We start from the raw sequence: 68,587 nt of genomic DNA, 5'->3' as shown, positions 1-68,587 counted from the left end.
CAACCGGCCATGGCAAGGTTCCATTGATAAATGAAGGACCCACTGATTGCGACTAAAAAAGCGCAATAATAAACCATGGAAATTCGCATGTAATACTGGACTTCTAATTCTAGATGAGATACTCCGATTTTTTCGGACATCAAATAGAAGAATGAAGTAACTCAGTATTGTAGGAGCTTAGATGCATTTTAATTCTTTTAAATAATTTACAACCTATCAGCATCAGCTTTGGGATGGCAATTGAAAGAAATCGATGTGGATTACGGATTTTACGGTCATCATATGCTTGTAACACACTGGCATCATCGTCACGTACTTCAAAAAACTGCGTTCCATACTTGTGATGGAACGGAAGATACGGCATCTCGCCTAAATAGATGGTTTTGTGCACCAGCACCGCAGACGGGATTACCGTTAACGTGGAACTACAAAAATCGGAGTCAAAATAAGACGTTAAACCATTAAACCTTAAAATAAGTATTAGTTATTACTTATTAGTGATCGAAGCCTCGAATCTGATTTGATGCGCTGCACTCAGTGCACCAAAAGTTTCCTGTACAATTTCGTACGTATTTAATGAACTGCTTACTACGAAAAGGAACCATTAGCTCGCGACGTCATAATCCACGGGTTAGTGGTGCCAAACTGAATATCCAAATCACCGCTATCCGGGCTGCCACAACCTCGCCTGACTGCTTCTTCCGTAGCTATTTCCAGTAATTCCCTGTACATGGGGGCCATGTCGGCTACATGGCTCTGGTCTGCCGGCCTCAGGTAGCCCGTAAACCGGGCGTAGCCGTACACGACTGCACCACTGGCTATCGACACTCCAATTTTTTGAAGGTTCTCCTGGAGATCCTCAACGGATGGAGGATCCTGATCAGCTTGAGACAACTGATTCAGTGCAGTGTCGTCCGAGTAAATCCGTGTGTTCACGTCGCCAATTTTTGAACGAACGGGCAGGACATAAACGACTTGCACAAGAGGTGATCTACAAGAATCTAAGGGTGCATCTTAAAATGACAGAGGCAAATAAATTTTGCCAGTTTTAATACAAACTATGCCGTAAGCGAACTATTCAGTGTGTCTAAAGAATTACAATATAGTAATAACTAGCTCGCGAACATGAGATTTATATTCGTACATCAGAAATTATGACTTTTTGCTGAAGACTGGTTATGAACTGAATTCGGATTGTGAACGTACCCGTCTAAGGTGCTTAGTACTGTGCCGTTGTCAATAAAAATGATCTGCACCGGGTTCCATGTCGAACTAGTGCCATCTGTAAAAGAACTGTCGCTGTATCTTAAAGATTTTGCGCCTCTCGGGTAAACAAAGATGACACCGACTACCGAGATTTTTCGACCATGCCGCCGATAGCGCATCTTCTAGTTGTTTGACGGAAGCGTTGTATGGCTGCAAAGCGACCTGGTGTACGCCGACAAAATCCGGTATTTGTAGGCCCCTTCTAGTCTTCATCAAAGAATTCAAATAGAAATCCGCCTTCTCCGTGATGTTCATGTAAAATCGCACGCCTCCGACGGCTGGATACGAATAGTAACCTAACCACTCTGAATCATCTTCAATCCCCGCATCATTTATAGTATAATTAAGGGTGAGGGAGCTGGAAGTAGAAATGTTGTGGGTTGTTTCTACGTCCCAGTTATCAACGACCACTGGCTTGGTTATCTTTCCAGTGGCATTGCAAAACTTCGTCGTCGTTCCAGGGATTTTATTTACCACTGTAAATTGTACGAAAACGGCCCTATCTTAAAAACGATTTATACATAGCAAAATGTGCAGCAAAACAGCCAGTCTTACCGTTGTTCGTCTCGGGAGGGGGTGTAGTGTGCGGTACATCGACTATTTGACTGAGGGCCCGAATGTTGGCATTTCCAGATCGAATAAACAAGAACGGGCAGACGAAATGTAGTATTATTACTGGAACGTCGAACATTTTTACACTACGTTAGATAAGGCAATTATTACTACTGCACTATTTCTGATTAAATTTGCGGGCACGGTAGAAGAGACTTTGTACGTTCAGATTGCAATCACCGATGCAATATTAAAATCCCATGCATCTTTTTGCCATCATGATTTAATCGGACAAGATACCCGGAGGACAAATCACAGCCGGAACCGGTACAGGTTAAAACTGCATTCACAAAAAGTTACGTAACATATACATGTCCACTGTTCAGTATGCACTGCAGTATTGTATATTGCGGTCTGTACAATAATAATATGCAATATTCGGGCTTTTGTAATTTACATCTGAATAGTCACATTTAAGCCAAGCATACTCGCGCATTTGTGTTCCAGCGAAAGCGATGTTGATGAATAAAAATTAATGTACAATGACTACTGCAACGGGAGCCGGTTTGGGTAGCCTGTACAAGGTTGGGCTAGCCGTTATTACCCGACAGCTCTGGGCAAGAAGAAAATGTGGAAGCACTTTCTGGTGGCTGCTAAGGATACATCGCAGCGCGTGATGCCGTCCGTATTCTGCACACTTGTCCAAAACCTAGCCGCTTCCGGTTAACATCGCTGCCGAACTTGCCAGTAGTTTGCTCGATCGGCTTTCCGACACTAAAAGCCAGTAAATTGTAGTGAAATGAAACAATTAATCAACGCACTAACCATAAGTAGCTACTGCATGCAATAAGTTACATCGCTTCTTGACGTCTCCGAAACGAAACTAGCACTGCCGTTTGATTAGCCAATTGAAAACATGGAAACCACCGGGTGTGTTGAACATTCATATAAGAGCGTCATCCTCTTTTTCTTGTACTAAGAGTAATTACTCAAATTTCTCTATCTGGAATAATTACGTAAATTTCTCTATCTAGCCTTATTTTAAAGCTTTGAAAATATGATAATCAAGAGGTAGCTGCAGCTACCTCATAATAATAACTATTACATTATTACATTTGTTATTACTACATAATAATTAATACATATTCAGTACACTCGTACACTTACAGCAACTTTACAGTGTAAAGTTGCTGTATGTGTACGAGAGTACCGAACAAATGTAATAATTATTATAAAGTTCACCAATCGATAATTATTATCCTCGTAATATTTTTTTTTATTTTAGGATTATTAGTGCTACTGCGTTACCATCCTGAAGATACGCCGTAAGAACATGCACGTATTGTATTTTCGCAAGTTTTAGGGACAGGGTGGGGGCGTGGCCAGCGTGACCGGACCGTCGGTTACTTTGATCTCAAAGGGGCCGACAAACCGTTCGCGCGCCCCGGCCCCTGGAACGTTCTTTGAACTTGTGAAAATACAGTACAAGTAGGCATTAATTTATGAAATCGCGCCCTGAGACAACAACTATATTATAGGACTGTACGCAGGCAGATGGGATTTCGCATCTTTGGAATTTCTAATAACATGCAATTACAGTTGATAGTACGCCCAATTAGTTGACCAGAAGGTCATCTTGAGGGTTGAAAAAGCGTTCCGTGAACTGTTTTTCCGTAAAATAAGGATGCTCCGTATTAGCCGTAAACTCGAATAGGTATTCTCCATGGCTGATTAGTATAATTACAAAGATTAAAATAAGATTGATATCATCAGTGGCGAGACGTGAACTCAAGTCTGCATCGCTTTTGGTTAAATTTTCCGTGGGTTTTATTTACAACGATCGCTTGGACAGTGCTCGCATAATTTCTGACTTCACCGAACAAAACCCACAAAAGCTCGTCATTTTAATTTTCTATTAAAAATGGTCATGAATTCTCCGAATGTTACCAGCAAAATATCCGGAAAAGCCGGTGATCCATATTCATTACTGACCATTTCCAGTACGGTTGCGACTACCATCGCGCTTCTCCTCAACCTTGCGGTTTTACTATACTACATCATTCGCATCCGTATTAAAGCGCCTTTCACTGTATTCATTGCTAATCTTCTGCTTGCCAATACGTTGTTCTGCATTACCCCCTTTTTCGATCATGTTATAACTATTTACTTAAGACAGACTCCGCGAACACCTCAGCAATGACTTTAATGGTAGTTTGGGGGTTAGCAACGTTGTATCGATGACATATGTAACCGACGCAGCGGATCCAATAGGTCATCTCCACAAAAGGTAACCGACACAGCGGATCCATTAATACACACTTCCAAAACAAACCCCCTTTCCATAAGGAAAAGGGAGGGAGGGAGGGAAGAAATTCCCAAACACAATTCGAGCAGCCACATAACTAACTTTCAGACACGGCACTCAGCTACATCAATCGCACAACTTCATACACAAACTTCAAAGATAGTACTATCCATAACATACAATGCTACAACTGACCACTGCCCAAGCGCCCCACCCGCGCCCAACCACATCTCTCCAATCCGCCCTTCATCCTTCTCCGCTGTCTTAACCGGAATTAGCTCCGCTAATTCTATTTAAGACAGACTCCGCGAACACCTCAGCAATGACTTTAATGGTAGTTTGGGGGTTAGCAACGTTGTATCGATGACATATGTAACCGACGCAGCGGATCCAATAGGTCATCTCCACAAAAGGTAACCGACACAGCGGATCCATTAATACACACTTCCAAAACAAACCCCCAAAACCCCCAAATGCGTCAAACATAGGGCCGCAAACCATCAACAGGCTTGGTCGAGCGGATGTAACCTTGATACGCATCGCTCTTCCACCGACCGGAACGCTTTATAGAGATATCCGACTGGTGACAGTTCGCAGCAGTAGTCGCAGCTCCGATACGGAAGCTGTGTGGTGTAATACAGCCAAGTTTAGAAATACCGTGCAACAGCGCTTTCAACATGCCGGCGAAGCGAGAGCGAGAAAGAAAGGTACCATCCGGAAAAGTAAATAAAGGATTGTTATCAGGATAATCCAAATCCTTACGTAATAAGCAAAACTTATAGATAGACCGAAATGGGCAAACAGATCTATTTGTAGCAGACAACGATACAACCGAACCACGAGCATACTGGTCTGTTTTAGACCGCTTAATAGACATTAAAACAACAGATTTCTGAAAGGTTACATCAGACAGCAACAAGGTCGAACAAGCTTGGAAAGAACGTTTGTGCGACGACGTATACTCACACGGACGAAGGAAGCCGAAATATGCAGCATTACAAGCTGCCCAGAATAAAGACTTATCGTATGGTGACCAATGAGAATCATTAAGACTGCGCTTAATTAATCTCATAACATCCAGCGATACCGGAAGTCTCTTATCGCACCGAGGCGGACGGAGCCGCGCATAACCTTTAACCGCGCGAGTAATAACACGTGACTTTGTAAAATCGAATTTTCCATGCTCACATAGCCAATTAGAAATACCAGAAATATATACACGAAGCGTGGCATATGATTTACCAGAATCGAACAAATGTGCAATGAAACGCAACAAAGATGAGCAGCTAAGCTGATAATTGTGTTGCTGGCAAAAGTTGCGATAAGTTGTAAAACCAACGCAGTACACGGACCGAGAAGAGGATGCAATATGACTTTTTAATAACAATTTAATAGTAGAATCCATGCTACTCAACTAGTAACTCATTCAACACATCAGGTACGAACTCAGGGTTAGCATTAGCATTAGGACAAAGCTGACGAAATATAACTAGCTGACCACGAGACAAAGCGTCGGCAACATTGTTCGACAAACCAGATATGTGGACAATTCTTAAATTGAAATTATGTTGAGCCGCAATAAAAAATATTTTCCGCATAACAGAGTTTATTTGTAAATTAGCAGAACAAAACTTAGACCATGCTTGCACAACTGCGAGATTGTCAGAATGCAACTGAACTTTCTTGCCGGCTAGTAACTTTCCCCATAGCAGACATGCAATGTATACTGGAATAATCTCACAAAGTGCGATACTGTGCTCAGCCATAACCGCACCAGCTGGCCACTTCGCAGAAAACCAACGACCGGCAAAATAACCACCAATCCCCACCGATAACGATGCGTCAGTGAATAACTGTAACACATCCGCATCGGACCAATCAATGTCCATAAAGGAATTAGTGCCGTTCCATGTCGGCAAGAAATCGCGCCACCACTGTATATCCGCATGAAAGCCGGCATCCAGTACGACTTCATCCAACTGATTACGCAACAAATTAATCATACGACGTAGAAAAAGCCGACCAACCGGCACGCATTTTGCAGCAAACTGTAATTTACCGATAATACTTTGAAGCTCAGTTTTGGAACAAGTAGTACGATCAGCCCACTGTGCAAGCACTAAAATAATTTCCGCAAGCTTCTTAGAAGGCAAAGAAATGGTGCCGGCCACTGAATCAAGCACAATCCCTAAAAAGGTCAGTGCAGTTGCCGGACCTTCCGTCTTCTCCACTGCCAAAGGAACACCAAGGGCGCCACATAACTCAATAAAACTGTCAAGTATAAGCCGACACTGTGCCGATGCAGCCATGCCAATCAAAAGGAAATCATCCACATAATGCAAAATCCACTCATGATGAGTGATATTCGATAAGATCCAGTGGATTGCATCGGAAAATAAACAGAACAGATAAGGGGAAGAACGCGAGCCGAACGGTAATACAATATCAAAATAGTATCCATTCCCCACACGATAACCGAGGAGATGCCAGTCTTCACGCCGAACTGGCACCAGACTAACGCATGTTTTATATCTAATTTAACCATAATGGCGCCTTTCCCAGCCGCCTTTAGATAGCGGATAGCATCGTCAACCGTGCAATAAGAAACAGTATATGTGTGACGGTCAATGCAGTCATTAACAGATGTGCCAGACGGAGCTGACAGATTATTAATGATTCGATGTCCACCTGACGCTTTGGGAATAACACCCAGAGAATTGCAGACAAAATTAATTAGTGGCGGCTTATCAAACGGGCCAACAGAGTGGCCTAATGACACTTCCTTCTGCACAGACGCTAACAAAATATCATGATGAATAACTGCTGATTTCATATTAGACACTGACCAAGATACGCGGGGGCCGGTATAACCAATATCCGCTCCATTTAATAAGATATCAGATATCTGTACAACAAACAACCGATCTGGGTGGTCTGCCAATAACTGGACAAATTTCTCACGACGAAGCGGGGTTGCCGGTTTTATTGGCATCATTGACTTCATAGCAGGAATAAAAACCGTGTCCTCCACGTCCGCAATGTGAGCAGAAATGACGAAGTTTCTTTCGGCATGGTGTTGAACAGATCCCATCGTTGAACTCCTGACAAATGACTTTTCCCACAGTACCGGCACGGTGATTTCGATCCCCGCCGGCCGCTGCCGGCCGGTCACGAAAAAGCTGTGTGCTGCTGCAGCTGGTACTGGCTACACCTACAGCCGGCCGCATCCAACAATTACGAGCAAAATGACCACTACGGCCGCAGATATTACAAGCACCGCGCTGCGGTTCCGATAGACGTTGCATTTGCAGTTGTTCCGGTAAACGTTGCATCTGGAAAGATTGCCGAAAGATTTCTTGATCAGCTGCCTCCCATATAGCCACGTTGAACGGCTGCGTACGAGCAAACATGCGGAAGCGATGGTCGTAACCCAGCCACTGGTTAACAGAGTAACCACTGGCCGCAAAACTTGCCATTACACTCAAGTACTTAATTAAAGGCAGACGCATGTCTGGATAATAATGCGTTCGATGAGCCATAAACACAGAGTATGCACTAGCCCACTGTGCAAATGATTCAATTGGCGGCGGCTTAAATGACTTTTTATCCCGAACAGAATAATACTGGAAGTCTGTGGCGGCGAGCAGTTCAGCGAAATCAACGTATCTTTCGTTACTGCGAAGATCGGCTTCAATTTCCGTATCCACTGCTGTCAAATTTAAAAATGGACCAAGGCGCGCACTTACTGGCAGTTTCGTTAAAACAACAGGCGTCGAGCAGTCACTGATTAAGATGCTGTCCCGTTGACCAATATCCGGCGACGCACAAGACTGAGACGGACGATGATGCCCGGCAGATGTTAAATTGTCAATTTGAGCTTGCATTTCTTCCTGTCTACGAAGCAGAGACTCCACTGAAGGCGATATACGGGAGCGTGACTTCTTTCTGGGTGGTGACACTGACTTCCGACTGGACCCGGCAACGCGATAGAGCGTTCCTGTGGACTCATCCGAATCATCAGACAGTACTGAAGACTGTTTTGTGGACGCTTCCGATAAAGACGACACGGATGCGATCTGCGATCTCAGACGACGTGACATTGCACTAGCATATACAAAACAAATCACCAGAAATTCATAAATCGTCAATCACACAAAGAAATTCCCAAACACAATTCGAGCAGCCACATAACTAACTTTCAGACACGGCACTCAGCTACATCAATCGCACAACTTCATACACAAACTTCAAAGATAGTACTATCCATAACATACAATGCTACAACTGACCACTGCCCAAGCGCCCCACCCGCGCCCAACCACATCTCTCCAATCCGCCCTTCATCCTTCTCCGCTGTCTTAACCGGAATTAGCTCCGCTAATTCTATGTAAAGGAGTTACCAAACAGTACAGCGCACCATAACCAAGCGGCATCGTCATTATGCGCTATAAAGTTCTACTGGCACTACACGTTTTCGGGTTTGGTGGCTCACGCCCACGCTTTGATCGGCGTCAACCGAGGCTACGCCGTTACGTACCCAATTTCCTATCGGAGTTTCCACACTGTGAAAACAACTGTTCTAATCTGCGGTGGAGTATTTATCTACATGCAAATTATCGTCGTCCCGTACTATGTTAACCGGTTCTTCCATGTCGACAACTTCTGTGACCGCTCTCAGCACTACGAAGCTTTCACAGTGTTTAGTCAAGCTGCTATGGTCCTTGTGCCGACTGTGGTGGCCATTTCAGCGTATCCAGTTGTCTGGATTATGAGACAAAAGCGAAGGGCACAGATTGCAGCAAAGGGTCCATCTGGCAGCCAATATTATTTTACCAAAGGACGAAGCAGTCACCGAGATAGATCCTTCCTAATCTTAACCACCCTGACAGCGAGTTTATTGGTGTTTTGGATGCCAGCGAAAATTTATTTTTCAGCACTTATTTTCGCTGGTGTAAATCTCGGGTCGATGTTTTTAGCGGTTGCTCTGACACTTGCCATGTTTCAAGCTGTGTCAGATCCTCTCTGCTTTGTTTTGACCTTCCATGAACTGAGAAATGCTGTTTGGATAGTATGCTGCAGGAGAAAGACATAGCAACGTGCTTTGTGATCCACTCTGTAAACGCTTTTCCCTACTCCAGTAAATCTAGTCTAATGATGACAACCTTCGATTCAATACCTATTTTTCGTCCAGAAGTTGCCGATGAGTTTTTCCCTTCAGATGTATTATGTGAATGTGAAGTGTAAGGCGGTGTGAAAACCAAACCCATAAAAACCTATCAGCTTTACAAGGGATATTAATATTGCCATTGGCCCTTTTCTGGTCGGCATCGACAGCAGATTGTTTCTCTATGTATAGCTCAATTTTGGTGTACTCGTAACTCTACGGTACACATGTAAATGGGAATACGCACAGGACGGCTGCACGTGAATGTCTACGTAGCCGTGTGGTCATATTCCATTTGGATAAGTGAAGCAGTACCGGAAACGTATGAAAAAAAGTAACAGTTCCACAGCTCTTTCTTAGAGGCTGATTCGCAATAGTTCATTAATAAGCAACGTAACCAGGTCAAAATGTGTACGAGTATTGGATAATCCGCTTGCAAAGCAGCAGCAATGCGTCCGCAGTTCAAGCAGTGAGGTCACAACTCGTGATCGCTTGGTAGTTTTAATCCATGTTGTGTTAAAGCTTTAATCGTTAAAGGGATGAGAAAGCGCTCTTATTCAGCGCTCTTATGTTTCTGGCATCGCTCCCTGACCCCGTTCACCGCATTCACCCCTTTGTCTCTGTTCTGATTTAATTAAAATTCCATGATCGATTAGGCGCCTCATTTCCGCCCTCACATTCCCATCCAAAAATCGGCCCAAAATTTTTTTAATTTCAAGCGATTTGAAAAGGAAGATTTTAGCCATGCACGCAGCCGAAACCTTCCCTCGGCCCCCGTGCACGCAGCATCGACCTAATAATTGTGTAATACTGTAGAAATGATGCACTGAAGAGTCGGCACAGCATTAAATTACGTATTGCATGGCCTATGCACTACTTGACACGATAAATTTACTGTGGCCAAGGTACTGCCGTCCACTGTCCTGCCGAGTGCCGCTTGTGTCGTGCCAGCTGCCTGCCGGTGGCCTGCCGGTTACCTGCCACTTGCCTGCCACTTGCCTGCCTGCCTGCCGTGACCAGGTTTTAGTAATACCCCATCAACAGACAGTAATCGGAGAATTAATCAACACCGCGTGTTCAGAAGTTGTTACTGCCGCTTACGCAAGTTATCTCATTCAGCACGCGCTTCTGCAAGGCTATCGCCGCCGCTAATCCCGCCGCTATCAGCTGAACAACGCGAAAAACTTCCGACTCCGGATGTATCTTCCTAGAAAGCCAGAAACAAGCACTATTTCGTTGTTTTACAAAATATTTTAGAACACTGTTTCCTTATTATTACGGCGCAACCAAAGTTCTTTGTTCATTCACCATTCATAGCGTGTGCATGTGGCGCGAAAGCCGGTTTTCTCAGTGAAGACCGTCATCGCCGTTGAATGCAAACGCAGTTATGGAAGGCTTGATCAAAAGGCGAATATAAGGTCGATACTACATACCCAGAAACTGGGACACATATTTCACTTAACTTAATGGTGTTGGAGCCGGATACTTTCAGGATAAATCCAAGAAACCAGCAGACAAAAATCAACGAGGGGACATGCGTATTATATGAGCATCCAAATAAAATCAGTGTACCAGTAAACCCACTTCTTATACAGAAACAATGGACGACCAGATATCGGATTTAGTTAAATGTTGCAGAAATCCCTTCATGTTTTGTGCATAGGTCCTCTATTTTATGTAATGTAGTAGCATCTTGTACGGTATTAAGTTAATTAGTAGTAGTACTCGTAGGCAGTCGTAGCGGTACTACGCGTATATCGCCAAGCCATTCCAACTACTCAACGGTACCTGGCAGTTAGAATCGCAGTAGCGATGCAGGTGGCATCCCGAACATCGTTGAAGTTCTAGGTTTTCAAGAAACAGTACTGCACAGCGAGATTTATATGCGCTGTTTTCCAGGATCCACACAAACGGGTCACACGTCATCACAACGTTATCTGCCCAGATATAGTGGCTATCAGCGTTCGGCGCAACTGACAGAGACATTAGGTAAATATTAAATAAATACGTATAATTATGACCCAGTAAAATAAAACTGTGGCTCGGTAGTTCAGAAAGTCATAAGCATGCGGCTCCTGCGATGAAAACCGAAACATATAATTATACAGTTTACTACCATGTACTTGAATTAGAGCGAAAGTGGAACTCAGTGAGAAACCGCTTAATCGCTCTCTGACTGAGTCCCTTTAGGCTCCGCCACGAGGGACGCCGGGCGCCCTTTGTAATCTGAATAACCCACCAGCACTTTCCAGGTCAAACTTATTCACTTTTTACGGGTGGTTTACGTAACCGTTTTTACCTTTAAAAGCTTCATCGATAGTTTTCCAAAATTTATCAACAAAATCAATATCATAGAAATACAGCCATGGGCTCGAACGAGCACGAAAAATCAGCCAGCGACCAAACATTCAACGTAATCACCAACACATCAGAAAACAACAAAACATGTCACTCTCCAAACAACGCAAGTCTTTCGGTAGAGAATATTATACACATTTTCGAAGCTATTTACTGTCACAGAAGGCCTTGGCGATTTCATTCATAAGAAAACTGATGCATCCCACGAACTTGTTGCCCCAAGTGACCTCTTTGGAGCGCTCCCCATACAGCAGAGCAAGAATGTCCCCCGCTTCGTCGCAATAATCCAATATAACAGCACACGCTTGGTCCGACATCGTTTTTAGCTCTTTCCGCTCCGTGGCTGATAGCCGACCAATTTGTTCCACCACATTTTTCTTTAGAGCTTCTGCAGAAAATACTCCAGCCAGCGATAGAACAATAGCGCGAAAAACTTCGTATTTGGAATAAATGTTCCTGTAAATACATTATATTAGCAAATTAGTAAGCATAATATCTCGAAATCGTAATTATATTGATGTAAAACTCCATATACACGCCTTCGGATTATACCGTTCTGAAAACTTTGGCTTTAGGTTCTGCAGGTAGAATACAAATACTAGACCTACCGGACACAGATGATGGTTTCCTGCGTCATTTTCCAGCCGTCCTCGAAACGATTCGCATCGTACAGTTGTTGCGGCAATTTCCATCCGCAGACGTAGCGGAAATGCGCATCCGGCTGCAGGATACCGGCAGCGTCCATTTTCTCGCACAAATCGAGAGCCATAGCCGTGTGGAGGAGTTTGGGATACCGTGCTTCAATGGTTTCATGCTGCGCCACAAAACGACGAAATCCCATCAACCGTTCTGTGTTCAAAGCCCCGCATTCGCTACAGGGCTGCAGAGCGCGATCGTCGCTGGGAATGCGATTCGGGCATCCAACGGTCATGCATTTCATTGGGTTTATATCCGCCTCCTAAAGCAGACAAACATAATGCTTCACTAGTTACTCCCATATGTAGTGTACTACGCAGGAGAACCTTTCGTCGCGCTCTGTTAAAGTGATCTTAAGTTACAGTGCGATTTTGGTTTAAAGCAACCAGCCAACAAAGTCGATTTTAAAGTGTTCTATAAACGAAAATGCTCGATTACATATTCTGGTGTGCATTTCCGACATTTGCACGGAAAACCATGCATCGTTTCAAATTCAGCGCGGCGCCCGGCTCGTGTTAGGTAATACGGTTCCTCCATGCCGCTGTGACGCAGCTGCAACAAAGCAGTAAGAATTTATTCTAACTGACTTTCACTATTTATCATTCAGATTTTGGCAGCACTGACATCTTTCAGTCCGGTAAAGTTGGGAATGTCTTCCACAACGTGGATAAACAAACGGCGTCCACGGTAGCTCAGCACCACATTCTTATCCCAGCAGACCGGCGTCATGAAGCGAGGCGATACCATGGGATACACCGCTAACCCAATGGGCGTCCGATCTTTCACCATATCGTACAAGGGCAGAGCATGATAGCAGATATTGGAACAATAGGTCATCATTTCTGCAAGCGAAATGCCCAGCTGCTTGGCTATATCCGCAATACGATCTGATCTGTAAGGGGCGAATCGGTCAACAGCGCCGGAAAAGTTACACCAAAATTGGTTAATACAGAATCAGTACAAAAGTACCTAGTACCAACATTACTAATTCTCTAGATCGGTTACTGTACCTAAATCGGTTAATTAAAGGGTAATCTTACACTTGCTCTGCAAGGTTTTTCGGTAGTTTGGGGCCGTTAGGAAACATAAGCCACAGTTCTCGGGTTGATTTCAGACCCGATCCAGGAACTTCAATCATTGTGCCCAACTACGAATACATAAATGCTGAATCAAAACGTACTCAAGGGGTTGTCACTCCCTTGAGTGTTAACCCCTTGAGCACAGTTTTGGCTGAATGCACCAGGTTTCCGCATAGAGCAAGCAAGCCCTTCTCTGCGCACTGTATTACATTACAACCAAGCACCTATATTTTTATTTATGCACATTATAGTACTGTACGCAGTCACTCGAACACAAACGGTTTGTGTATGAGGTTTGTGACAAACCACAAGAGGATAAATAAAGAAATGCAGACCGAAGAATTCGGTTGGGGAACTACCTTAATTTTGTTGTCTAGCTTGGCGACGAGATCCCTGGGTACCCCCATAACGAACAGCGTACTGTTACCCGACCGTCCGGGTTCCGTGTCCACGAAACTGCGCGGTCCGATTTTGTTCAGCAGGGCGCATTCCACTTTGTGCTCAACTTTCCAGTCAGCAAGCTGAGGCAAGACCGTACCACCGGTTTTGTTTATTAGTCGTTAACATGACAATCATTTTGGTTTGGGATGCAGAGTAAGGCACATGAGGTACACGTACCTGGCATGTTTCGCTACAGTAGCGATGCACCTTGCATCTCGAGCAGATGCTCAGTTCCTTGATCTTCCTTTCTTGAAAACAGTAGGCACAGCGTACTGGATATTCGCTACTATTCATTACCCACACCATGGGATCGCACTGCAGCACAATATCGCCCGCTGCGAACGAACGCCGACCACTGCCAGCACCCTGCACAGTCTCCTTGTTCTGCATTTGAATAGGTCTACGCGTCTCGCTGCTAAGGGAACTAGCGAACAGGGAGATGATCGATTGAAAGCAATGGAAAAAACTTACGAAAAAAGTAATGAAAGTGATGAAAACAGCGCTTTTGGAACGTTGGATGAAATACAAGTCGACAATTATGAATTTGCACAATTCTGTAATCTTTGATGTGCCGTCAACGACGGTTTTTACAAGAGAATATCGGGTAAGTATTCTGTACTCGTATCTGTAATGCTGACAGTGAAGCAACCAACCATGTGTTTTGCTCGCCGTTCTTTCTCCACGCGGCAGGCAGCTGTGAACAATTTTATATTCCGTAGAACCGTTCCGCATAACCTTATCGCCGGCTGCATTTGCCCAATGTACATGAATGTATGCCACCATGTTGCGTCAGTTTTATCCGGGGAAAAAATCTTAGGAAGTATTTTATGTTTTGAAAATCGGAGAACTTGAAATTTTTAATTTTGCATGAGAAGAATACTTCGAGCCGCTGACTCTCTGTGACTACAACCTGTGTGGAAGGCAAAACAAAATTATGTGCAGGCTTGCGTTTCGTGGTATTTTTACTCTTACAGGCACTTCTTTACTAGAACCGTAGAAACTAAATGATTTTATTTGGAACTTGTACAAGCAAATGCCATTTACACTTAAACTCAAGTAACGTATAGCTAGAACAAATAAAACAACTCTTCTAGCTCTTTCGAACAACAAACAGTTCCCAGAACAGAAGCGGCATTTCCGCGCTGAATTTCGACACTGATACGCTGCCACAAAAATTCGGTAGCACGCGCTTCTCCTGTTTGTTCTTTTATGCGTCTACCAACTTCATTTATGAACTGACGGGTACTGGCGCCGCAACTTCCCATAGTTTCCAAAGACACGGGTTGGAAAGAATAACGATCGGTCAGTTCCGCATAATTTCCTCTTTTTCGTTCTTCTGCACCCTCTGCTGCCGATCCCGCAACTTCTGATGAGCCGGCAATGTACGATATAGCGAATGTGTCGCATACTGTCACATCCCAAATCAAAGGAAGGCCATTCTTCCAAGGGAAAAGAGATAAACCGTCCGGCCGCTTCCCATTAGTCATACTTAATCCCGGTGGCTCCAAAATAGTAGGGACTTTTGCTGATCCCAAGCTGCGCTGTATGAGGCAGTTCAGGCTTGCATGACGCCTGAATCTCCCCTGACTTTTCAGACATGACAATCCGTGCAAGCCTTGGACATCAACCATTTCTCCGCATCGACATCTGTGCTGTTTACATACCGGCGCTCCCATTCGTAAAGCAACAGCAACTCGTAGTCCAGCATCGTCCAGAAGTGTGCCAAGGCTAGCAACCGGCAAAGCCAACAACCAGGCACTAGCACCCTTAGTGGAGGTAGCCAACAAGCGAGCAGAGGCGATAACGTCGGCATTCTCCTTTAAGGTTTCCAGCTTCCTGGTAGTCAGCATGTCCGACCACAAGCGTTGATTGCTTCGGTCCTCCGTTGCTGGGGCAGATTTTCCTGTTAACTCTTCCCAGCGTGACTCGACATCCAATCGGTCCTCAGGGCAGTCTTCAGGCACAATATTATCAACCAGCTCATCAGTGCCATAAAGTGAAGAGAGATACGCTGGAACTGCAGTTTCTGCAACCGTAGAAACGTTCGTATGAATAGCACTCTCTGCGTATAGACAAAAGTGAGGTAGTGTTGAGAATAATGTGTGATGTTTTTATTCAACAGACAATTAACGTAAACAACAAGCCAGCGCTGATAGACACTATTGAAAAGACTGAGGTTTATACATTAAAGAAACAACCATGTCGTGTTCTTGAACCGGATCTAGACCGTGATATTATTGTCACGCTTTTCAATTAAAATTTGGTACATCCTGAATCGTCTTTCGTAAAACACTGCTGATGCAACCGGCTGTTGCCACCATTGTTGACTGCAAATTTGATTTCAGTTTAAACTTCGTGAAACTGAACATAGTCGATGCAGTATCAGGTACAAATAGTGTGTGCCATCGTCAAAGCGAATAAGGTACCTGCATGCTGCTTTACAAAATTTCAAATGACAGGCACTGACTGCTTTGGAGGTTTTGATGCAAGCGGCAAACATGCTAACGATTGCTCCTACACGCCACGCGAGAACACCAAAGGTGGGCTCGGAATTTACTTCCTTTGGGCAGTTATGCCGAACATGGCCGGAAACGGCCCCAAGCCATCACAAGACAACAAAAACAAAAAATTTTTTACGCAGCAAGTGACACATGTTAGCGTTTAACTTTTCCCCATTTATACCAATTCGCACACACATACATTACTGTAACAGAGAGACCACTAGAAAGGGGGCGTGTTGTGTGTCGCAATACCCGGATTCCTGCGTCCCTCTGAATCCAATCCATTTCAACGTATTGTGAAGTTGCGGTATTTATGGGTGTTCTCCTCACAACTGCGGTAAGTGCGATCGTTCGGAAACCGTGTTTTTTTAAGGATATCTCTGTAGTCAAGCAAGGATAGCCTTCAAACATCATCCGCTGATCCGCTGCTGGTAAATGAGAATCCCAAAGTGATTTTGAACAAACCCTTTGATTCGTTCAATGCTAACAGAGTTCAAAGATTTTTAAGGATAAAGCGTACCTCCAAGGACTTTCAGAAATTGTAAAAGATAAGATTTAAAAGACAATTTAAGGATATCCCCAGTTCTCTTGATGTATAATTCTTCTATCTATATAAAATAATGAAACAAATAATTACAAAGGTGAGAAAATAATGGAATAAATTAAGTTTCAGTTTGCTAAGTTGTTGTAATACGGAAACGACGGTTTTTAACCCAGTACACGTCTTAATATTAACAACCGTGCTGCAAGTGATTTTATCGAGAGCATTATTTTTTGAGAGCGTACACGGTAATGGCGCTGACCATGAACTGCACAGCGACACTCACGATGAAGCTATCATTCAGCCGGGATTCAGCCTGCCTCGCACTCGCAGCGCCCACAACTATAAACCTGTGCTCAGCTCTACAGTTTTACCACGGAGCATGGATGGCAACAACGGCTCGAAAGGATTAACCGATTTAAATGGAAAAGCCTCGGAGCAACATCACCCGGAGAAAAGGGACATCCAGCCGACTCCAGTAACTGGGTTGGGATGCAGCACGCGCATAATGTGACTTACAACGACTCGCACGATGTGGCTGACCACGACAACAACAAGCACGTCTACAGATACGTCCACTGCAACGGAAACCTCTACCAGTACGTACACCACCACTGACACATCGACGTACGAGTACACGAGCACAGTCACCGTAACCCGCTGATGCAAAAACGTACAAGATTTCGTGGGAAAGGAAAAGGGAATCAATCGGAATAAGGAATCCATATTCCAACACACGACAGACATCTTTTGTAATGGTTATTGCTAGATGCATAGGCGAAGGGGTATAAATTAGAGAATGAGGAGTGTTAACTCGTGTCATATTGACGAATTAATAAAAAGTTTTTTGTTTTCTATTGTAGGGTGGCTTGGGGCCGTTTCCGGCCATGTTCGGCATGCCAGATAAGAATGCGTCTGCGTGATGGGAACAATATCATCTCCGGCTTTTGGTATATTTTCAGTTTCCAGATAAAATTTATGTACGACAGGTTTAGCTTATGGACGTTTGCCATCCTTATGCCCAGATCAGAAGAATCCATCACGAAAAGGAAGCGATGTTTTCTATCACAGTCTATAGGACCTAGAATTTTATAATATGCACCAAAGCACTTCTTCCTCTAATGCTATACCAAACCAGCATGCTTGGCTAAGGAATAAAACACGGAATTGGTATCTTTCAGCATCTCTGCGGGTGGAGCGAATTCCACAATTTTTCCTTGATCCATCACCATAATCCTACAAAATTCACACGGTCTAAAGAAATCCTCGCACACGTCTAAAGAAATCCTCGCACACAAAAATCCTCGCACACGGTCTGAAGAATTCAGTATTTATTGGAGAAATTAAAATATAACCTTGTGCTGTCCATGACGGTATTCAGCCTGTGAGCGATGGTTAGCACTGTGCAGTCAACAAATTTCTCCCGGATAGTTTTCTGAATAAGCTCATCTGGAATAAAGAGTAATTGCATTGGCATCTCACCAGTAGCCGGTTGTCAAAATAGTCCTTCTATCATCTTAATTCGCGTGTACCAGCGCTGGCTTTTTATTCTATGAAGTGGTCATTGCCGAATAAAATATGTAATAAGTCTACAAGCTACAGATACATTGGTCAAGAGTTTAAAAAAATTTTACCGGTTTGCAGATCAATCGCAGCTGTTGCTTCGTCCATAATGAGGATTTTCGTCTTCTTTAAGAGAGCTCGGGCTAAGCAGAGCAGTTGTCGTTGACCAACACTGGAAACATTGTAACATAAATGTAATGTTTGTTGTTCAAATTTGCTCTCGGGGGCACCGAATTACAGTTAACATATAATACATGTAATAAATGATATACGTAATGTCATTCAGTATCAAAAAAAGCATCTCGAAAGTACTTTTAAGTTTGTCATCGTTCTATTGTTTTTCTCGGGATTGCGCTTTTTGATAATGCTTTCGACTAGTGTTTTCTACGGACAACATTCTGGTAGTGACGATTAAGCCTGACGGTGGGCCATGAGCGTACCTTAAATTTTCTCCGCCTTCCGCAACAACGTGCTGCAGACCGTCGGTCAAGGTGGAGACGAATGTTTTCAGATGCGAGTCGTTCAGAGCCTGCCACACAGCTTCGTCCGTGTACTTGTCAAATGGATCCAGATTCATTCGCAATGTTCCACTGAATAAGACCGGCTCCTGCAGAATGTTTTAAGAAAATTGTTTCTCTGATAGGGAAGCTTTTAAACCGTAATCGCAGTGTCCATGAAGCTCAAATTTTTACCTGCGGAATAATTGTAAGATGTGAGCGAACATCATGCAATCCCATGCTGGTTAGGTCGATATTGTCGATAATGATGCTCCCTCCCGCAGGCTCCACAATGCGAAAGAGTGCCAAGGTCAAAGAACTTTTACCGGCGCCGGTTCGTCCAACGATTCCAATCTGCTCAAAGAAGGCACGAATTAAATTAAATTAAGCTAAACCGGACCTATTACTTCAAATTAATTTCATGTCTGTGTAGCACATTCAGAAAATACGGTAATGACCTTTTCGCCGGCACTAATATCGGCATGGACGCCCGTCAGCACCAGGTCCAGTTCCGGTCGATAACGTGCTTGGTAGTTGTCGAACACCACTTTCCCTTCGTGTGGCCAGTTCTTCGGGGGGCGTTTATCAGGGCGCACCCATTCGGCTTCCTGCGCGATCTCCGTATACTCTTGGACACGCTCAATCGAGACGAGATGATTCTCCACTTCACTGGTCATTCGCACCAACCAGTTCAGCAGTGATGTTACCGATAGTGTGTAATTTAAAATCAAACCAGTTTCCTTCGGCTCGACCAAACCGTTGCCGCGACCCACCACGGCGAAAATGGCGGCGAACAAGATTATGAGGTTGCCCATAAATTCCAACATGACCGCCACCCATCTGCAAAGCCCAACGAATTGAAATGAAAATCATTTTTTTCGTTATCGAAGCTTTTTTTAAGAAGAGCTTTAGTGACCTTTGAGAATACAGGTTGGCGTAAGCTGCCTTGTTGTTGTGATCAACACGCTCGTCGTTTTCGTGCATAAAACGTTCGGTTTGTCGGGTGGCGATGATCGTTGTTGTGCCGGTAATGGATTCTTGGAAATGGGAGAAAATTGGTGATCGCGATGCGGAATCCAGCCGTTTCAGTTGACGGCTGGTGGCGATGTAAAACCGTTGGATGAAAAAGTACAAAATAGCCAACGGAACGATAACTGCCGCGAAATATGGAATGATCACACAGATCTGTCAAATACAAAGAGCTCTTTTACTGGACGAGAAATTGTTTATAAGAAAATGTACTTACGAAGATAATCGTAGCTAATACACTGAGCGCAAAACTGAGAAAGATCATCAGTGACATCGGTAACATGAGATCGATGGCTTCGATATCTTTGCTGAAGCGGTTGATGATGCGTCCAAGCGGTGTCGTGTCAAAAAACGCCATCGGCGCATGCAGCACACGCCGCAGCATACCGCGATGGAGGGTGCGCGAGGCGTACACCTGGCCGACGGCGTTCATTAAACACGCGGCCATGTATGTTAATCCTAAAAACCCATCCATAATCATAAAAATTGTTGCAGCTGTTTCATGACTTGCATAAACAAAATCCTTGTTGTCTGTGGTATTTCACGCTACGCTGAGTTACTACATTCTCAGATGGTTACGCATTGACATTGGCGCATGTCGGCTTGCAATTAGAGTGCAAGTTGTAGGGTCGCGCCTGTCTACCTGTCAAACACGCTATTCGGGACACTTCTTACGAAGATTTTATAAATTTTGTCAAAGGTCCTGTAGGTCTTATATTTTTATAAAACTACCGCTAGATAAGTTATGTAAAAAACTGCAACATGAACTCACCGGGCTCTGAATCTTACGTTTTGGGTCAAAATTGTATTTTCGGTGTTTTTTTGGTTAAATGAAATCGTCTGAATGAGGGTGGACAAAATCGAAAACCAATGACAAATGGGAAACAGCAAAATGTTACCTAAAGCGCCACCTATTCCACCGTAGACACCCAGGCGATAATCTCTCCATGAGGGATCGGTACGCCGCTCCTCAAACTGCGCATCCTCCGACCAATCACCCAGCCAGACGTTACTGTAGACATTCAGCGCATTGTACGCGGAGAACCCGGCGATCATGGAGAAGAAGACCGGGTACGTCATGTATCTCATATACGACACGAAAATGTTCCATTTCACATTGCCGACTTCCATCTTCTCTTCCACTAACGCTGCATCCGGCTTCAGGACTTGTTTTTCGGGAACCTTTTCCGGTATCATACTGCTCCGTTTCTGTGATATCTTGGAAAAGGTTCGCCGGACTTTCCGGAGTGTCGCGGTGGAACTGGTCCGTGACCGCGGTTCCACATCTTCGGATACTGACACAACATCCGCTTCGTCGTCCTCCGCCATCTCGGAGAGATACGAGCGCAGTAGCGCGGAGAACGAACCGTTGTTGTTCAGCAGGGTTTTGTAGGTTCCCGTTTCAGCAATCTCACCATCTTCGATAACTAGGATGTTGTCCGCTTGTGGAAGGAAGCTGACGCCGTGTGTTACGAGGATTCGTGTTTTCCCAGCAAGCAGACCTTTTGGTCCGATGACTTGCTCGAATAATTGTTTGCCACTGCAATAAAATTATACATCTGCTAAGTTCAGAAAACCCATAGATTGACTAACGGCTTACACATGGGCATCAACAGCACTGAGTGGATCATCCAGAAAACACACGTCGGCATCGGCATAAACAGCTCGTGCCAGAGAAATGCGCTGTTTCTGCCCGCCGCTCAAATTCAGTCCCTTTTCGCCAATCTGCGTCTGGTCGCCATTTTGCAGTATAAGCAGATCCGGTTCCAGTGCACAGCATTTTATGACGCGATCATATCGTTCCCGATCCATAGGCTTTCCAAACAGAATATTCTGCTGAACCGTCATGTTCTACAATGTAAAAGCAGGCATCTCGAAAATGTTTCGGGAACTGACCATGTTTTGTCCTGATCGGACTTAAGTTTTGGCTCCTTCGTTTTTACTTTAGGGAAACAGAACGTCCAATAAACTAAGCCTGCAGTTTGTTAGATATTTCGCGAGTTTTAGTGATCGCAGTCATAGCTGCACTGGTGACCTTACATCCTTCCCAAACTGCTAACACGAAGCTCTACTAAAAAGCTCTAAAAATAAAAGCACGAAGCTCTAAAAATAAAAGCTCTACTTGCGCTGCGAGCAGCGCTTCGGTATATAGTTGCTGTTTGCTTAAGAACTGCAAGGTTTGCAAATTTACCTGTATCCAAGCTTGTTGGCTGACATACGAAATCGTGCCCTGAAAAATTCGGACTGTAAGCTTCTAGTTTCTTGTCATAAATAACCAGGAGTTGCACATATTTATGTACTTTAACGGTCACTTCGCCTCGCTTCTTCTCCATCATCCCGAGCATCGCCGACACCAGCGAAGACTTGCCGGCACCCACTTTTCCCACTACGGCCACCAATTGGCCGGGCTTGATCTCCACGTTGACATTCTGCAGAGTGCTGGCATCCTTCTGGTCCCACGCGAATTCACCGTTCTTCACCAGCACGGCTTCCGCTACGGCTGGATCGGATTTGGCTAACAAACGCACATTATCCGGATCGAGTTCTTCGTTGGTCAGGAACCTGGCTATGCGGTCAATGGACACCCTGGCCTGAAACGTTTAAACCTGCTCTCTAAGCTGTTCGACGTTTTGTGTTGTTTGGAAATAAGTACAATACCTGGACAAGCGATGTGATAACCAGCGGGAAATTCGTCAGCGGTTGGCGCAAAATATTAAACAAGGATAGACTAACGAAGGCTTTTTGTGTGTCCAAAACGTTGCTTTCGTCCATGAAGATATATGTGGCAAAGGTCACCAACGCTACCAGAAACGGCGATACCGTCCATACGAAAAAGGTCATGGACGTCAAGAAAGCGGCTTTTTGAATGCTTCGCATCTATCGAAACAAATCTCTTGTAAAAGTACGTCACGAATAAAACATCAAATTTGCACTTACTTCGTTTTCTCGGATGTCCGAAATTTGCTTTTCAAAACTGCAACGAGTTAAACTTTGATATTACTCGAATAATGGCTACCTTGATAGCGATAATTTATAATTGCTACGCTTCTGTTTCCGTCAACTGACTGGCGCAACGTTTTTATTTGGTGTGACGCCAAATGTACGCTATAAGACCTTTGCCTACCTTTCTTCCCATGCGTACAGCTTCAGCACTTTAATCCCGTTCAGCACCTCATTCGTAAGCTTGATGCGCTTATCCTTCTCTTTCATTTGCATTACCTGCACAATTCCGTAGTGTTAAACGAGCTCAAAATCGCTTCTTCCTACAAACCGTATGATAGTTTTACCTGAAACTTTCGAGCAGCAATAGCGGTAACGGTATTGATGGGGACCAACAGAATCATAAAACCCAATCCAGCGAATATGGACACACCCAGCTGCTGGTAGAGAAAATACAGGGAGATGCCCACTTGTAGCGGAGACGCCCATAGTGAATGTAACGAATGCGCTAGGTCGAAGAACTTTTGGGTGTCCACCGCCATCAAATTAACGATTTCTCCGACGGTGCTGCTGCGTTTGGCAGCACTAGTAATTCGCAGAGCCTGTAAAACACAGATATTCGCATCAAGTGTCATTGTGCTAATCTACGGTAATACGAAGCAGGTGAAAGCAGCTTTTGACTTAGTTATGCAAATACCTTTCGATAAATGGCTGCTGTAAATCCGGCCTGCAACAAAAACGGGTAAGTTATGAAATGTCCATTCGTTTTGCCGGTTAAATTCTGGTGTTGCGACCTACCTTCGATCTTGAGCCCATCTTGAGCACATACATCATGAAATTGCTAATCAATGTGGATTGCGTAAATGTCGCCGCAAACATAGCCACAGCGTAGATGTACCCTTTCCACTCCGGTTGACTCATATCCGCCGCAAAGGCAATCAGCAACCTAAGCAATGATTGATTTGCAGTTTTCATGCTGCGTAATTTGGAATGGATTTGAAAAGTTTTAAATTTACTGCAGCAGTTGTGGCGGAATAAATCCGATAAGATCGATGGCCAGTTTGAGCAATCCGCTAAGTATCATATCCACCCAAACGGTTTTGAACCACACTTTGGTGAGGGATGGGATGGTCGGCTTTTTCTCGTTAACTGTCATATTTCTGCAAATTACAACTTAATATATTAAATAATTTGAAAAACATTAGTTTCTTCCAACCACTAAATGAGCTCAAACAGTACAGATAATTATGCGACGCCTTACTTCTTTCGATGCTTTTCCAGCTCCTCGCTCCAGTACTTTTCAAGAGTATGTGCCAAGGGCGTAACCTGTTCTTCATACCGCAAATCCCACAGATCTTCAAATTCCAACGGTTTCCGGTAGCCCAGAATAGCCATTCTGAAGGAACGAAACATCGATGTTAAATGTTTTGTTTCCAACGAAATGCATCAACTGCTGCCAACAATTACAGCTGATCGAGCCAGATGCGACTTACGGTGTAAACCAGGCATACATATAGCGGATTGGAAAGGATGCCGAAATTTCTGGCGATGGATTCTACAATAACGCTTAATTCATATAAGCACCAAAACTTATTTTTACGATTAATATGAATTAATGAGCCTTTTTTCTACCGACCTTATCGCCGGCAATGCGCGCATCGAACTTTTGCGCAAGGAAAGTGAGAATCAGTTGGATGCTGATCAGTATTAAGGCCACAATATTTAACGGCATTTCAGCTGCCCGCAGATCCTGGAATGGACGGGTTTTTTTCTAGCTATTTCGATCATTTTTCATTGTGTCATTCTATTATACAGATTTGTATATGAATTTACATGGAAAAAAAGTATATTTTGTATGGCGACATTTTATAACAAGAAACCAGAAATTTATACGCACAAATAAAAAAATAAGAAAGATTAAACTAGCGAAACGGGGATTTATTATAGCATTGTATTTAAAAAAGTGTTTTTTGCATATTATAAATCCTTTCTTCCTAGCAAAATTTCCTTTTTTCTGGTTACATATAGATTAGAAAATAAACTTATGCAAAATCCAAACCATTAGCGTAACTGATTATTGATTACTACGTATCGCAACGGTTATCGTGGTAATTTACTTGTGTATACGATCGTCTGACGATACCGCGTAAACGGATGATGCATCCCAGGAGGGTGAGTAACCAGAAGATGAATAATACTGCCGACGATGAACGAGCACTTCGCCGGTCGGTGTAGACGAAGAATGCCGCTAACAGCTGCAAAATAACAACAAACCGGTTGCAACCATAGCCGGCAAAAGTATGAAGCGTTTTTTATATTCAGATCCGGCTCATAATAAAAACATGGTTTTATTGTGTGAACGTCGCATCCTTTGACTTCGATTTTTAACAGTTTCCTGTGACTCATCGCTGGCCATTGTGTGCCCGCGTTTACCGCATAATAAAAAATAAGCGGCGTTACTAATAAAAGATTAATTACTTGTCATCTAAAATGTCTCAATTATCCAGTTTAATTATCCATCAATTTACACTTCACTTCAAGCCATTTTAGCCAGAACACCTGTTTCAGCAATTTTATTTTTTATTCAAGCCTTTTAGTTTTTACTCTTTATTATTCTTATAGAATTTTATTCATTTGCGTTATGGGAATAATAATTTAGTAATTATGGGAAAATAGTTTTGTTGACTTACGAAAGAGCTTCCCTGGATGAGTGCAGCAAAAAACACTGCATTACCAACGGACGCGTAATCAGCATCCGTTATCCAACTGCTGGCTGTGATCCCCAAATCTGCGGCGCAGACTGCAAACAACGCCAAACAAAGCGCCTAAATATCAAATAAAAGTCACAATTAAACTAACTTGAAATCTCTTTAACACAAATAATTTACTGCAAGTAAAATTATTTGAAGGCTTTATTATTTTGTTTATTTTACGTACCACTTTGCAATGGGCAGCCATGTCCAACGCTGCTCTTTCCACCGACTACGCAGAATACGGAAGGCTTGAAAGGGAAGCGCCGCCCACAGGAAGAACGCCGGCACCCAAACCGCGACGGTCGTCTGAAAGCACTGCGTGAAATCGGGATCCGTGGTGTTCCATGTCAGAGAATAATCCCACAGCGGATCCGCACAGAAACCCCGATAAAACGGACCGTCAGCCATTTTTTTAATGTAAATTAAATAGGTTTATCTAAGAAATAAAGGTTTTACGGTCAAGACGTACAAACTTACGTACTACTGGGTTAATAATTTTAAAATTGCGATATTGTATGTTTCTGCTGAATAATTTACAGCTGCGGTATTTCAAGTGCGTGCCGTGATAATCAGCAAAATTGCTGCATTAGCCACCATCTCACGCCGAGCATGACTTGTCGGTTGCAGACAATTAATATAGAATAATTTGCGCTTCCCGTGGAGTATTTAACAATCTGGAAACATGATAAGTCCTGACACGGCGGAGATAAACTGACACAGTGGCTCATATTGTAAACAGTTGACTGAAGAGAAAATGCCGTATCGGCACTCTCACTGATAGAAGGAAGGCCTGCGTAAAATGAGGACCTGTATTTGCGATGATTTCATCGCATGTACGGGTCAAAAGCCACACGCTGCATCGATCGGATGTCTGCCGGCTGCAACAGCTACAGAAACCGGTTTCCCGCTATTATCAGTACCCTGTTATAGTGCTGTATTAATTTGTATTGTATCGATTGGTTATGGGTGATTGACATTCAAATGTGCCGGTGATGTGAAAATGGTTAGCAGTGCATACTAAACGCGACACCTGACAAGAATCCTGGATTTATTGTGATAATTATCATTTTAATATAATTAACTGCCGCGGGCACAACGCAAAGTGCTTTGGCGCATTGTGCTATTCCGTAAGCGCATTTCCGGCGTAAATTAGAAAGCCAGCGGCGCAAAAGTAGTTCATTAAAATACCAGTAGCTATTGTTTCCCATCTGCGTCATTTCATAATCGCATAGTTATTAAACAATCAAATGATTATACGTATGGGGACCGAACAAACAGAGTCGACAACGCTTTTACTCGTATTTCGTCAAGACGAGTTACCGGCCCTGCCCGTAAATCAAAAGTAACCGGTTTCTGATAGCAGCAGTCCCGTGGTTAAAGGCGTCACGCACACCACAGTAGTGACAATATTTTACTGATAGTCAGCAGGGTTACAACCGGGAACGCGGTGATGCAAAGTGCTGCTGCTGTGTGGTATCTTAGGTTACATACAGCTGTATGCTTTCTTAGGTTATATTCTTAGGTTTTCTTAGATTTTCTCATGGTCCGCTCTTCTACCAGATGGTAGGGGGCGTTAATCGTTGTTTTGCTTATCCCGGATGCACCGATAAGGTTGTTCCCCGCTAGGGGGTTACCGGCATCCAGCTGACCCACGTCCGACAATTCGAGATTGATTTCCCGGGTATGTCTCGCTAGTTTAATCTGCCCGCTTCCTGATAAGTTGTCGCGCACAGATTCTGCTTCCGAACAAAAAACGGGGCGATTTTACAGAGTGGTAACGAAATGGGCCATAGGTGTACGAGACAACTGCCAGATGATGATGGTCCGCACATTTTCCACATTATAAATTAATTATCGTATAAGTAATCAATTCACGAGCGTCTATTTTGAGCCAGTGTACGAGCAATCTTGTTTGGTCGGAAATGATATTCAACGAACCATCCGCATGTGCGTGTTTCTTGCTTATTGAGGCATTACTAAGTGTTTATCGGTAGTGATTAGCGAGACGGATGTGCGGTGATACCAGGCAGAAAGATGCTCGAGAGCTGATGATGTCCGGTCGGGTTGTTTGCGGTTTGACGGGCAGCCAAAAACACCGCTCTGCCCGCGTAGCACGTCGATACATACAAAGGACGCTCCAAAAGTAAGTTTCCCTATTTTGCCTCTCCCGACTTGAACGCTTTTAGTTCTGATGAACCATATTTTTAGAAACGTCCTTCATTAACGAACCAAAATAAAATATAACTCTACTTAACTACAGTATGGGTGGTCAAAATCTTCTGTGTAATCGATGCGTGTAGCGTAAAGGCCAGAACAAGTAAAAACAACCCGATGAATCAGCCAAAAAGCTGTCAACAAATGATAAGACGAGTATGTTTGCGTGCCAGGAAAGAAACTGACCACCAAAGTGAAAACAAAAGTTACTTTTAATGCAAACTACGGCGCCATATGAACTAGTCTGCATCATGTGCCGGCATAACGAAGACATCGCTGCGCCTGTCAGGCTGCAGTATTCTTTATTTGCGAGGGGTTCAAAAATTAATTGCACGAGTATAAATTACAGTAGTGGCAATAACTGTTGTGATTTCTGCAATGGCACCACCATCTAAAAGGCAGAAATTTCTGAAAAGATTATCAGTTTAAAGATCGAAGAGTTAATCAATGATGAAACGGAGCAAGCCTTGTTAGAAAGCGATTCCGAAAGCACCAGCGATAGCGATTTTGATGCGCTTGAATCAGAAGACGACGATGTTGAGTTCATGTTGAAATTTAAAGTGGGTCTCTAGAGCCGTCGTTATTTAAGCCGGCAACAAATTCCTAAAAGCAGGTTTTTTTTGGAACACGTTTTACCGGCTTTAGACGATGACAGTTTGCGCCAGGAATGGCGAATGTCTAGAGACGCTTTTCTGAAAATTGCTGGCGAGTTGCTTTGGCTGCATTGGTTTTGTCTTGGACCACCGAAACGTTGCCGTCAATTACCTTTGGTTGAATTGGCGTTTGTTGTTTCTTCTTCTTGGGGGACTTTTTTTCTTGGGAGCTTTCATGATTGCAGGTATGAACCAGATACAAAAGTGCTCTGATGTGGCAGAATGATTTTCACAGAGCGAAATGCAAAATATACTGGTAATTCCGTAATTAATCAAGACAAGCGACATATCAGTTCATAACATAAGAAATTATACAAATCCATTGTATAAAGTTGTTGGCAAAACGTTTACAACAAAGAACTCTGCTGGCTGACTTATACGTGTGTATGTCTGGGTAAGTAATGGTTGCGCTTCGATATCGAAGCGCAACGCTTACATGGACGAGTAAGCTGATAGCCCATCCCAGAATTCTTGTTTACGAATGAGCACGTTTGCTTGTTTACGCGCCGTTGACTCATGCTTTTTACCCAACTGCCGCGTAAAGAATACACAGAGATTTTGACCACCCACAGTATACAGATACAATCAAGTGGAAAAGAACTGCCGAGAAAGCCGTTCAAGGTTTTCGGCACTTTGCCACGGGTTTTACCCTGACAGTTTTTGTTATTTTTCTCAGTCTTCCTGCTCGATTTTTGGAAACCACCAAATATCATCAGATTAGGAATTCTTTTCTGTCCTAATTCCAAGTACGAAACAAAATAACTTCTTTGCAATGCTGTTCCAGAAAAGTAAAAACTCTCGATGTCTAGGTGAAAAAACCACAGATCTGCTCAAGGTGCCAGACGGTAAAAAATCGAAAATTTCTTGTAAAACATTATAGTTGTCGGTACAATTTGAAGTTATTTGTGTCCAAGGGACCAAAAAGCGCATGACTGCGCATGAAATTTTCTTTTTATTGATGCCAAGAACTTATGGATTCATATCAGCAAGAAGGCTGAAAAGGGGGATTCCGGCGTCGTGGAGAGAAAAAATGTTTGTTCTCCTCCGTAAATTTTTCAAACCATTTTGTTACTGCAGTAGCCAGTAATATTTAGAACAGTATTTTTAGCTGGTACTTTAAATTTGCTGTCGAAATTATAACAGGGACGGAAGTGGTAATAGAAAAAACTCGTGGAAATGAATGTATGAGTAGTATTGCTTCTGTTTTTCGTTGTCCCAGTTCTTCATTGAATCTTTTGATTCTTATTTCTCTAATTAGTTTACATAATTGCTTATACAACAAAAAATATATCTGTTACTTCAAATGGAAGGGAGGCAAAATAGGGAAACTTACTTTTGGAGCGTCCTTCGTACATATACCGTCGAATGTCGATGGAAGTGTACAACAGTAACGGTTTGTCGTTTTTTCATGTATCCACCGACCCAGAGAAAACCGCGATACACTACCGTCTGTCTACACTACGGTGCGTATTGTATGACTGGCATCCACAACCGGGATCACGCAGAACGACCGGCAAACTATTAGTGCACAACCAAAACCGTCCGGCTAGTGGCTGTTTCCCGATTATAAAATGCTAGACAAATCTAGGTAGGCAAACATTTTCCTAGGTGGTTACGGTAAAACATCCCAGAATCAGCAATAATGGGAGTCCCGCAATACGGCAACGAAACCGGGAAGGCATTGTTCTTGATTATATGCAGCTTGCAATGCCGCGAGTAACGAGCAACGTTGACAGCTACCGCACTCGTTTCAACTCGCGCAGTAACTGCAGGCCCGGTCAGTTTCAGCTTTTCTCGTTTAAAAAGCGATTTAGGTATATATTTCTTTAGTAATTCTGTGGTATTCTGGCGAGTATTATTGTGCCTAACTCGCAATGTATTATATCGATACAACGTTGCCGCGCATGGGGGTGGATTTTATTAACAGAATCCCTGGGGGACGAATTTGTCCACCGGAAACGAACAAACAACTGCAATGCACCAAACAATTGCATAGCGTAAACGACAAAATAACGCCTGCACAGGGCAGGTACGCCTCCGCACGAATATACATAGATCCACCACAAAACAACTATATTTTATTTTGTGAACAGCAAATATCTTGGAGAACAAAGCTAAATACATAGATTACAAGAAAAAATATCTTCCACTTGTCCGAAGTCTCCACGGTATCCGCGTTCCTAGGAGTGGGCGGGTGGGAAAATTGCTTGCTGCTGCTGCATGCAACTGGAAGTTGCCGGTATGTCGCGCTTTAATATGCGCCACCGATGACCGGTGGCCGGCCGATAGGAGGAGTGGCTATCCGTGTAGCCAATAATAAACAGATTCTCAACAGACAGAATCTTACTCATTTATCTTATTTTTTGCGATGTTCCGCATTCAGGCTGTTAATGGAACACCATCGACCTTCCCCAAACCGAACTTTAACCATTACATTAATTTCGTTTCACGCGAATTTCATACATTTTTGTTTTTATTTCTCATTTGCACTACCACACTAGTGTTAGAACGGTTAACAATAAGAACGGGCATCGCATTCCGAATGCATGACAGCTGTCCGATCATCAAGCGACCCAATCGATCCGGCATGCACTGGCCGTATACAGGGTCAATCGATTACGTTGCTGGCTCAGTACCGAATGACAGAATGTAGAGACCGGTCAAATACGGTGGTCAGATAGATAGATATTTAGCACAGTGAGATTCGTTTAAAGATTTGGAAAACCAACCTCTGCTTAAAGGAAATTACGAAGTGAGAATCTGTATTCTGCATTGCAGGTAGCGTAACTTGTGGCGCTTGTTACCCGTCTCTAGAATGCTCCATACACGGAGCCGTGCAGTCCTGTTCCTTGCCGTTGGATGTTCATGGTTATCCAGTTCAGTCTACAGGACCCAGAATTTTCTGACATGCACCAAAGCATTCCTTCCGCTTACGCTACACCAAACCAGCCTGCTTGGCTAAGGAATAAAACCCGGAATTGGTATCTCTCAGCATTTCTGCGGGTGGAGCGAATTCCACAATCTTTCCTTGATCCATCACCATAATCCTACAAAATTCGCAAACGGTCAAAAGAATCCCGTATTACTTAAAAAAGCATAATACAACCTCGTGCTGTCCATGACGGTATTCAACCGGTGAGCGATGGTCAGCACCGTACAGTCAACAAATTTCTCCCGGATAGTTTTTTGAATAAGCCCCTCTGCAATAAAGAGTAACTGCATTGGCATCTCACCAGTTCGAAATAATAGGAGCAAAATTTTATCCGGTTGACAAAAAGCCTAAAAGCTACATTGGTAAGAGTTTAAAAATTTTACCTGTTTGCAAATCAATCGCAGCCGTTGCTTCGTCCATAACAAGGATTTTCGTTTTCTTCAAGAGAGCTCGGGCTAAGCAAAGTAGTTGTCGTTGACCAACGCTGAAAACATTATCTATTCATACAATCTTATCGTTCAAAACGTATTTTTCCTGGGTTTTTATGGATAAATCAACGCGTAGTCAGCTTCTTAAGTCAAGCTAAGTCGTAAAAAATTCCTAATTTTCTATAGGTGTGCCTTCTGAATTTAGATTTTTTTTAGAAGGCCTTCGTCAAAAGACATTCCGACAGGTTCTTAAATATAGAAAATGGAGTAATATAATTAGATATTATTCGTATATCATGCTGGTACAGTGATAGTGGGGTACTACAGTACTGTACATTCCTACGAGTAAAACAAAGTGTTACCACGAAGGCAGCAATTATCGCAATAATATAGAGAAAAATCGGAATTGCGCGGGCCATTTAATGAAAAAGTGAGAAAATAGCCTGTGGTCACTGGATCACGAAAAAAACGAGGGGTGGTCAAATATTACTTCCGTCAAAAAGGGTATTCCCGAGCGCGGAGCGCGAGGCATACCTTGTATCAGTTGTATGATATGAATGTGATGTTTACTGTTAAGTTTGTTTACGCTGAAACAAAATTATCTGTACAATATACAATAAATTGTGTAAAAAATGTCGTGCAATATCGCTAGGAAAGGTGTCTATAAAGTATTGTCATCGTGCTACTGTTTTGACCGTGATTGCGCTTTTGGTAATGCTTTTTACGATCTTTTTTGTACAGATTACATTCAGGGGAGGAGATTCAATACTGGTGGTGGGCGCACCTTAGATTTTCCCCGCCTTCCGCAACAACATGCTGCAGATGATCGGTCAAGGATGATACGAATGTTTTCAGTTGCGAATCTTGTAGCGCTTGCCACACAGCTTCGTCGGTGTACTTGTCAAAAGGATCAAGATTCATGCGCAATGTTCCACTGAATAAAACCGGCTCCTGCAGAATGCATTATTGGAAAGTTAGTATTACGAGAACTCATAAGGAAATACAGAGTATGTAAACCATGACCCACAATGTCCATGGGACCATGAAGCTCAGATTTTTACCTGTGGGATAATGGTCAGATGTGAGCGAACATCATGCAGTCCCATGCTAACCAGGTCGATATTGTCGATGATAACGCTCCCGCCCGCGGGCTCCACAATTCGGAAGAGTGCCAAGGTCAAAGAACTTTTACCGGCGCCGGTTCGTCCAACGATTCCAATCTGCTCAAAGAAGCCACGAATTAAATTAAAATCACCTAAAACAAACGCCAACAAGCTTCTATCAGTAGCAGTTTTTAGTCTCTCATTCAGAAAATACGTTAGTGACCTTTTCGCCGGCACTAATGTCGGCGTTGATGTCCGTCAGCACCAGTTCCAATTCCGGTCGATAACGTGCTTGGTAGTTGTCGAACACCACTTTCCCTTCGTGTGGCCAGTTCTTCGGGGGGCGTTTATCATGGCGCACCCAATCAGCTTCCTGCGCGATCTCCGTATACTCTTGGACGCGCTCAACAGATACCAGGTAATTCTCCACTTCGCTGGTCATTCGCACTAACCAGTTCAACAGCGATGTCACCGATAACGTGTAACTTAAAATTATCCCGGTGTTCTTCGGTGCAACCCAATTATTGCCGCGGCCAACTACGACGAAGATGGCGGCGAACAACGTGATCAGGTTGCCCATAAAATCCAACATGACCGCCACCCATCTGCGAAACATACGCAACTGTGAAGCCATTTCCTTTTTTTATGGTCGAAGCTTATGTTTAGAGTGCAAGTGACCTTTGCGAATACAAGTTGGCGTAAGCTGCTTTGTTGTTATTATCCACGTGCTCGTCGTTTTCGTGCATAAAACGTTCCGTTTGACGGGTGGCGATGATCATTGTTGTGCCGGCAAGGGATTCTTCTAAATGCGAGAAAATCGGTGATCGCGACGCGTTATCCAGCCGTTTCAGTTGTCGACTGGTGGCAATATAGAAACGTTGGATGAAAAAGTACACGACAGCGAGCGGAACGATAACTGCCGCGAAGTACGGAATGATCACGCAAAGCTGCCGAACACAAAGAAATGTTTTGCTGAACGAGAAGTTGTTTATAAGAGAAAGTACTTACGAAAATAATCGTCGCCAACACACTTATCGCAAAGCTGAGAAAGATCATCAGCGACGACGGCAGCATCATATCGATGGCTTCGATGTCTTTGCTGAACCGGTTGATGACGCGTCCAAGCGGTGTCGTGTCGAAAAATGCCAACGGCGCATGCAGAACTCGCCGGAGCATTCCGCGATGGAGGGAGCCCGAGGCGTATACCTGCCCGACGGCGTACATTGAACACGCGGCCACGTACGCTAATACTGAGAAAAAACACGCATAAAAAATTGGCGAAACTAGTTTTTGAATGAATTGAGAAACACGCGAGCCTGCGCGGTACCTACGCTATACTTGGCGTATGCGTACGCACGCACACATTCTGCATTCGCCTCTCACTCTCTGTACGTATGTGTGCTGCTGCACTGCACTCTCCGCCCAGCGGATCTACCGCGTGCGCACACATTGAGCTATACTTGATCTCTTGTCCCTCTATCGCAGTATCACGGTGTTCATGCGCTCACGTTGGATACGAGCCCAGGCTGCGTATCACATCACGTATGCCTGGCCAGCACGACGTTCATGCCGCCAGCACTTCTTTCTCTGCTGGATCACTCGCTCTAGAACTACCTGCCAGACAATTGACGTGCTGACATTAGCATTGCCAGACATTGGCTGCTTTGTTCTTTTCCCCTCATATCACGCGGTCTTTCTCCCTTTATTTGTCAATAAAGCCTCACTGTGAGCTCCCTGCGCTTGCCTGATACAATGTCATAAAGATTAACTATTGTTCATTTTGGTTTTACCAGCACCGGTGATTTTTGTCGTTTAGCCACTTTACTACATTCACACATGGCGAAGCATTGCCATTAGCGTTTATCACTGTACTCTGTAGCGACTGGCCTTTTTGTACTTACTTGCCGGATACGTTCTTCGAAACACTTCTTACGGTAATTCGTTCATTTTTTCCAAGTTCTCGTAAGTTTTATTGTGTTATCAAGTACTTACAGCTTAGGTAAAAAAAGACGCATAATCCCACCCACAGCATTCCGAACGCATGCAGCGCAGTGCGCTGTACGGCTCAGCTAAAATATCCGGTTGTCGTACAAATGCACTTGCCACATGCGTACGGATATCTGGGTGTGGGCCTGTGCGTCTTTTTTGTCCTAAGCTGTACTATAGTGGGAGATGGACTGGTAACTAGAGATATCCGACCCAATCCGATCCGATCCAAAATTCGGATCGGATAGTCGGATAAAAATCCGAATAGGTTCGGATTCGGATATGGGTCGGATTTCCCAAACATTGTTCCGGGTCGGATTGATTTTAGTGACCCTTAATTTCGCGTCACTACAGTCATTAAAACCATTATCTGGAATGCGGGCAAAATCGAAATATGAATGACAAAATTAACATGAACAGCAAAAGGTTACCTAAAGCGCCACCTATTCCTCCGTAGACTCTCAGCTGATAATCTCTCCACGCGGGATCAGTATATCGCTCCTCAGACTCCGCATTTTCCGACCAATCACCCAACCAGACGTTGGTGTACAAGTTAAGCGCGTTATACGCGGAGAACGCAGCGATCATGGAGAAGAACACCGGGTACGTCATGCAACGCATGTACGACACGAAAATCCTCCACTTCACATTGCCGACTTCCATCTCCTCCTCGACTAACGCTGCATCCGGTTTGACTTGTTTTTCGGGAACCTTTTCCGGTACCGTACTGCTACGTCTCTGTGATATCTTGGAAAAGGTTCGCCGGACTTTGCGGAGTGTCGCGGTGGAACTGGTCTTTGAGCGCGGTTCCACACTTTCGGGTAACGATACGGTATCCGCTTCACCGCCTTCCGCCTTCTCAGGGAGATATGAGCGCAGCAGGGCGGAGAAGGAACCGTTATTGTTCAGCAGGGTTTTGTAGGTTCCCGTTGCGGCAATCCGGCCGTCTTCGATAACTAAAATGTTATCGGCTTGCGGGAGGAAACTGACACCGTGGGTAACGAAAATCCGTGTTTTTCCAGCCAGCAGACCTTTTGGTCCAATGACTTCCTCGAACAATTGCTCACCACTGCAATAAAGCTAATTTAGTTTAACAAGTTCAAAAAATCTACAGATTTCCCAACAGCTTACACATCGGCGTCCACAGCACTGAGTGGATCATCCAGAAAGCACACGTCGGCATCGGCATAAACAGCTCGTGCCAGAGAAATACGCTGTTTCTGCCCACCGCTTAAATTTAGTCCCTTTTCGCCAATCGGCGTCCGATCGCCATTTTGCAGTATTAGCAAATCGGGTTCCAACGCGCAACATTTTACGACGCGGTCATATCGTTCCCTATCCATAGGTTTCCCGAACAGGATATTCTGCTGCACCGTCATGTTCTATAACATAAAAGTTCTGCATCTATTGTTTTGCACAAAAAAAGATTACCAGGCAGTACATTTTGTCGCAGCCAAAACAAACAAGCGTTGTTAGTTTAGAAGGGGAAGTAATGCTGTTGTCAGCTCTCGCTGCCTTTTCTAGCCAGCTTCCCAGTAGTGTAGTATGGTTGCAAATCATTGGAAAGCTAGCTACTTTTGTCCTCAAGTTTTGATATCATGTAACGGACGAGCTAAACGGCCCAATAAATTCAGCCTTTAATTCGGTTGATTTGATTTTTGATAATCACCGTCACGGCTCATTGGAGGCCTTAGGACCTTTTTTAGCATTACTTAGCTAGAAACGATTCGAGTAAAACAAGGTTCTAGCAGCGCTTCGGTATCTAGTTGCGGTGTTCTTTATAAGAGCGATATTTCCCAGTTTACCTGTAGCCATGCTTGTTGATTGACGCAGGAAATCGTGCCCTGAAAAACTTGGACTACAGTAAAGTCGTTTTGCATGAATTGTTCGGAAGACATAAGTACCTTAACAATTACTTCGCCTCGCTTCTTCTCCATCATCCCGAGCATCGCCGACACGAGCGAGGACTTGCCGGCACCCACTTTTCCCACCACCGCCACCAGTTGGCCGGGTGTGACTTGCACGTTAACGCTCTGCAAAGTGCTGGCATCTTTCTGATCCCAGGCGAATTCGCCGTTTTTCACCAGCACAGCTTCACCTACGGTTGGATCGGTTTTGGCTAACAAACGCACATTATCCGGATCGAGTTCTTCTTTCGTCAAAAACGTGGCCATGCGGTCAATGGACACCCTGGCCTAAAACGTAGAAACCTGTCTGCCAGTGGCCGTCTATATTCTGTTGAAGAGGAATACCTGGACAAGTGATGTGATGATCAGCCGAAAATCTGTCAATGGTTGGCGCAGAATATTGAACAGCGACAAACTAACGAAGGCTCTCTGGGTGTCCAAAACGTTGCTTTTGGTCCATGAAGATATACGTGGCAGAAGGTCACCAGTGCCACTAGGAACGGTGACACCGTCCATAAGAAAAAGGTCATGGACGTCAACAAAGATACTTTTTGAATGCTGCGCATCTAGCGATACAAAGTCTCTTGTAACAGTACGTCTTCAATTAACCATACAAGTTACGCTTACTTCGTTTTCTCGGATGTCCAAAATTTGCTTCTCAAAACTGCAGCGAGTAAAATGTTGCCATAATTCGAATCGTAGCTTGCAGTGATGACGAAAATGTAAAGTTGCTGTGCTTATTTTTCCGTCAACTGACTGGCACAACGTTTTTGATTGATGTGTCGTCATATGTACGCCTTATGACCTTTGGCCTACCTATCTTCCCATGCGTACAGCTTCAGCACTTTAATCCCTTTCAGCGCTTCATTCGTCAGCTTCATGCGCTTATCCTTTTCTTTCATTTGCATTACCTGTTCAATCCCATAGTGTCAAACGAGCTCAAAATCGCTTCTTCCTACAAACCGTATGATAGTTTTACCTGAAACTTTCGAGCAGCAATAGCGGTAACGGTATTGATGGGGACCAGCAGAATCATGAAACCCAGTCCGGCGAAGATGGACACACCCAGTTGTTGATAAAGAAAGTACAAGCAAATGCCCACTTGTAGCGGAGACGCCCACAGTGAATGTAACGAATGCGCCAGATCGATGAACTTTTGGGTGTCCACCGCCATCAAATTGATAATTTCTCCGATGGTGCTGCTGTGTTTGACGGCACTGGTAATTCGCAATGCCTGTAAAAGGCAGAGGTCTGCATGAAGTTCCGCTGCGATAACGTAATACGAAGCTGACGAAAACGGCTTTTGACATCATTATGTATCTGTAGGTACCTTTCGGTAAATGACTGCTGTGAATCCAGCCTGCAACAAAAACGGTTGTACAGGTGCAAAGCAGACAATTTTAGAATTAACCTTTAGATTGGTATTTTAATGTTACGTGGTTAGACTTGCTTTCGATCTTGTGCCCATCTTGAGCACATACATCATGAAATTGCTAATTAATGCGGACTGCGTGAACGTCGCTGCAAACAAAGCCACAGCGTAGATGTAGCCTTTCCAAGCTGGCTCACTCCTATCCGCCGCAAAGGCTATTAGCAACCTAAGAAGAGATTAATTTACCGTTCTAACATGGATAATATGGTTACTAACTGTGGCTTTGAAATGTTTTAAACTTACTGCAGCAGTTTTGGCGGAAGAAATCCAATAAGATCAATAGTCAGTTTGAGCAATCCGCTGAGTATCATACCCACCCAGACCGTTTTGAACCATACTTTAGCGAGGGATGGGGTGGTGGGCTTTTTCTCGTTGCTCGTCAAATTCCTGAGAGTTATGATTACAAATAATAAGTAAATCTGTCTAGTTATTATAAATAATTTAAAATAATTATTAAAACTATAATTGTTGGATGTCTCACTTTTTTCGATGCTTTTCCAATTCTTCGCTCCAGTACTTTTCAAGAGTATGTGCCAAGGGCGTAACTTGATCTTCACATCGCAAATCCCACAGATCTTGGAATTCCAGCGGTTTCCGGTAGCCACGAATAGTCACTCTGGAAGAACAACACAAAAAATTTTTTTCAACAAAATGCGTCAACTTCTTCCAAATAACTGCAGCGGATCAAGCCTGAAGCGACTTACGATGTAAACCAGGCATATATATAGCGGATTGGAAAGGCTGCTGAAATCTCTGGCGATGGATTCTACATTGACGTTTGACTTAGGTTATGAGCATCAAAAATCGTTTGCACGGTAAATAAAAAACACGATGACTTCTTTTCCACTGACCGTAGAGCCGGCAATGCGCGCATGGAACGTTTGCGCAAGGAAAGCGAAAATTAGCTGGATGCTGATAAGTATCAAGATTACAATATTTAACGGCATTTCTGCTGCTGGCAAATCCTGCAATGTACGGTTTTTTTAATTATTTCCCTCATTTTTCGATGTTATTCTAACATACTAATATAATATTATGTATCACGTACATCTAAAAAAGCAAATTAATTTTCCTATAGTGACATTTTATAGCAAGAACCCAGGAAATCATAAGCAGAAACAAGAAAAAAAGAGGAAAGATTACAACAGCAAAACGGAGATTTACTATGGAAGTGTATTTGATATAAAAAATTCCCTTTCTTCCGAAGTTTCTAGTTAAAAATCCTTTCTTCTGTTTACGGATACTCGTACATTACCAAAGAAACGTATGCGAAGCTTGAGCCATAATAGCGCAACTGATTATTGAAAAATAAGTACTGCAGTTTTACACACGAATACCAAACAAAATTTCAAAGATTAAACCAGCCGAAAGGAGATTTATTATGCAACAGTATTTTAAAAACTGATTAATGTGTATTATAAAAAAATGCTTTCTTCCTAATTTCCCAGTTAAAGCCTTTTCTTGTGCGTACGGATACATTTGAAAATAAACCTATGCGAAATCGAAGCCATTGGCGTAACCGATTATTGATTACTAAGTACTGCAACGGTTATTGTGGTGATTTACCTGTGTATAGTATCGTCTGACAATACCGCGTAAGCGAATGATGCGTCCCAGGAGGGTGAGTAACCAGAAGATGAATAATATGGCCGATGATGAGCGAGCATTTCGCCGGTCGGTGTAGACGAAGAATGCCGCTAACAGCTGCAAAATAACAACAAACCTGTTGTAACCATAGCCGGCAAAGTAGCAAGCAGTTTTTATATTCAGATCCGCTCATATTTCATAATAAACACGGCCTTAGTATGTGAACGTCGCATCCTTTGGCTTCGGTTTTCAACGGTTTCCTGTGAGTCATCGCTGACCGTTGTGCACCCGCGTTTACCGCATAATAAAACTGAAGCGGCGCTTTTAATGAAAAATAATTGTATGTAATCCAAAATGCCTCAGTTATCCGATTTAATTATCAATCAATTTACATTGCAAATCTAGAGTAACCGTTTTAGCCAGAACAATCTTTTCAGGCATTTTATTCTTGTGTTTAAATCATTTATAAAATTTTATTCCTTTGCGTTAAGAAAATATCAATTCAGCAGTTATGAGAAAATAGTCTGGTGACGTACGAAGGTGCTTCCTTGGATAAGTGCAGCAAAAAACGCTGCATTTCCAACGGATCCGTAATCCGTTGCCCAAATGCTGGCTGTAATTCCATAATCTGCGGCGCATATTCCAGACAATGCCAAGCAAAAAGCCTGAAAATTAAGTAACAAATACACTATGCACTATGCACAAATTGCACTAATGCACGCAAGCTTTTTTTAAATAATTCACGTAAAAATTCTTGAAAGCTTATTATTTTGCTTTGTGTACGTACCACTTTGGCAATGGGCAGCCATGTCCACCGCTTCTCTTTCCACCGACTACGCAGAATACGGAAGGCTTGAAAGGGAAGCGCCGCCCACAGGAAGAACGCCGGCACCCACACCGCCACGGTCGTCTGAAAGCACTGCGTGAAATCGGGATCCGTGGTGTTCCAAGTCAGGGAATAATTCCACAGCGGATCCGCACAGAAACCCCGATAAAACGGACCATCCGCCATTTTTTAAATATAATTTAAATAAATTTATCTAAGAAATTTAGTTTTACTGGCAATACGAACAAACTGTTACGTATTACTGAATGTTTTTTAGACCGCGATATTGTATGATTCTGCTGAATATTTTATGGCTGCGGTATTTCAAGTGCGGTATGCCGTGTTCGTTAACAAAATTGCTGAATTAGCTACCATCTCACGCCGAGCGTGAGTGGTCGGTTGCAGATGATTAAAATAGAATAATTTACTTTCCATGTGAAGTATTTACAATCTGGAAGCAATTTAAATCTTGACACGGCGAAGATTAACTGACGCAGTAGTTCGTATAGTCAACAGTTGACTGATGGGAAAACGCCGTATCGGCACTCGGGAAAACGCCGTATCGCTCTCCCATAAAGAAGGAAGGCCTGCGTTAAGTGAGGACCAGCATTTGGCGATGATTTCATCGCCTGTACGGCCCAAATACCACATGCTGCATCGATCGACTGTCTGCTAGCTGCAACACCTGCAGAAACCGGTTTATCGATGTTGTATGTATACTGTTATAGTACCTGATTAATTGTTTTGTATGGATTGGTTATGGATGACTGCCATTCAAAATGTGCCGGTGATGTGAAAATGTTTAGTAAAGCATAAAGCGAGACTTGCCAGGAATCCTGGGTCGCGTTTACTGTTTTAATTACCATTTTAATACAAATAACTGCCGCGGGCACAACGCAAAGTGCTTTGTGCAGATTGCCCAAATCCGTCAACGTATTTCCGGTTGCAGAAGGGAAAGCCAACGGCGCAAAAGCAGTTTATCAAAGTAACAACAGCTGTTGTTTTACGCCTACGGTATTCCGCAGTCGTATAAATTAATAGACAATAAAATAATTGTACGGTATGTATGATCTACGCATGATACCACCGTCGATCCATTTTTTTACTAAGTAGGGCACATAGGCATCCTCCAAATTCAGAAAATTTTCATATACTATTATTACATATTATTATTATATATTATGATTATATATCATTATTATATAAATTTTTGTTATATATTAATATTATATACATTATTATTATGAATATTATTATTATAATATATCATTGTATCATTATCTTCATAAAATGATATTATTACATATAGCATCGTTATATGTATTATTATTTTTATATGCTGTTATACATTTCTGTATCTATTATTGTATGTTATTAGATAAGGTTATTAGATAAGGTCATGTTATTAGACAAGGATTAGATTTTGTTCAAAATGGACCATCTTACGGAAATTTCTGGCTTCGCTTCGGTCTTTTAGTGCTAGCCTGCAGCGGTGCACTTCCCTAGTTATATTTCATTATATGCCTGCGCCCTGATGGCGTCACATTGGTCCCATGGTACTACCATGGGAGCGAGGCAGAATGTTAACGTGCAAGGTTTGACCAAGCAAAACATTTTTCTACCGTTTCCTCAACCGTTTTTAACGAACTTAAGTTTCCCAAAAACACCACACTGGTGTTAGAACGGTTAATAAGGAAGGGCACAAAAGTTGCACTGCGAGTTGGCATCGCAATCCGGATGCGCGACAGCCAACTGATCGTTCAGCAAATCAACGGATCCGGCAGGCACGGACCTTAGGGTCAATCGGACACGTTGCTGTTTTAATACCTGTGACACGGTGCTGGGAGTGGTCAAATACGGTGGTAAGATATATATGCTACACACAGTGAGATTAGTTTAAAGAATTAGAAAACCATCTTGTGCTTAATGATTACGATTTGAGACGCCGCATTTTGAATTTCAGGTATCGTGTCCTGTGGCGCTTGTTATTCATCTCCAGAATGTTCCATACACGAGACCATCTTGTATTCCTCTTTGTCGTTGGATGTCCATGGTCATCCAACACCCTGATTTGCGCGTTATCAAGTAAGAAGACAGTTTTCGGGATTAACACAATGTATGATATTATGTCTACAACCAAAGTCAGCATCTATAAATTCATGCTGTCTTTTGCAGTTATTGCTGATCAGCGCGCCCTGCCACCCTTCGGCGCCCTGGAGTTGCAAGCGCCGTTCCCGGTAACCGTTCGCGTCGATCCTGTTGGCCAAGAACGGATTATCATCACCGCGCCGCCTGAACAAGCGTCCCACATACGGCGGATCCGAACGTTCGTTAACGGTGATCAGCTGGTCATTGTATCCGGTTATGAAATGCAATGTTTCGAGGCCGGCCCTACACATGGACCAGTGACAATCACCGTTAACAAAGCGTCCGTTACCAGCATTACTGCTAGTTCCACAGGTCTGGGATCAGTGATTTGGTGAGTGCAAGTTTGCCATGAACATTTTTTGGAATGACCTGAGTCTACGGTATGTTGCTGTACATGTCGCACAATATTTCGACTTTCTCAACAAAATGGTCACTTTTGCTGTACATTTTTAAAATGGAGAAATTTTCTAATAACGCAAACGTATCCAGTTTCCTAATTTCAAAAAGTAATTGTTTTGCATACGAGTTTTGCATAGTAGTTCTCATTTCGCTTAGACCAGAACCGCAGGTGTTAATCTCACGCAGGAGACAACAAATACCTGTTAAAAACTCTGAGAAATTTGTATATTTTATACTTTGCACACTTACCGGATATAATTATGTAAAATTGATATGCAAAGAGAGAACCATGCAAAACAAACTTAATAGTTTTCGAAATTGCTGTACCACCAGGAAATCGGTACATGTGAAAGGTCAAGTGTTAATATACGCATTGGGCAAATGATCGGTTGTTCTGAAAAATCGTACAGTATCCGTACATTCGCAGCATTCCAGTTTCGTTTTCTTCCAATTACTCGTGCAGTTAACGGGTTTTATTACATGTCAGTCAATACGTAATGAGGCAAAATCAGTGGCTTGATTAATGGATTTAAACCTGGTTTCCATACTACATGTATTTTTGAGCCCGGTAAAACGTATACAAGACGTATGAGACATTTGCAGTCACAATCAGCCGCATCCTTTGCCGGACGTCCGCATTCACGTGACCACCCGGCACATCCGCGCCATCAGCATACCGAGCTACGGATCCGTGACTGTCGAGCCGAGCTCTCCGGTCAGTACCCCCGACCTACAGCTGTCCGTCTCGGGGGCCGGCTCTATCACAATCCCCACCGCTTTCGCTAATGGTATCCAGGTGGCTCTCTCGGGCGCTGGGAGCATCCGTCTGCCGGCTGTGCAAGCGGATTTCGTGGGCACCAGCTTGTCGGGAACCGGACGAATTATCCTGGCCGGACAGACCCGGCAACTGAATGTCGACCTCTCGGGCGTCGGTCAGCTGGATGCCGGCAACCTCCTGGCGGGGAACGGCTACGTCAGTGCATCCGGAATTGGTAGAGCCATCATCAACGCCCTGTATAGTCTTAGTGGGAGCGTTAGCGGTATGGGAAGTGTGGGATATAAAGGTCATCCCCGGGTCGATATTTCTAACAGTGGGTTCGGTCGAGTGTACCAGATTTCATAGAAAAGTGGTGCGTGTGCTACTTAAAACAAATTTTGGAATTTGGGCATGTGAAACAGGAAACACGAATTGCGTGATAATTTTGTACCGTTTTTTTGTACCGTTCCTTTAATACTTTATGTTGATTGTTAGTCAATATTTATCTTTGTCACCTGGCTCGATTATTCACATTCTTATTCCCCTGTGCGGCCGGAAAAGCACTTTCTTGTGGATTATAACTAATACAACGCTGTACGCTAACATATGCCCACCGAGATATAGATAGATCGCTTGTTGCTCTTGAAACAATATATATTATTATGATCTCCAGTCAATGTTTTGAGTCTTTTGACGTGTTAAATAATTGCCGGGACAGCCTCTTTGAGCTATAATCAATCATCTATGTCGACCGTTTCCAGATATACGTAGTAAATAAGTCCGATTGGAGGCTGGTTCTCTGCTTTTCCAGTGTGTATATGAGGAACCGAAACGCACTCACTGTAAATTCGCTACTGGCTGTTCGCCTTTCATTCACCGTACAACATACTATAGCCGTACAAAAGAGATCTGTAGTGAAGATGTACATCTCATTGGTGCTAGTTCAACCGGAAACATCTGAATGTGCACTTGTACGAGATAACCAGTTCTAACGTGGATTTTCTAGACTTCTGAGATTGTCTGAATGTTCTGAAATCATTCTTGCTCTTGCCCTTGCCCTTGCTCTTCCCCAATGACTTTTCAGCTGATTAAAAATGTTTGTACACTTTGACAATCGCGCCGGTATCGGTTAACCTGTTCGCAATTGCATAACTGATTTTAGGGTAATTCGCTAACTCGCAACATCACCGACGGTCACCGACGAACCATCAAACCTCGTTTTATCGTGGTACGGGTGGATTAACCCACTCCACTAGTGGCAGCTTAGAAGTTGCCGTTGCAATACTATATTTCCGTTAAACCCTTTACGCTCTTTCAAATCTCAGTTTTATACTTGCATGGTTTTAAAAGCACTGTACCCCGAAATTACTCGTACATCTTTTACACTCGGTATATCATGCAGTTCGATGCCGCAAGACACTGGATTCATTTGCTTTAATACTGCACTCGTGCAGCTTTTCTGGCTGGGCTCTGTGCATGCCGCTTTTACTGCAGTCACCACATTAATACATGTACTCGTACGGTTAAACAAGAATGTTAACTCAAACGGATTTCATTTTTCTTTAAGGGGATGTCGAAGCGACTCAGTTTTTTGCTGCGTACTGGAGGAAGTTTCCTGGTATGTATAGTCTAAACAGTGTTAGTTTTTTTATTAACAAAGAACACGAACATTGTATAGCGTGATGGCACTGCAACAGGATGCAACTGTTCATATACCGAGCAGAGACAACCGATCTGACAGCCCGCTGACACTAGGCCGGTCAATCGTTCATTTCACTTGCAAGAAAGACTTGGTGTTCAAATCGATCAAACAGTGCGGTCAGATATCTGCCCAGCTAAGTTGATTAAATTCTTCTAAATATAAATTACGAAGTAACGCTATATTCAAGAATATCGAATCGTTTAGCACTTATTATCTGGCTCTAAAATGCTCAATACAAGAAGCCGTGCTGCACTATTTTTTGCAGTTGGATGTTCATGGATAGCCGGCACATCGGCTGTACTACTCGTAATACCGCAGTCAAGTAAGTGAAGAAGATCCCAGTTTCCTTGATCAACATAAAGCATGCACTTCTTCAGTGCAACCGGCACTCATGCAGGATACGTACTAATTAATTCTGTAAATTAAATTATTACTTAAATTATTTATAGGTACTGCTGACCAGCGAGCACTTCCGCCCTTCAGCGCCCTGGAGTTGTGGGCGCCGTTTCCGGTAACTATGCGCGTAGATCCTGAGGGCCGGGAGCGAATCGTCATCACCGCGCCGCCCGAGAACGCGTCCTATGTGCAAGGGATTCGTGCAGTGGTTACCGGGGATCAGCTGGTTATCGGCGATGATTATTGGTCGTCATGCCAAGGGGTCAACAATACAAAAAAACCAGTGGAGACAAGATACGATTTTGACGAGATGCCCAGGCCCATTCGAACCATCGCTTATGGTTCGAGATCAGCGCCCTGGTGAGCTTAATTAACGTAATTTTGGAATAATGACGGGCTACAAGTAGGTATACAAGTTTAAAGAATTTAAACTTCAGCAGTAGTGCATTTCGTGTTATTATTGCTTGTGTGTCAGCGATTTGGCTTGGTGTTTTAGTTGCGTATTGGATTCGATTATGATTCGATAAGGTTTTTCCAATTTAGAATTAGAATCCAATTTAGAATTTTTCAGTTCCAGTTCAGAATTAATTTTAATTTTTCCGTTTAAGGACCGATTGAGAAACTACGGTATACTTGGGTCTTTTTTATTAATCGAACACGTTAACCGGTATAGTTTTACGTACTGTACTCTCGGCTCATGGTATCCGGATTTTTTACAGTGCATCGGTCGCACGCTGTCTGCATTTTCATAGCATTCACTGAATATGAATTACGTGAACGCGAAGTAGTTAACACGGGCGGCTGACTCCGACAGCCGCGAAAGTAAGAACTCGCGCTCCGGCTTTAAAAAATCTGGACATCGTGAGCCGAGACTACTGATAGTACAGTATGTTATTGTACTGTTTTACTGTCGGTAACCGACACCTTGCGTGTTCAAATTTCCTAAAAGTATATTTTCCCAGTAAAGTTCATTTTAAAAGTGCGAAACTTTTGAAATTTAGAAGTCAATCTTTCAACGTTTTCAGTCCTCCTGCCCGTCTCCCGGACATCCACATTCACCTAACCACACGAAACCTCCGCGCCATCAGCATCCCGCACTACGGATCCGTCACCGTCGAGCCCGCCTCCCCGGTCACCACACCCGTCCTGCAGCTGGCCATCTCCGGAGCGGGCTCCATCACCATCCCCGTCGCATCCGCTAACAGAATCCAGGTACTTCTTTCCGGCGCCGGGAGCATTCGTCTACCGGCTCTGCAAGCGGTTTACGTGCGCGCCAGCTTATCCGGCACCGGGCGGATCTTCCTGGCGGAACGAACGCGGTCCCTCACGCTTGACCTGGCCGGTGTGGGTCAGCTGGATGCCGAACAATTACTCGCGCAGGACGGCTTTGTCAGCGCCTCTGGGAGGGGTCAGGTGACGCTTAACGCCCTCTACCATCTGGCTGGGAGTAGTGGGGGTTTTACCAGCGTAGGCTACAAAGGTCATCCTCGCACTGATTTTTCCACTGTGGGGTTCGGTCGATGGTACAAGATAGCATAAGAGTGGGGCGCGTTATTTGTTAGGAAACATTGTGCAGTGTGCACATCAAACAGAAAATGTACGTATGTTCAGAGTTTTGTACTGCTCTGAAAAGACCATCGTTGTTCTGTGCATTGCTACGCGGCTCGTCAAACCGTTTCTATGCAATGCACGATGAATGAGCAAACTGATTTTCCACAAACACAAAACCAGTGGTACGCAGAAATACCTTCTAATAAAATTAATTACAGTCGAACTATGCAGATATAAGTGGAATACACTGCTTTGCAGAGTCAAATGCACCAGCGCAAATACCAAAAGATGATGAATTAGAAGGGTTTTTCGTCATTTGAAAAACATGTTAAAGAATATCACTGGATACCCGATTGTTAAAAAGGATGTACATTGTCTTTACAGGACCCAGTGTGTAGCGTATACGACAGTACGAGTTTGTGCGCACTGTCACATGAATTATTTACGTGTTTCTTGAAATCATGCGTGGCGACTTACGAGTACATATTCGACTGTCTGCATATCTGCTAAAATTTTTATTTATTGCACTTCTGACAGTTTTGTCTGCCACTGGTGAAACAACGCAGTGATTTTCGGATTTTTTTGTGAATTTTTTTTTAATGTGGGAGGCCCGTTTAATGAAAGACCAGTGCAGGAGGTAAAAAGTGTAGATAAAAAACAGTAGAAAATCACAAACTTTCGTCTGTATCACAGAGTCTGAAAGAGAGTCATACCGCTTTTGCAGTTCTTCTTAAATTAAACCCGCATTTTTCGCTAAAGAATAAAACAGGGAATTTGAATCTTTTAACAGCTCGGTCGGTGAGGAGAATTCGACAATTTTTCCGTGATCCATTACCATAATTCTGCAAACATTTAAAATGGGACGTATTTTTCGTAAATTAAGTGCTTATACTATTTTTCGTTAACAGTTTAGTGAAGGTCATACCTTGTGCTATCCATGACAGTGTTCAAACGATGGGCTATCGTCAGCACCGTGCAAGCGGCAAACTTCTCGCGAATGGTTCTCTGTATTAGCTCATCTGTAATTAATTTAATTTTAACTAATTAATTAAGTTCGGTTAACGTTACCGTTGACAGTTAATTCGTAAGAACTTCTCTACTAACCGGTGTGTAAATCAATCGCTGCCGTCGCTTCATCCAGAATCAGAATTTTTGTCTTTTTCAATAACGCACGGGCTAAGCAGAGTAGCTGTCGTTGGCCCACACTAAATACAGAAAGAAACAGTGTTGCTTAAAAAATAATAATTTTGATCTATGAACATGTATTTTTGTCAAAACGTTATAATAACTGACTGTTTTACTGACATAAAAAGTCTGCTACCTTAAATTCTCGCCCCCTTCTGCGACCATGTGCAGAAGGCCATCCGGCAGTGTCGAGACGAAGGTCTTGAGATGCGAGTCGTCCAGCACTTGCCATACTGCGTCATCGGTATACTGATCAAACGGGTCCAAATTCATACGCAGCGTTCCACTGAATAACACAGGTTCCTGTCAAAAACACAGTGTTACGCAAATACAGTATCAGCAGTACGAAGTTTGGGTTTAGGTGACAATTTCACCTGTGGAATAATTGTCAAATGCGACCGGACATCGTGAAGTCCGATGCTCATCAGGTCGACGTTATCGATGACGATACGGCCGCCCGCAGGCTCCACGATCCGAAACAGTGCCAACGTCAGGGAGCTCTTACCGGCGCCGGTTCGTCCCACAATCCCAATCTGTAATTTATTAACTAATTATTTTTTTCTTTAAATTTTATTTCTAGATTTTTAATTTTTATTTATTTAGTTTTTATTTTTATCTAAGTAATGTTTTTATGTACAGTATGCACTTTTATGTATGTTCTTTTATTTTTATGTGTTCAATTTGGATTTTACAGATTTATTTTTAATTTGCTTTTTTTATATTTTTTAATTTATTTATTTGCTTGTTTTCTTAATAATAGTGAATTTGGTAGCGAATTAAGGGTCACTTATGTCCTAAAATTGGGGAACGCTTAGCACATTCGCCTAAGTTTCTTCCTTAGGACACACTGACCTTTTCGCCGGCGTGGATTTCTGCGTTAACGCCGTTCAGCACCAGATCCAGTTCTGTTCGATAACGCGTCTGATAATTGCTAAACTCGATTTTTCCTTCTAAGGGCCAATTCTTTGGAGGGCGTTTCTCCGGCCGCACCCATTCGGCTTCTTGCGCTATTTCCGTGTACTCCTGGATGCGCTCCACCGACACCAAATGGTTCTCCATCTGGCTGGTTAACCGCACCAACCAGTTGAGCATCGATGTGACGGAAAGTGTATAGTTGAGAATCAAACCGGTTTCCTTCGGTTTAATCCAACCGCCTTCGCGTCCCAGTACCACGAAGATGGCGGCAAACAGTGTAATCAAATTTCCCATGAGTTCCAGCAGAACTGCCACCCACCTAAACGGATACCGTTTAATAAAAATTCAGTGCAATTTGTTCCGCTGTAACACAATACTTCAACAAAGAAACTCTTCATTAAAAAAGGAAAATTATGAGGCCAGATTTTCTTAGATTTAACGCTGACGGAAGTTTTGAAAGTAAAATCGGTTTCTCCTGTGGGCATATCTCGGAATACCGGGGTGAGTGTTGGTAACAACTTAAATTTAACCGTCCATTTAGAGAAAAGGAACACTTCTGGCGGCTTTAAAGTGCGTACCATTCTCCACTGTCAAATTAGAAAACGCAAGATCCCTTTTCGCGTTGACAGTACAGACAGCATCTGGTAACAATAATTTAGAATCCGAGGGAAATTGTACGTTTTCTATTACGCCCTACCGGATGGACTTTTTCATGCCTTGACGTCTGTACATTCGGCAGCTACCTTATAAACTGCCTAAATTTTTCATCGCTTATCTAATCATAAGAAGAACAAGATATGTGAAGAAGAAAATGAACGTAGTATACTGGCGATGCCACGGCCTCCCTTCATGGCACCGTGCACTCGTGAAACAAATCGACCAATTCGACAGATTACAAAAAATTATCGGGAATTTTTACAGAATTTATTTATTTACTACATTTATTGAATTACTACACAAAATTTACGCTTTTTTAAATTAAAGAGATTTAACTACATGTATAAATAACAGAATTCCCTGAAATAATATAGAAGAAGCACAATTATAATAGGCTTGACAAATGACAATTCACTAATCTATAAATCAGCCTAAAATAAAATGTCGCAGAAATAGCAGCATTGCATTGTTGCATAAACATACTCATATTAATGCTCACAATACATAAATATATTTATATTAATAGAGCACACATGATTTATGCAATTGCTTTTGGAAGTGGTTCAACTGATGACAGAATTATATCTATTTACAAAATTAAATCGAATCACATATCTATCTGTTAGATCTGTTTACAGATCTATCTGTGCGATGCAAAGGACTACAGGATCTATCTGTGCGATGCACAGGAGCTTATTTATGCACTTCGTTTGGCTAGTGGCTAAATCACTATACATACCTAGTTGAGAACTGATTAGCATACGCCGCTTTGTTATTACAGTCGATCCGCTCATCATTCTCCCGGATGAAGCGCTCCGTCTGCCGTGTGGCGATGATGGTCGCCGTGCCGGTAATGGACTCCTGGAAATGGGAGAAAATCGGAGATCGTGAAGTGGACTCCAGTCGTTTCAGCTGCCGGCTAGTCGCCACATAGAACCGCTGAATGAAGAAATAGCAGATGGCTAACGGTACGGCAGCCACCGCGAAGTACGGGATGTACACACAAATCTACAAAAGCATTCCATTTACGCCAAGGTCATCAATTTAGTACACCTTACTTACGAAAATGATGGTCACTACAACGCCAAGGCAATCCTCGATGAAGAAATTCAACGTCATCGGCAGCGAGAGATCGACCGCTTCCATGTCTTTGCTGAACCGGTTGATGATGCGTCCGATGGGTGTCGTATCGAAGAACGCCATCGGGGCGTGGAGAATGCGCAGCAGCATCCCACGATGCAAGGTTCGGGCAGCACGGACATGACCGACGGCGTTGGCGAGGCAGGCACCCATATAGGTCAATCCTATCGGAAAATTGGCGAAAAGCGTCAAATTCAGAGTTATAACCACCATTCGGTTCGCTTCAATAATATTACGAGATCCGGCGTCCTCGCGACACAACTTTTTAAGAAGCCAATTTTTTAGTATAGCGAATCGATATTCAATTCTAATCACTACTATAAAACGCGTCCAATCGGCTGTGTTTGACCAAGCGAGTGAAGCAAATTTTCTGCTGTAAATTCTAACGGTTTTCCGTTACTCCGCCCGCGAGAAGCAGCTGCCTAAGCGAGCGAAGCAGGAGCGAATGTTCCTTACTCGCTTCGCTAGGCCGGCTGACTGTTTGACGAAGTTTTGTAAGGGAAAGTTATTTAGGTATTGTGATTCTAATACCTAGTGCAATCCCGAGGCCGCCATATACACCCAACCGATAATCCCGCCACGTCGTATCGTTCCGTCGCTCGGGAAACTCCCCGTCCTCCGACCAATCCCCCAACCACACACTGCTGTACACATCCAGCGCCCGGTACACGACGAACAGCCCCACCATGGACCAGAACATCGGGTAGGTCATGTTCTTGATATGCGATGACAGTATACTCCACTTCACATTGCCGGTTTCCATCTTCTCTTCATCCGCGTCCGTCTCAATCTCCACTTCGGGCTTGTCTTTTTCTTTAGTCGCTTTCTCTGTCACCAAGCTATTTCGCTTTTGTGAGACCTTGGAAAAGGTTCGACGGACTTTTTCAACGCTGCGATTGATCCATTACGCGAAAGGTTTTCGGTTGATTCGGTTAACGAAATTGTTTCGACTTCATCGTCATCCGCCAGTTCTGATAGATATGTGCGTAGTAGAGTGGCGAAGGAACCGTTGTTGCTTAAGAGCGTTTTGTACGTGCCGGATTCGGTGATCTGGCCGTCTTCCAGAACCAGAATGTTGTCCACTTGCGGGAGGAAGCTGACGCCGTGGGTTACCAGGATTCGCGTTTTGCCGGCAAGGAGACCTTTTGGTCCGATGACTTCCTCAAACAATTGTCGACCTCTGCAAGAATTATTCTCAGAAAGCGTTAAAAAACGTGAAAAAGTTCGCGTCGGTTTACACGTGAGCATCCACGGCACTGAGCGGATCATCCAGAAAATACACATCAGCGTCGGAATAAACGGCTCGTGCCAGCGCAATACGCTGTTTCTGTCCACCGCTCAGATTCACGCCTTTCTCGCCGATCTGGGTTTGGTCACCGTTTTGCAGAATTTGTAGATCCGGTTCCAGAGCGCAGCAATGAAGAATGCGCTTATATCGTTCCGGGTCCATGGGTTTCCCGAAGAGGATGTTCTGCTCTACCGTCATATTCTACACCCATAATATTGTGTATTTATATAGCATTTTAGAAGACTTAATGTTTTTCGCTTTAGAAACGCGGCGCGAATGTTTTTTGCTTCGGAAACGTTTACATTTGTAAACAGTAAACACCCACCACACAGGTCTCCCCGATTTGTTCACATAAAAAACATGTTTTACAACTGCACTGTGCGAACCGGGAATTTCAAAATTCTTAGTGTAGCAATTATGTGATAATAGCGCTAAGTGCATCTTATACACAATCATGCACGGTAACGGAAATATTTCTAGTGCAACAGCATTCAAAGTTGCAAAACTTAGTTACCTGAATCCACGCTTGCTGGCTGACGTAAGCAACTGTTCCCTGAAACAATTAACCGTTCGTTTTAACGAACCCTCAGTTTCAGCGATTAGAACGGTTTACTGACCTTTAACGTTACTTGACCATGTATCTTGTCCATCATACCGAACATGGCGGACATCAACGATGATTTCCCGGTACCGACTTTCCCGACAACAGCCACTAACTGCCCGCTTCCGATCTTCACGTTAATGTCTCTCAAAGTGCTGTCTTCCGATCGGTCCCAAGCGAATTCTCCGTTTGTAACGCTAACAGCGTCATCCGTTATTGCACTGGTTTTCTCTAACAGCTTCACGTTTTTGGGATCCAGTTCCTCGCTTGTGAAGAATTTAGCCAAGCGTTGGATGGAGACGCGTGCCTAAGTATAGCGCCATAATTTCAAGAAAAAGCGTAAAATAAAATATTTTTTGGGAGAATGTGATTTACTTGAACCACATTGGTGATGGTAACTGGATAATCCGTTAACGGTATCCGTAGAATGTTGAACAGCGACAGACTGACGAAGGCTTTGCGTGTATCGAGAACGTTACTCGTATCGATGAAGATGTATGTCGCAAAGGTCACCAGTGCGACGAAGAAGGGTGAGACCATGAACACGAGGAATGTTATGGAATTTAGGAAGGAAGCATTCCGGATGCTTTTCATCTGCAAAACATTAACAGTTTTTGATTCCGTTTAAAGTTTTGCCAAGGGGTTGTTTTTCTTACTTCGGCCTTGCGAATTTCGGATATTTGCTTCTCAAAACTAGAAAACAAACAAAAAATATCCGTGCGAATAGTTGTGAGCAAACAAAAAGTTTATGACTTATTAAATTATTTTAAGGGTTTTATCCCAAATTTAAAATTACCTTTCTTCCCACGCGTATAATTTGAGGACCTTTATCCCGTTAAGCACTTCATTTGTCAGCTTAATACGGTTATCCTTTTCCTCCATTTGTCTTTCCTATAATTTGCAGAGAACAGCAACAGTTTGAAAACTGTATGAAATAAATAAGCTGTTTTAAAAAAACAGTTTAAGTCGTAATCGTACTTGATATGTGCCGGCAGCTCCTGCCGAGACGATATTGACGGGGATCAGCACTAGCATAAATCCCAGTCCGGCAAAGATGGACGGACCCAACTGCTGGTAGAGAAAGTACAGCGTAATGGCCACCTGCACCGGCGCTGTCCACAGCGAATGGATGGATCCAGCCAGTTCCAGGAATTTCTGACTGTCCACCGCCATCAGGTTGACGATTTCCCCGACGGTGCTGCTACGCTTGGCAGCACTCGTGATTCGCAGTGCCTGTTTACAAAACAGTCATAAGTTCATTTGAAAAAGCAAAACCTGCCGGCTTAATTAAACCGGCAGATAAAACCCAGCTAATTGCACCAGCAGATGCAACTCTTTAAGTGCAGAACAGATGCGGTTAAACTGTGGTGAACATATGATGTACATAGGCCACATATGGTACGACAATGCAAAGTAGTTTGTAATTAAAAAGTATGAAATAAGTACAAATAATTTGTGGGTTGTCAACTCACCTTTCGGTAGACAGCTGCCGTGAGTCCAGCCTACAACAATTCGTCATGGTAACCTTTCAAAACTGATAACTAAATATTTATTACAGTCTACACTACACCGCTACAGTACCTTAGACCGCATGCCGATCTTCTGAGTGTACATCAGGAACTGATTGAATATAGTGGCCTGTGAGAAGGCCACCAGGAACAGGGCTACCGCGTAGAGATAGCCTCTCCATTCCGGCTCGCTCATATCGGCAGCAAATACAATCAACAACCTAACAACATCGCGCACGTTTCACCAATTTTCAAGATGTTACTGAAAACTAATGTCTCTTTAACAGACTTAAAACTTACTGAAGAAGCTGCGGCGGAAGGAAACCAATGAGGTCCGTCGTCAGATTGAGCAGACCACTCAAGATCATGGAGCGCCAGAAGGTTCGCAGCCACACTTTCATTAACGAGGGTACCGTCTTGCTGCTTTTGTCAGTGGATGGATTTCTGAAATAACACATGTAAAGTTATAGAACAAAATGGTTTTCAACTCCAAATATCAATTAATAATATAAACTATTATAAATTCAATAAAAAAGACAGGCGATACTGGTAATTTTGAGACATATGTACTTTGAGCTATGCTTCTCCATTTCCGCGTTCCAGTTCTTCTCCAGTCTCTGGGCCATGAGCTCCGTTGATTCATCATGTTGCAGATCAGACAAATCGTCGAATTCGAGCGGTTTTTTATAACCACGTACCGCTAGTCTGTTCATAAATTCTTGTTTTAATAAATTTATTCAGCATTCGATAAGAACTGATTTTGTACTGATGCGCTTACGGCGTAAACCACGTGAAAAATAACCGGTTGACGAATGATGCTGATAATTCCGGCGATGGGTTCTAAAGCGACACCATCATGCACTTTTGAATTTAGAGATACGTCGATGCTTTTCGCATTTATTAGGAACGCTTTCGTAACCAGTAGAGAAAAAAGACATTTGTAAAAAATGCTGGCGAATGAATGCTCTCTCATGCAGAGCTGCTGAAATAACAACAGGCTACGGAAGTCTTTCGTCGGAAGTCCGAAATTACATTTTAAACGCGTTTTATGCCAATTATTTTATGTTTCACGTCTACAGCAAAATTAAACAAAATTTTAATTTTATTTAATTTGCTGCAAAATCTGCTTTAGATTAACATTTACTACTCAAAAAATTTTTTTGTGTAGATCGGTATGGGAATTTTATCAAATTTAAAATAGTTAAAAATACCTTGACACCAGCCGTCCGTGCATCGAATTCTTGCGACAGACAACACAGAATCCACTGGGAAGCCACCAGAATGAGGTTGGCTATACTGAAGCCCCATTCTGTGGGCAATATTTCCTAAAACATCACAGACAATAATTTATTATATTTTCGAACTTACCCGGTGAATTTGTGTATTTTATTACCAACATTTCAATTAACAGCAAATTGAAGCAGAAATTTAAAGAACACGTTTGAGACAGCTGATTTCTAGTTTCTGAACAAGATTTACCTGAACGTACGATCGTCGGACGATACTGCGCAGATCAATAATGCATCCCAACAGCGTCAGAGACCAAAAGACGAATAATACTGCTGACGAGGAACGGGCGCTTCTCCGGTCACTATGAACGAAGAATGCCGCCAACAACTGCGAAAAATCCATGTAACCATCGTTTTCTTTGAATAGCATGGATTATAAAAATAATGTTTTATGCATACTAATTCTGTAAACAACTTCAACTGGTTACAACTTACAAAGGAACATCCTTGGATTAACGCAGCGAAAAACTGGGCACTTCCAACGGCTGTATTGCTCGTGCCGGCAATCCCCGTATGAGCAAAAACACTCACTTCCGCCGCAGAGATCCCAAAAAGCATGGCACAGATGGTCTAGAACCCACTCAGCATGATGAGCATAAGAAAACTCACAAACCTAAGACTTCGATTTAAAACATCACAGAATTCGTACCACTTTGAGAAGAGGAAGCCGTGTCCAGCGATGTTCCTTACAACGGCTATGTACAATACGAAACGCTTGAAAGGGCAGCGCAACCCATAAAACCAGCGCAGGAACCCAGACCACCACGGTCTGCTGGAAGCACTGGGTGAAATCGGGATCCGCTGTGTCCCACGTCAGTGATGTATTCCATAAGGCATCCGCGCAGAAGCCACGGTAGAACGCATCGTGCTCCATACTTTAAGAAAAATTTAGTTGATGATTCTATGCACACACAAGCCAACGATCTCGATGGTGCAATCGATCGAAGCTGCGATGTTTCGATGTTGTCCTCGGTGTGTTGAGTAGGCAGTAATAAAATAAGCAGCATAGCGGTATTTAAAGAATATCCAACTTTTGGCTCGGTAGAATGGAACAATCCGGTGTAAAGGTATGGCAGATAATTTGATACATCGGCTCACAATGTCAACAAAGCGGCGGATTGATGTTGCAGCGATAAGCGTTTATCCAGAAATGACTTCATCGCAGTGTTAACCGGTCAAAGCAACGACGGCAGATGTCTGGCACAGGCAAACGATGCAAAGTTTAGCTGGCTTTGCGCAATCGGATATGGAAGAAACCGGTTTGCCGGCGTTTACCAGCGAGCGAGACTGACATGTGTCTACTGCATGGCGCTCGCTGTAGCGGCGTGCTATCGATTCTTGCACGTTGGTACTCCTGTGTCGAACTCTGACTCATTCTCTGGCCGGTATATCGGTCTCTAGATTCTGAACATGATGTCAGATGTACGGATAAAGTTACCGGCTCCTACTGCAAAGCAGTCATGCCCAGGCAGATCCAGCAAAAAATTAGTATGAGCCGGTTATATAAAAACTGCGGGAAATGGTAAAACGCACCAAATTATTCGATTAATGTGATTTGATAAGACAGGTTGAAGCTGCCTATATTGTGGTGCTTGTTTGTTTGTTTAATCAGCTTAATGTCTACAACAATCAGGACAATCCTGCACGAGGTGTGTATCTTAACGGTCTCGTGTGTGTCTTAATAAGGGTATATAGATAAACTGATGAGCTTATATGGGATATGGTTTTTACTTTGTCAGCGGTCAGGCATCAACGGAAACGGATGCGTGGACACTGCACACTGTGTCGTGTGTCAGCACTTGCTACTTACTCTAAATATAAGCTAATATTTTCCACCAGTTCTGTTTCTCCAATCAATTTTCCCTCTGATTTATTCGTATTTCCATATAATCGCTGAAAACTTTTCAAAGGCACTTAACAATCGACAAAAAGGTACTGTTTTCATGCATTCGCGTTTAGAGCATAACTCAACTGACAATTACCTTTAGTTCAAACACGTTGACGTAAAGTATTGTGGAAACAGCTGACCACGCGCTGCGCAGTAAGCCGCGTACACAGTAATTAAAACATCTCATGCAACAGCAAAACCAAATCCGAAAACTTTCTAAAGTATTTTATTCTGCAGCGCATCAGCCGATTACCCACCCAAATTAGTGCGACAACGACACTAACTAACGTCCTGGTAGGTTATCAATGTCTTTCTTAGTGGTAGACTAATGCGGGCGTATTTCCTGAATGTAGTTCAAGAAATCTCGTAACTTCTTCTGGCATGGATCGTTGGGTGCTCCATAATACGTTAAGTTCGTCTTCACCGAAATTCGAGGATTGGACTCCGAGAGGACGATGTGACCGCGCTGACATACAGCAACAATAGCATCCTGTGATGCATCAAAGTGAACCGACGATCTTTGTGAGTCGATGAGATATTCATGCACACTGATAACGAATTCGCGGCAACGAAGCGATGCGTCGCCGCGAAGGTACACCACGGTGGATTTCGTCGAATTCAGCATCTTCACAGGAAGAATCGCTTTGCCGGCCTGGCAACTGATCCGCAGCGGTGCGTCAACCGGGCACGCAAAATGGTCCGCCATCCACGTTTTTACGGTTATGTTGGGAATTAACAAAGGCGTAACGGCTCCATCGCTCAAAAAATCGTTTCTGACGAACTTCAGGAATCGCACACGAATGCTATGGCAGTCTGGGCTGAGATCCGTGTCCAGAGTAATTTTTAGGGGATTCTGCACTTCCGGATCAGGTCCGAACACGGATATCTGGTTATCGTGACACAAAAGCCTGATTACACTGGACGGGGTGGGCTGAGGTTGTGAGACGTTGCCGAGTTCTAATACATTGTGGTAAAAATCGTGGAAAATCCTATAGCAGCCCATTGTTGTGTCAGCGGTAAAGTGGACGACCAGCGCGTCGGTTTGTTCCACACTGGTGTCGGAAAGGGAGATCGATCCCTGCTGGCACCGGATATCCAAAGGTGGGGCCTGTTTACATGAAGGACCTTGAAGGATTCCAAAAACAAAGGCGTAAAGAATGAATGTCAATACTACTCTATACATTAAGATTTAGCACATTATTTTCTTTCCGTTGGACCTCCGACGCAGGAGACCAGCTGACTAAGCTTTATTAGTGAAGCCCAAAATAATCAACGGACTACGGTTAACCAAGGTGTTTCATTGTCCACTCAGAAAACTGGGGTTTGCGCACATTAGTCGCACTGACTTTCACAGGCGCATTCTTTGTATAAAGTTATGAGCTGATCAACAATATGTGCCGGAATGAGGATATTGTCCTAATCTGTTAAATAGTCGCTTTAAATACACTAAAACCTGCCTTTACATACACTTGAAAATGAATACACCCGGTGACCCGGAAAATACTTAAATGTGCGATCGGCTGAACGTTGGTGTACATATTTCTTTATCAGGTTTTACTGTAGCAGCAATTGCTAACTTACAAGCGGGCATCTGCTGTTCTGACCGCTGCTGACCGTAGTCGTAGAAATTCTGGGAACCGCAGCTGAAAGCTCCCCGTCTGGAGGAAGGCGTCCCCCAGCCACCCGTCCTGACAGTGGTTTTACTTAAAATCATCTGTAGAAAAGGCTGAGTTTCGCAGCAGGAACAATCATCGACAGCACAGAGCATACTGCCCTGAAGGTCAAATGATTCCACCGTTTTCAGGGAGCGTAGGACGTCATCAGGTATAAAGGTCAAATCATTATTTTTCATGTCAAGGTCGGACAGAAACCCAAACTCGAACGGAGCCCCACTCATGTGTATTGTGCGTAGTTTTGGATTTTGTTGGCCGAGTTCTAAACTTTTCTGAAAGCACGATATTCATTTTCAGTGTATGCACAGTATGCGACTGCTGAAAAACAAACGACCGGGTATGCTTACCACCCAATATGACAGCGGTTCAAAAGCGCGCCAGTTAAGTTCTTCAAGAGCGTTCCCTGCCAGGTTCAGAACATTATCGAACATTTCTGCTCTGGATGCGGGATATCCCTGAAATTCTTGAAACGCATCGATCGATATATCATAAATGTCGTTCTCCGACAAATCTAGCTGCTTTAGTTCCGGGAAACCATGGAGAAAATCAGCATCTAAATGCCCGATCTTGGAGTGTCCGATCCGCAGTGTCTCGATGCGATACTGCACAAACCGCAAAAACTGCTTGAAGGGTGGCCGCCGACCGCCTTCTCCAATAAAGTTGTGTAAGTGCACGTGTCTTAAATGTCCTCTATCGGGAATGCTTGTGTGGTCCTTTCGCAGCAGATTGCAGTACACCAGAAGGGAACGGTTAATGGGCCGCTGATCAGGAAGTTCTTGACGTGAACCAAGGACTAAGCGCATGGTCGTAGAGGGAATTTTATTTACATCATACGAACGCGGGAAGTCAATGGGCGTGGTTGAAGCACAAAGGCAAGAAAAATCATTTGGGGTTTCCCTGCAAACTTCGCCGGTAATTTCAGGAACCACGACAAAACAAAGGAACAGAAACAAGCCGACAAAGTTGGAAGCAGATGAAAGCATTTTGACGTTTCTATGATGGTACATACTACATATCACTCCTAGTAAACTGCTGGTAGTAGACAGTGCTGCTGCTGCCACAAAAAAATGGCAGTGGTACATGAAATCGAAAAAGGCAGCTGCTAGTTTATTTACCGGTATCGTACCTACTGTTGAATGTAAAGAACCATTCAGTTCAACACGATTGGTACTGCTTGCATTTAAGAGTGGCATGCTTGCTAGTTCAAGTAAATTCCACTGAAAGTGATGTCGACAAGGATTTTATCTGTTTATCGCACATCAAAACAGGGCGATAATAATCGCGTTTCATTGTTGTTCATGTCGCGGTATTTTTGGGAGTTTTCAGTGTCAGTAACGTATTTTAAACCAGCTTGATATGCAAATCTATTCGGTTATAAATGCTTTATGTTACGTATAATGATCAAATAATAATAATAATAATAATCAAATATTTAATGTTAATTGCTAATAGCCTGGTGGTAGTACGTCTGGCTTTAAGATTGAAAGTTTTTAATTGGGTTATTCACATTAACATACTGTAGGTTAAAAGCAAATTACGCAGTTCATCATTTCAACACATAATACACTTCGTCCAGTCTCTTACCGATACAAAACGTTTCCTGAACACAAGCAGCGTTACCTCGCATTAAAGCAACACTGATTCTCTGCTTCAGAAACTGAGTGGACCGTTTCTCCTGTGTCCTCTCAAAAAGCATCTTACCGAGTGTAGACATCTTACATTTCGATTCTTTACCCATAGTATCGCCAAGTTAGGGTGTTTTGGTTTCATCAGTATGTTTCAACAGCTGCTCTGTTGAAACGCGTTTCAACGGCACTAATAACGGTTTCAGCTGTAAAGTTTCTTAAAGGCTATAAAGTATGAATAGGTTATTGCGCTGAAACTTGTGAGAAAAAACTGAAACCCGCTAAAGCTTAGTGAAACCGAGTGAAACTAAATGAAACTTGCTGAAACCCACTTCGACCCGCTGAAACGCGTAGAAACCTACTGCGACCCGCTGAAACACACTGAAACGCGTGGAACCTACTGCAAACCACTGAAACACACTGAAACGCGTTGAAACCCCCTGCGACTCACTGCCGAACCAAACTGCAGTTAATTATGCTTACACGCGCTGTAACTACCTTGTGACCTTTATGTCGATTCATCATTTGCGAAACTTTGCAAAACGAAATTATTTCTTGCAACTAACACGAAGCAGAATGCACGCTTATTCGGAACATTAAAAGCTCAAGCGGATATACCAAAATCGTTACATTTAAAACCTTAAAAGATTTAAGTGACGTTAATACACACATATAATACACACATGTACATCTAGTGATGTTATAATCAAGCTGTAACAGCAACGTTACTTCGCCAACTAAATATCGCCACACGTGGACAATTTTAAAGTTTTTTTAAATTACGACAGAAGTTGCATTTCCAGGTTTTTTGAACAGCAACCCGCTTTGGTATTTTTCCACAAGTGCTGCATACATCGAGACTGCAGACGCTGCACTGAATCCATTTGGCACCCCGTTCGCCCTCAGCTAACTTGACAGCACAGTTAGCACAGATTCTGGGTAATTCTGCATCCGATAGTGGTGTGGGCTTACATGCCGGCGTTGAAAACTTTGCCACAGTTCGTTCATTATCGTCTAAAAACCACACAGATAAGCTCACTTGAACTTTAGTCGTCATTAACCTTTCCTCCAAGTATGTATAAAGCAGATTGATTACCCGTAGATTGAAAAGAAGCGGAAAACGACATCCTAACGGGGGTTTTGTTACCTGAAATGAAAAGATATATGCAAGTAAAAAGAACAGGTGATGCTTGATTTACCTTCACACAGTTTTAGTCGTTTCGGGTTTGGCATCGCGGAACTGGTGCCTATAAAATTTGCAGGTTTCACGTTGAAATATGCTTGCAAGGGATACACACTTTTGAAGTTGCAACATACCGTCATTTTTTTTAAGTGGACTGCTGGAAACCCCTGGAACAAACTGCGAACTGCTTCCTGGTGGATCACACAACGTGGTAACGAGATCCCCGGTAGCTCGCTCCGCAGCTTCCGTTTCGTTCATGCTACCTGCGAACATGTCCATCGTTGCACTGATGTTTTCCAAATGTTTTCGGCATGAGATCGAAGAGGAATTAAGGGAACGCTGCATAACACAGTGTCCGGAAGCTGGATTTCCGAATGACACTGACTTGGATTCCATTCTACCGTATTTGGATTCTATCCGCTGTCAGACGATATACTGTAGTGGCTCGCACATCTTGTACCACAGAGTTGGTGTACGGGAAAAATGTGCATCCAATATACACACTCTAACCGGGCAAAACGCACGATTCCCAGTTGGCGTGCATTGATAAATTTCTGATGTTTCTCAACTTCTGGTCTGGAGAACCTTCTTGAATATTAAAAAAATTAGAGCTCTAATAATTATTAATTAAATTTATGCTCAAAAGCAGCCATTAACTTAAATCTTTGCTGTCAGCTCGAATTCAAACACTGATTTGTTGTGGTTTTTGGGGTGCCCCTGCAGAGTGAGGGGTACGTTCAGCAATCAGCGTCAACATTCTACAGCTACAGAACAATTCGAGTTCTCAGATACAGAGCTTCTTTTCTAAGGTGAATTACAATTTTAAAGAAAATGTTTGATTCTGGACAGATTCAGAAGGAGAGTTCATCTTGAAGTCAAATCAAGCATTATTTCGTAGGCGTGCATTTTGCCCGGTTAGAGTGTGTATATTGGATGCACATTTTTCCCGTACACCAACTCTGTGGTACAAGATGTGCGAGCCACTACAGTACCCTCATTCCTGCAACCCAGTTTGCAAGAAACGAGGGTGTGGAGTACTTTACGTTTGCGATGGTATCTGGAAGGCTCATTTTAAGCACTGCTCGTTTATCGTACAGGTACAGTTTACCCTGTAAATTTGTTGGAGCATTTGTGTCATCATTTTTGAATAAAAATTGTTTTCAGAACCACATTAGCGACATTCCTCTAGTGAACTTCCCTAGCATCTGTACCGAGGAACCGATTAGAGCAAAGGGCAGCAAGTTCTGCCCAAAGCATGCAGTGATTGCAGAATCACTAGGAATAAATCCCACTGGTTCTTCGCGCAATGATCTTCGTTCAGAGATACCAGGTTAATATAACAGAACGCAGGTTTTTGTGATAGTAGTGCAATAACTAATTTTTTGAAATAATTATATGCCTATAAATAATTATGATTTAGGTATGCAGATACTTTTTCAAGCCGCACATCAGACTTCTGCAGCAAAGGGAATCGAATTACCTTCGAACTCCGAAGCATCCACTTTGCCTTGTTACAAACAACTCGGAGAAACAAAAACAAAAATTGATAGGTCGCGGGGATATCTTTTTATCGTGCGAGCAGGTGGCCATGTCGAAAGTTTCGCTCCCATATATGGGTAAACTTACAATTCCTAAAGAATTTTTCGTATCGTATCAGTATCATTAAACTGTAATTTTTTAGGTCAGAGTCTCCCTCGCAAGTGTTTCTGATCCTTATCGCATGGATGTACTTAGTGCTACAGGGTGTTCCAGTGGAGAAGTGGGGAGAAATTTTCATCGCATACGATAACATGTGCAATCTGGACAAAATTCGGGCAACCAAAGTATTGCTCCCGCTGCCGTACCCATACAACAGCCTTTGGATTAATGGAATGACAAAAGTGATTGACGGGTTTCATTTGTCCAATCACAAGAGCGGAGATTGCCACACTAAGTACAATCCGGAACACATCAAACAAATCCATCCTAATCTAGAGACAAGCAACACCCAGGCATGCGAACAGACCTTTAGTTGGCTTGGTGCCTTTCAGTATGCATTGTTTCAAATGCCTAAGTATCATCAGATATTTTTTCTCCATCGCATCGTGCAGCGCCGCAATCGGTACCTGGAAAAAAGATGATTCTGTGGACTCAGCCTACTTTTATAATGTTCTGTATTATAAGGTGTTATAACTTTGTGAATGTTTTTGCTAGTGACACAAGTACAAATTGGGCTCGAATTTAGAATCATTCCGAATGTATGCCACTGCTTAGTGCACTGTGTTATTCTGTGTATTAGCCAGAAGTTCTGCAAAAAAATTTCTAAACAAACTCCCATAAAAATCCCTCGCGTTTTAATGTTTTTTTATCGCGTTTCATGACGTTTCAACGAGCTTGATTTGGTTTCAACACGTTTCAACGCGTTTTAGTTAGTTTCATCGCATTTCAGCAAGTTTCAATGAGTTTCATCACGTTTCAGTTAGTTTCATCACATTTCAGCAAGTTTCAACGGGTTTCATCACGTTTCATCGCGTTTCAGCTAGTTTCAACGAGTTTCATCACGTTTCATCGCGTTTCAGTTAGTTTCAATGAGTTTCATCACGTTTCAGTTAGTTTCATCACATTTCAGCAAGTTTCAACGGGTTTCATCACGTTTCTTCGCGTTTCAGTTAGTTTCAACGAGTTTCATCACGTTTCAGTTAGTTTCATCACATTTCAGCAAGTTTCAACAGGTTTCATCAGGTTTCATCGGGTTTCGACGGGTTTCATCGGGTTTTCATCTAGTTTCAGTACGTTTCGACGAGTTTCGACTAGTTTCATTGCGTTTCTAAGTGCTTAGTTCTGGTTTTCTGGCTTTTATTTTCTTTGAAATAACTGTTTCGGCGTTTCGTGGGAGTACAGGGAACTCTTTAGAAAAACACCCTAACTCGGCGATACTCTCTCTTTACCCCACACACCCATTGTTTCAAAAACCAAAGCAGAGAAATTAAAATTATCGCGTAAATATCCGTGCTTATGGTTTTTCTTCGCCTCCGCCATGGTGGCGGCAGCGCCGGCTTCCTGGGATGTTTTGGCGATGTAGCTGGTGGCCTTGGTATCCGTGCAGGTGACATCCCACACCCAGGATTTTCCTTGGCTGAAGGGAACTGAGGTCATGCCATCCGGTCTTTTCTGGGTATCGCGGTAAAGGCCTGGTGGCTCGAGAACTGAAGGGATACTGGCTGACCCACAGGCGCGATGAATCACATCTCTGATTTCATTATGACGGGAAATTTTCGCCTTCAGACGCTTGCATCCTAACCCGTGATATCCCCGTGATATCCCCTTTAAGATTGTATGTCCTGGGTTCGATTCCTACTCGTAGGTGGGTAACTATTATCTCATGCAATCAAACCAAAAAAAAGTAAAATAGCCTAAAAGCCCAAAGGTTTTCACCTAATTGTAAGGATATTAAGTCTCCGTAATGGAGTTTGGATACTGTAGTTGCAATAATAATAATAATAATAAAAATAATAATAATAATGGTGTATGTGCGGAGCAGCCGGGTTTCATCGCCGATTTCTACAGAAAAATATGGCAATACCTTCCCCAATGGGCCGATGATTCCGTTCCAATAATAAATCGCATTTTGATAATATTATAATTTCGTTTTAAAAATAAATTGTATTATGATAATAATAAGTAATCCTTTCGGCTTTATAGGTGCGAAGTACGTACTACATTTAGAATTTTAGGTAAGTGCCACCGGTGCTGCATAGAAATATTCCAAGAGTGCAGCTACTTTACGGTATCGTTGGCTCGCTAAACCGACAGAAATCTGGAATTTACTTATCTACTGTAATTTTTTTTCCACCGAATTCCGTGATGGTGTCCATTTTCATGAAGAATATGGATATTGCATTTATGGTATCCTAAGAATGCAGTTCCGGTCGCCGCTATTGCTGAAGTTCAAATGAATACTTCTACCTATTAAGTTACAGAAGTACTCGCACTGAAAGTAGCATCGGTATATCAGATACTCGACTTCTACGGTACAACTAACCAAAGCGGGTGCTGACAAAAATTCGACGTCTCTAATTTGGCTAAAATTTTCTGCTTGTCATTTCTTCCACCGGACTTTTCGTTATCTCCAGGACATCAATGCCGACCAGTTGGATACTGATTTTTGACTGCGACCGCATCGCATCCCATTTGAATCTCCATTCATCGTGTGCGGCATCATGACAGACCCAGTCTAACACTGGGCAATGAGCATTCCCCTTAACATTCGTGTGCCCGTCCGACGGGAACCGGGCGGACCATACGTCGCCGGTCAGGTAAAATCCCTGTGCAATTGCAGTTATGATAGCCAGTTTCTATCCTGCGTCTCTTTGGAGCATGGGTAGCGATGGGGCATTTTGTTTGTTTGCTGCTTGCCTCCCTACAGACTGCTAGCGCATTATATGCTAGAGCAGAGAGTAGCCAATAGAAGTTCAGCTTCTGTTGTATTGTGGCGCCCCGCCACGTCATGGCACGTCGTCCAGCCCTTGGCAAAAGTTTCACCGGGATTGAACTGTTTGTTCAATGCTTCCCGTGGAGCTGCGCATTTGCTGAACCTCGGCTGTCTACAGCAACGGGACATCGTGGTTTACCGTTTTCTGCCGGTAAGCCGGGTAAGGATCAACGCGCTCGTGTCACCGCTCCATAGTTTATAGTCTGCTGTGCAGACGCCAAACAGTTTAAAACTTGCTTACAAAACTACTTTCATTCTTGCTCACAAACAATCTGTAAACCTATACATACTCTGCGAAATTCTTTCAAAATGGCGCTCTGCAAACTTCACAACCACCGCGCAAAATAACCGGCACCTGAGCAGAGAAATTTGTGACTTAAGAAGTCGAAGCGTATTAATGGAGGCTTTGTGCTTATTCATTCCTCTTTCGGTTGCCAAAAACATGTGTCAGCATGGTCCGGCATCAAGAAAACAATCATTAACATTTTTGCGAACCATTCTTTTGCATGCGATATGAGTTCCGCAGGCGCTTGGCTTTTCGAAGCTGTTGCGACTTTATACCGGCTCGATGTGCTCAACATTTTACTTGTCTGGGCTTCAGTTGTCACAATGATTCAACACACACTATATAATTAACATATATTGTTGGTCCTACTTCGAGTTCAAAGTCGCATGAGACGGTTTTGCCATCTGTCTTACCCATCATGACTGTGACATTGTTGGTAAGCTGTTACTTATTAATTCCTTGGTGGAAGCCGATTTGGCATAACTCTCGTTTGATGACACCCTACCGCACCCTCAAAACCGGTCGCTTGAAACATTGTGCAAGTCATATTGCGATAGAACGCAGATGAGTAACGAGCACATGCAAGACCATAGTACGGACCTATCTGAAGGCAATTAGCACTTACTGAAGTACCTAAATTACTGGAACAAAAGCGGTTTGTCTAATATAGACAGAAAAATGGCAGAAATGCTGTAGGCTATTACTGAAACTGCTATTATTAAAAAGGCGTACGCACCTTATATGTGTACATAATATTTATGCGTAAGCATTTTTATACTTACATTTTTGAAGTAATTTTAATCGAAAGGTTTCCCGAAAGATACTTGCGCAGTAGATCATTAGTGAAATACTCGTATAATACAAACACAATCAACTATACTCTGTACAGTACGAGGTACTAATATTCATCATCACTACTTCTTACTGTACATTACACAACGGGCACCGTCATGACACAACGGGCACCGTCATTGTTGTTAGAGTTAGACCACAAGGTTTCCGCTTTTCGCGGACACCAAAACTGCCATTTCCGACAGTTTTTGGTGCTGCCAAATGCGGAATTCTTGGAGGCACATCTATTCGGGATTTCTGTGCAGCAGTATCGTTATAATATTTTTGCTTAATGAAGAGAAACCACGCAATTATGACACTATCTGCAGCTAAATGGATCT

General features: G+C 43.2%; 9 protein-coding genes across 11 annotated transcripts in view; 2 read left to right on the top strand and 7 right to left on the bottom strand.

Annotated features, from left to right (window-relative positions):
- LOC129598780 (uncharacterized) overlaps positions 1–2,153 on the bottom strand; it is a 3,554-nt gene extending 1,401 nt beyond the window's left edge. For both annotated transcript variants that reach the window (XM_055496835.1, XM_055496836.1), the window contains exons 1-6: positions 1,822–2,153; positions 1,353–1,742; positions 1,207–1,282; positions 590–991; positions 317–425; positions 1–52 (exon numbers count right to left, since the gene is read on the bottom strand). The exon at positions 1–52 is cut by the window's left edge. In XM_055496835.1, coding sequence (XP_055352810.1) covers positions 1–52; positions 317–425; positions 590–991; positions 1,207–1,282; positions 1,353–1,742; positions 1,822–1,957 — 1,165 coding nt within the window. In that variant the 5' untranslated portion in view covers positions 1,958–2,153. The remainder of the gene's footprint in view (positions 53–316; positions 426–589; positions 992–1,206; positions 1,283–1,352; positions 1,743–1,821) is intronic.
- A 9,447-nt stretch (positions 2,154–11,600) lies between these two features.
- Positions 11,601–14,509, bottom strand: LOC129598782 (histone-lysine N-methyltransferase SMYD3-like). The gene is made up of 7 exons (XM_055496837.1): positions 14,039–14,509; positions 13,780–13,941; positions 13,382–13,488; positions 12,966–13,233; positions 12,780–12,893; positions 12,254–12,603; positions 11,601–12,101 (listed from the first exon to the last, which is right to left on the bottom strand). Exons 1-7 carry the CDS (start codon positions 14,249–14,251, stop codon positions 11,792–11,794), a joined length of 1,524 nt encoding a protein of 507 aa, XP_055352812.1. The 5' UTR covers positions 14,252–14,509; the 3' UTR covers positions 11,601–11,791.
- A 3,328-nt stretch (positions 14,510–17,837) lies between these two features.
- On the bottom strand, positions 17,838–41,314 carry LOC129598783 (multidrug resistance-associated protein 1-like). The gene is made up of 25 exons (XM_055496838.1): positions 40,715–41,314; positions 25,623–25,757; positions 25,050–25,187; positions 24,569–24,682; positions 24,426–24,487; positions 24,194–24,328; positions 23,949–24,092; positions 23,731–23,878; positions 23,630–23,659; positions 23,280–23,534; positions 23,117–23,211; positions 22,930–22,966; positions 22,651–22,869; positions 22,293–22,583; positions 22,184–22,222; positions 21,593–21,843; positions 20,892–21,532; positions 20,210–20,451; positions 19,880–20,148; positions 19,422–19,803; positions 19,159–19,317; positions 18,907–19,073; positions 18,538–18,638; positions 18,259–18,352; positions 17,838–18,139 (listed from the first exon to the last, which is right to left on the bottom strand). The coding sequence occupies exons 1-25, from the start codon at positions 40,937–40,939 to the stop codon at positions 18,028–18,030; spliced, it is 4,485 nt and encodes a 1,494-aa protein (XP_055352813.1). The 5' UTR covers positions 40,940–41,314; the 3' UTR covers positions 17,838–18,027.
- On the bottom strand, positions 30,787–38,478 carry LOC129598784 (multidrug resistance-associated protein 1-like). Its single transcript, XM_055496839.1, is given in 20 exon segments — positions 30,787–31,599; positions 31,659–31,752; positions 31,868–31,968; positions 32,697–32,863; positions 32,974–33,132; positions 33,239–33,620; positions 33,694–33,962; positions 34,024–34,265; positions 35,433–36,070; positions 36,133–36,383; positions 36,807–36,845; positions 36,906–37,196; positions 37,254–37,355; positions 37,357–37,383; positions 37,385–37,474; positions 37,536–37,572; positions 37,725–37,819; positions 37,888–38,142; positions 38,239–38,268; positions 38,390–38,478. Coding segments are annotated over 18 exon segments (3,291 nt in total). The 5' UTR covers positions 38,083–38,142; positions 38,239–38,268; positions 38,390–38,478; the 3' UTR covers positions 30,787–31,487.
- An 898-nt stretch (positions 41,315–42,212) lies between the features above and the next one.
- LOC129598800 (uncharacterized) lies at positions 42,213–44,605 on the top strand. Its single transcript, XM_055496856.1, has 4 exons — positions 42,213–42,615; positions 42,717–42,838; positions 42,929–43,232; positions 43,904–44,605. The coding sequence occupies exons 2-4, from the start codon at positions 42,754–42,756 to the stop codon at positions 44,421–44,423; spliced, it is 909 nt and encodes a 302-aa protein (XP_055352831.1). The 5' UTR covers positions 42,213–42,615; positions 42,717–42,753; the 3' UTR covers positions 44,424–44,605.
- Positions 44,606–48,229: 3,624 nt separating this feature from the next.
- LOC129598772 (multidrug resistance-associated protein 1-like) lies at positions 48,230–57,509 on the bottom strand. Its single transcript, XM_055496825.1, is given in 26 exon segments — positions 48,230–48,548; positions 48,632–48,725; positions 48,811–48,911; positions 49,028–49,194; positions 49,266–49,424; positions 49,744–50,125; positions 51,203–51,471; positions 51,526–51,767; positions 52,135–52,473; positions 52,476–52,783; positions 52,842–53,092; positions 53,406–53,444; positions 53,509–53,799; positions 53,868–54,086; positions 54,149–54,185; positions 54,289–54,383; positions 54,471–54,725; positions 54,965–54,994; positions 55,074–55,221; positions 55,301–55,444; positions 55,571–55,705; positions 55,779–55,840; positions 56,212–56,325; positions 56,480–56,617; positions 56,725–56,859; positions 56,939–57,509. Coding segments are annotated over 26 exon segments (4,491 nt in total). The 5' UTR covers positions 57,164–57,509; the 3' UTR covers positions 48,230–48,436.
- A 647-nt stretch (positions 57,510–58,156) lies between these two features.
- LOC129598775 (uncharacterized) lies at positions 58,157–61,014 on the bottom strand. Its single transcript, XM_055496828.1, has 3 exons — positions 60,198–61,014; positions 59,759–60,122; positions 58,157–59,302 (listed from the first exon to the last, which is right to left on the bottom strand). The coding sequence occupies exons 1-3, from the start codon at positions 60,930–60,932 to the stop codon at positions 58,503–58,505; spliced, it is 1,899 nt and encodes a 632-aa protein (XP_055352803.1). The 5' UTR covers positions 60,933–61,014; the 3' UTR covers positions 58,157–58,502.
- Positions 61,015–62,127: 1,113 nt separating this feature from the next.
- Positions 62,128–64,710, bottom strand: LOC129598790 (uncharacterized). 2 transcript variants are annotated; one of them, XM_055496847.1, is made up of 6 exons: positions 64,664–64,710; positions 64,503–64,587; positions 62,793–62,921; positions 62,675–62,722; positions 62,572–62,622; positions 62,128–62,489 (listed from the first exon to the last, which is right to left on the bottom strand). In XM_055496847.1, the coding sequence occupies exons 2-6, from the start codon at positions 64,504–64,506 to the stop codon at positions 62,239–62,241; spliced, it is 483 nt and encodes a 160-aa protein (XP_055352822.1). In that variant the 5' UTR covers positions 64,507–64,587; positions 64,664–64,710; the 3' UTR covers positions 62,128–62,238. The 2 variants fall into 2 exon arrangements, with proteins under 2 accessions (XP_055352822.1, XP_055352821.1); XM_055496846.1 differs by lacking the exons at positions 64,503–64,587; positions 64,664–64,710 and having other exon boundaries at positions 62,793–63,093.
- On the top strand, positions 63,122–64,896 carry LOC129598789 (uncharacterized). Its single transcript, XM_055496845.1, has 4 exons — positions 63,122–63,755; positions 63,823–63,988; positions 64,079–64,274; positions 64,340–64,896. Exons 1-4 carry the CDS (start codon positions 63,630–63,632, stop codon positions 64,776–64,778), a joined length of 927 nt encoding a protein of 308 aa, XP_055352820.1. The 5' UTR covers positions 63,122–63,629; the 3' UTR covers positions 64,779–64,896.
- The last annotated feature ends 3,691 nt before the right edge of the window (positions 64,897–68,587 follow it).

This window comes from Paramacrobiotus metropolitanus, unplaced genomic scaffold (assembly GCF_019649055.1).
Source record: "Paramacrobiotus metropolitanus isolate TYO unplaced genomic scaffold, Prichtersi_v1.0 Parri_scaffold0000129, whole genome shotgun sequence".
NCBI lineage: Eukaryota > Metazoa > Tardigrada > Eutardigrada > Parachela > Macrobiotidae > Paramacrobiotus > Paramacrobiotus metropolitanus.
Note: the sequence above shows the minus strand (reverse complement) of the source record. Positions and strands in the feature narration are given on the sequence as shown.

What these genes read in the sequence shown, in the direction of transcription:
- LOC129598775 (XM_055496828.1), bottom strand. Translation starts at nt 60,932, where the DNA reads ATGTACCACTGCCATTTTTTTGTGGCAGCAGCAGCACTGTCTACTACC. An exon ending in AACCGCTGTCATATTGGGTG is followed by an intron (nt 60,123 to 60,197) that starts GTAAGCATACCC and finishes TCGTGCTTTCAG; the next exon opens with AAAAGTTTAGAACTCGGCCA. An exon ending in AGAACAGCAGATGCCCGCTT is followed by an intron (nt 59,303 to 59,758) that starts GTAAGTTAGCAA and finishes GAATCCTTCAAG; the next exon opens with GTCCTTCATGTAAACAGGCC.
- LOC129598800 (XM_055496856.1), top strand. Translation starts at nt 42,754, where the DNA reads ATGTTCCATACACGAGACCATCTTGTATTCCTCTTTGTCGTTGGATGT. An exon ending in CCTGATTTGCGCGTTATCAA is followed by an intron (nt 42,839 to 42,928) that starts GTAAGAAGACAG and finishes TGTCTTTTGCAG; the next exon opens with TTATTGCTGATCAGCGCGCC. An exon ending in GGTCTGGGATCAGTGATTTG is followed by an intron (nt 43,233 to 43,903) that starts GTGAGTGCAAGT and finishes AGACATTTGCAG; the next exon opens with TCACAATCAGCCGCATCCTT.
- LOC129598783 (XM_055496838.1), bottom strand. Translation starts at nt 40,939, where the DNA reads ATGGCGGATGGTCCGTTTTATCGGGGTTTCTGTGCGGATCCGCTGTGG. An exon ending in CGGACATCCGAGAAAACGAA is followed by an intron (nt 22,870 to 22,929) that starts GTAAGTGCAAAT and finishes TTGTTTCGATAG; the next exon opens with ATGCGAAGCATTCAAAAAGC. An exon ending in TATTAGCTACGATTATCTTC is followed by an intron (nt 20,149 to 20,209) that starts GTAAGTACATTT and finishes TGTATTTGACAG; the next exon opens with ATCTGTGTGATCATTCCATA.
- LOC129598790 (XM_055496846.1), bottom strand. Translation starts at nt 63,054, where the DNA reads ATGGAATCCAAGTCAGTGTCATTCGGAAATCCAGCTTCCGGACACTGT. An exon ending in TCCACTTAAAAAAAATGACG is followed by an intron (nt 62,723 to 62,792) that starts GTATGTTGCAAC and finishes CAAATTTTATAG; the next exon opens with GCACCAGTTCCGCGATGCCA. An exon ending in CGCTTCTTTTCAATCTACGG is followed by an intron (nt 62,490 to 62,571) that starts GTAATCAATCTG and finishes TGTGGTTTTTAG; the next exon opens with ACGATAATGAACGAACTGTG.
- LOC129598789 (XM_055496845.1), top strand. Translation starts at nt 63,630, where the DNA reads ATGTGCGAGCCACTACAGTACCCTCATTCCTGCAACCCAGTTTGCAAG. An exon ending in ACTGCTCGTTTATCGTACAG is followed by an intron (nt 63,756 to 63,822) that starts GTACAGTTTACC and finishes AATTGTTTTCAG; the next exon opens with AACCACATTAGCGACATTCC. An exon ending in TCTTCGTTCAGAGATACCAG is followed by an intron (nt 63,989 to 64,078) that starts GTTAATATAACA and finishes ATTATGATTTAG; the next exon opens with GTATGCAGATACTTTTTCAA.
- LOC129598782 (XM_055496837.1), bottom strand. Translation starts at nt 14,251, where the DNA reads ATGCAGAACAAGGAGACTGTGCAGGGTGCTGGCAGTGGTCGGCGTTCG. An exon ending in ACTGTAGCGAAACATGCCAG is followed by an intron (nt 13,942 to 14,038) that starts GTACGTGTACCT and finishes GTCTTGCCTCAG; the next exon opens with CTTGCTGACTGGAAAGTTGA. An exon ending in AAAAACCTTGCAGAGCAAGT is followed by an intron (nt 13,234 to 13,381) that starts GTAAGATTACCC and finishes CGCCCCTTACAG; the next exon opens with ATCAGATCGTATTGCGGATA.